The sequence below is a fragment of the Nanorana parkeri genome, unplaced genomic scaffold, assembly GCF_000935625.1.
Source record: "Nanorana parkeri isolate BGI_ZX_2015 unplaced genomic scaffold, ASM93562v1 scaffold1405, whole genome shotgun sequence".
In the NCBI taxonomy this organism is placed as follows: Eukaryota; Metazoa; Chordata; class Amphibia; order Anura; family Dicroglossidae; genus Nanorana; species Nanorana parkeri.
In genome coordinates this window covers 139,798-208,578 of record NW_017307673.1, presented here as the reverse complement: position 1 = coordinate 208,578, position 68,781 = coordinate 139,798, and the positions used below count along the sequence as shown (strand labels likewise).

The following is a 68,781-nucleotide window of genomic DNA, read 5'->3' as shown; positions in this document are numbered from 1 at the left end:
CCACTCAGTCCCGCCCCCTGGCCACCAAGAATGAAGCAGCTACGCCTGCTGCAGGAGTCAGGTAAGGCCGGTGTGGGGGAAGGGGGGGGTGGGGTAATACGCTGTTGCTATTATTATTATTTACATTAGAATGTATTGCTGGGACTTGTAGTCCTGCATAGCTGGCGGTATTCTGCATTGCTGTATAATGAATATAGAGCAATGAAGAATAGCACCAATTATGCAGGACTACAAGTCCCAGCAATACATTATATTATTAAGTAGGGACGCACCAGTGGGTGGGGGGTAAGAAGCTGTTGCTATTATTTACATCAGAATGTATTGCTGGGCCTTGTAGTCCTGCATAGTTGGTGGTATTCTGCATTGCTGTATAATCACTATACAGAAATGCAGAATAGCACCAACTATGCAGGACTACAAGTCCCAGCAATACATTATATTATTAAGTTGGGATGCACCAGTGGCAATACTGGGCATTTTCACAAGTACTCGTGAAAATGCCCTGATACTAAGTGCAGGTGAAATTACCAGGGTCGCAGCTGTCACATTTGCGACCAGGACCTGGTGTACGGCCAGTTGGGGGGAGCCCAGAGAAAAAGATGCTGCCCGCAGTGTTTTGACACTTGCGGACCGCAGTTCAGGCAGAGGGAGGGTGAAGACGCTGTAGTGGGGGGGGTGGGGGGGGCTGTCAAGGAACTCCATTTCCATGCACTATTTTTTTTGACCGCACCGGAATGCAAGCATTGATTTGCCATGCGTTCCGGTGCAGGCAATCGCACTGCGGTCGCGGGGTGTGTCTGCGGCGCCATTGACTTTAATGCACCGCCACGCCCCCTCCCATCCCAGAACGCAGTGACCTGGCCAGTATGTGATCCAGTGTGTTCCAGCACCAAATCGGGCCGGAACGCACTGGAGCTGGTGTGAACTAGCCCTGAAAGTCATAACATACGTACTGTTTATTTCAAGAAAAAAAAAGGGGCCCTTAATGGTTTCTTGCACCGGGACCCTGAGGTTTCTAGTTACGTCTCTGCATATACTACACTACTAGGGACCAGTAAAGTGACTAGAACCTGCCAGAGAAGAACAGCAGAGCAGGGAATTCACTTTTAACCCTAAAGTGACACTAAACTACAGGGTTAATATCAAAGTGTTTCCAGGATGAGCAGAAGCTTTAAAGGCAATACATCTTTTTACAGCTAGGGAGGATGCAAATGAAGTATTTGACTAGCAGCATGAACCCAAAGCATGTTCCTATGCATCTGACAGCAGTTTTTTAGAGAATAGAGACATCAGTAAACCTCCCTACGGGTCCCTCAGGTAGCATGGGCTGCTATGTCTTTTTTTATAATAAAGTTTTATTAAAGGTTTACAATAGTTAACATAGAAAGGAATCAGCAAGGTTACAGACGCTGATCAAAGAAAAAATTCACATGAAACAAACATTCAACATTCGTCAGTTAGGTACGAGTATTATATTGTATTATGTTGTATATCCTAAGAAGGAAATACACCAAACAAATAAACAAATAGCTATGTGTTTCTGCACAAAGCAACATAAAAAACATATCATTCCCAGTAAAGTTGAGTTCAAGTGTTTACTAGTAAGAGTCGGTACCCAATACCGAGACGATGAAGGGGCGTGGGGTTACAATGACCCTACAGGGCAACTGGGGGATCCCTGTATTTTGGCAATATCCTCATGGGACCCATGTCTTGACTCCATTCGGGAATGTCAGGAAATTTAAGATCAAAAGTTATAGAATAAGTGGAGATAGCAAAATATCAGGCAAAGTGAAGGGTATCCTAAATTTCTGCAAGACAGCTGTCCAAAAGAGAAGAAAAGCAAAGGAAGGGTGGGGAACCAAAGGGGAGAGGGAGTGACAGTAAGAGGGAAGGGTATGGGGGGGAGGAGTGACCAGATGGCTCAACTTCCCCCGCAACTGACAGAGGTAACATAGTTACCAGAAGATTAGTCTGCAGAATCACATCAGGGAAAGGAATCCAAGCTTAGTTCTTATCTTCCACAGTCGGAGACTGAGACTGCACCATGACGTTAGCCCAGCATGACCAGAGGGTGATGAATTTGTCCAATTTATCAGGTTTAGTATAGAGTAGCTCTTCCATTTCGCATATGTGAGTCACTTGTTTAATCCATTCTGAATAATTCAGAGCTCTAGTTTCTCTCCAATGCCAAGGTATGATAGCACGGGCCGCATTAATTAGATGTTTAAGTAATTATTTAGAATGTGAGGGTACTACCGTACAGTCTGGTTACCCATGTAGTAGAAACCTTGCTGGATGAAATTGTAGATGTAATCCCAAAATCTGGAACATTTTATAATTTAGAGCCATCCTGTAGGTGCCAGTGAGGAACTCTAGTGAGATGGGAAGTGACGTTATAGGCTCTCAGGTCCCAGATGGCCAGCCCACCCCGGGCCTTCGAGGCTTTCAATAAAGTCCAAGCTAGGCGGGGTGGTTTGTCTCTCCACACAAATTGAGAAATGTCACGCTCTGCGTGCCAAAAGAAAGTCCGTGGTAAATAGATCGGGATTGCCTGAAATGAATATAACTATCTTGGGAGTACATTCATTTTGATGAATTTGACCAAACTATGTGACGGTCAAATTATGCCATTTTCTGAGAGCTGCACTATTGTTAGCTTGAAGCGGTAGGAAATTCAGGTGGTAGAGGTCAGAAAGGTCAACTGGGAGAATAATCCCTAGGTAAGGTATGGATGCATCCCACCACTGGAGAGAATACATCTCCTTCAAAACGCGAATATCTTCTGTAGGTACAGACATGTTCATGGCAGCTGAATTAGTAAAGTTAATTTGGTGATTAGAAAGGGATATTAGGAGAGATGTTGTACAATGAATGGTAGTAGTCTCTGAAGCTAGCGGCTATATCAGGTGGTGAGCACGCTAAGACCCCCGCTCCCCTCCTAATGGTGTGGATATGGGAAGCAGCTTTGTGGGACTTAACCACCCTTGCTAGTAATTTGCCACGTTTATCCCCGCCTTCATCGTATAACCCAGTTTTCAACGTAAAGGCCCTACGAACCTTGCAGCTGATAATGCGTCTAAATTCATGTTTAGCGTTGGTCAATTCCTGTAGGGTGTCAGCAGCGAAGGATTGTTTATGCAGTTGTTCCAACCGAGCTATACGAGCAATTATGGAGGTCATAGTGGCTTGTCTTTGACGTTTCAGTTGTGCGGCATATTCAATAAGTATGATAAAGCATTTATGTGCTTCCCAGGTAACTATGGGATGCATCTCATCCATGGCATTGAAAAGGAAGTATTCCTTTAAATCGGCTGACAGTTTGTGCACAATACCAGAATCAGCCGAGAGGGGTTCAGTCTCCAAGTCGATGAAGTGGTAGGGCGGGCCTGAAATGAAAGGGTGGTCGTCACAGGGGCGTGGTCAGAGATGGTGATTTGACCAATAGTAGCTTTGACAAGGGTTGGGAGATCAGTCTGAGTGATAAAGATGTAATCTATCCTGGTGTATTTATCATGAAGTGCCGAGTGATAGGTATAGTCCCTTTCCTCTGGATATAAAGTTCTCCAGGTGTCAAAGAGTCTGAGGTCAGATAGTTGTTTCAAAAATTTAAGTGTGCGGTAAGGGAAAGAAGTTTGCTGATCAGATGTATCTAATAACAGATTCAGGGGAGGGTTAAAGTCCCCACCCAATATTATCATTCCATCGGCAAAGTCTGAGTGCTTGGAAAGAAAGTTGGACAAAAAGGATACGTGTTGGGTAGATACACTTTGGCTATCGTCAGAGAGACATGTTCCATTTTCCCTTTCAGAATTAGGAAATGGCCGACATCATCTGAGATCTTGTCAGTTAATATAAAAGGAGTGGATTTGTGGAACAGAATAGATACTACTTTGGCATTACCTGAGGGCGAGGAAGCATGGAACGTTTGGGGGTAATAATGATTAGAGAATTTCGGGATTCTATCGTGCTTAAAGTGAGTTTCCTGAATAAGAGCAATAAGAGCCTTATGATGTCTTTTCGCATACCCCGGTATCATGCTCCGTTTCTCAGGGGTATTTAAACCGTTAGCATTCAGGGAATATACACAAATATCTCCTGGCGGAGCCATCTGGGCAGCAAGGGGGGTACTGGGCAAGGACAAGAGGGGGGAGGAGAAGAAGTGGAAGAAAGTAAGGAAGGAAGTCAATGAGAGGAACAAATTGAGACACTTACAAGACTTTAGTAGAGGGATAGTACAGAGGAATACAGTAAGGCAGGGAAGTAAAGAGCCTAAACCCCTGGTGTCTCAACAGGTGGCACCCGGCCTAAAGAGGCACATGGACAGTGGGGTATGTTAGGAGGTCAAAAGGGAACAGAGCACCACCTCCTTGTGTAAAATCTTTTATTATGATAAATAAAACAAGAGATATATGTACTCACAAGCAAATGTTTTCATCACGCTTTAAAAACAAACAAGAGGCCACACTTTCTGTTAACCTAACATGGTATCCCCCGACTATGTACCACGGTTGCCTCCAGTCACATCACCGTCCACCGGTCGCAGTCAGCCAAGTTTTACTCGTTTCAGGGGCAAGCCCCCTTCATCAGAATGATGAAGCCAAGATTTACGCGTTTCAGGTACAAGCCCCCTTCATCAGAATGATGAAGCCAATATGTACGCGTTTCAGGGGCAAGCCCCTTCATCAGAATGATGAAGGGGCTTGCCCCTGAAACGCATAAATCTTGGCTGACTGCGGCCGGTGGACGGTGATGTGACAGAGGCAACTGTGGTACATAGTCGGGGCAATACCATGTTGGGTTAACAGACAGTGTGGCCTCTTGTTTGCTGTTAAAGCATGATGAAAACGTTTGCTTGTGAGTACATATATCCCTTGTTTTATTTATCTTAATAAACGATTTTACACACGTAGGTGGCACTCTGTTCCCTTTTGTTTTCTATGTTCCTGGTGGAAGCCCCAGAGCTTTGGATGAGCAACTCCTCAAGTCTGTGTGAAAAATTGTGATAAACTGTTGAAAACTTTGAGTATGCAACAGCAAGTGGATCTTCAGCTGGCAGCCATTAGCGCCAAGAGTTAAAGAAAACTTTTTGTCTTATGTTAGGAGGTCACCTAGCTAGTAGGAGGAGACAGAGAAAGTGTGCAGTGATGACCTCACTCTGGGGGTATAATATGAATAGCAACCAAAACGGAGCCTGACATCCTGAGGTAGGTTATCTAAAAGGTAGGTTATCTAAAAAGCAGGTACGTAAGGGGCCAGCGCCCTAAGGAGCGTCCTGGCAGCTCACATAGCCACAGACTGATATGCAATGGTTTTCATCTCACAAACATATTCGCTAACTGAGTCAAACTAATAGTGGATGACCAGTAGCAGTAAGCAAGGAGATGTATAATGTAATTTCAATTGACTAGGAGCATTGTATAGTGTTGCTATGTCTATAGTTATGTCACTGTCGACTTTTTTTTTCCCTTCTGTGGGCCAATGAGACTTGAGAATAGGTTACATCAAGAAGAAAGGATTATATCCAGAGGCTCCATTAATCATATGCTTATAGGCCCACACAACATAACCTACAAAGAGAGGCCAGTGTTCTTGATGTTATAGTTTCAGGGAATGAAGCATTGCCAGAAAAGTTTGGTTGAAACTCACACATACCCCATTACATTGTGGATGATAGGGGGTATTATGCAATTTTCAGATACCACTGATGTGGCATAATTCAGAGAATAGAAATCTGCACACATTTGGAGGAGGGGACCGTGGATCTCTAAAACTTAGAGAGCCAAGCCAACCTGGAAATTCCTGCATGCAAATGCACTGGACCCTACCTGGACATCTTGGCTGACTTGCTTTGCTATCCTGATGGCCATAAGATGGTGGCACCATATTTTGTATCTTTCAACTCACCCTAACTACTGGATTCATCTTATAACAGAGACACTGACCACTGACGATTACACCACTGTATTTACTCAGTCATCACTTTTGTTGCACCAAAGGTACAGTCTTTTTCCAGTCATTCTTTACCAAAGAGAATTTTACAGAGTTTGTGCACTGCACCGCCACCGCTGCTATTTATAATCTAGCTGGGAGAAACACTGCTTCTTTGTATCCAACTGAGAGCAATACTGTTTCTCCCTCTTAGGTTAACATACCACTGATGAACAAAGATCTTTGTATTAATTTCTTATAATTCATAGGGGTCTATTCACAAAGCTGCCGAGGGCAGCCGAGTGAATGACCGATCAGAAGTGAAGTGAGCCGAACACCGTTCGGCTATTCACTTCAGGCTGGTACGGCTGATTTCAGCCGTACATCGGCTGAAATCAGCCGTACATCGGCTGAAATCAGCCGTACATCGGCTGAAATCAGCCGTACATCGGCTGAAATCAGCCGTACATCGGCTGAAATCAGCCGTACATCGGCTGAAATCAGCCGTACATCGGCTGAAATCAGCCGTACATCGGCTGAAATCAGCCGTACATCGGCTGAAATCAGCCGTACATCGGCTGAAATCAGCCGTACATCGGCTGAAATCAGCCGTACATCGGCTGAAATCAGCCGTACATCGGCTGAAATCAGCCGTACATCGGCTGAAATCAGCCGTACATCGGCTGAAATCAGCCGTACATCGGCTGAAATCAGCCGTACATCGGCTGAAATCAGCCGTACATCGGCTGAAATCAGCCGTACATCGGCTGAAATCAGCCGTACATCGGCTGAAATCAGCCGTACATCGGCTGAAATCAGCCGTACATCGGCTGAAATCAGCCGTACATCGGCTGAAATCAGCCGTACATCGGCTGAAATCAGCCGTACATCGGCTGAAATCAGCCGTACATCGGCTGAAATCAGCCGTACATCGGCTGAAATCAGCCGTACATCGGCTGAAATCAGCCGTACATCGGCTGAAATCAGCCGTACATCGGCTGAAATCAGCCGTACATCGGCTGAAATCAGCCGTACATCGGCTGAAATCAGCCGTACATCGGCTGAAATCAGCCGTACATCGGCTGAAATCAGCCGTACATCGGCTGAAATCAGCCGTACATCGGCTGAAATCAGCCGTACATCGGCTGAAATCAGCCGTACATCGGCTGAAATCAGCCGTACATCGGCTGAAATCAGCCGTACATCGGCTGAAATCAGCCGTACATCGGCTGAAATCAGCCGTACATCGGCTGAAATCAGCCGTACATCGGCTGAAATCAGCCGTACATCGGCTGAAATCAGCCGTACATCGGCTGAAATCAGCCGTACATCGGCTGAAATCAGCCGTACCAGCCTGAAGTGAATAGCCGAACGGTGTTCGGCTCACTTCACTTCTGATCGGTCATTCACTCGGCTGCCCTCGGCAGCTTTGTGAATAGACCCCATAGAATGCTTGAGATTTAAAGTTGGGGCCTTGATCTGACAATATTCCTGTGGAACAGACATATGGTTGAACTATATGTGCCGAGAACAGTTTAGACACTGTGATAGCAGTCATGTGTGAAGCCGGGAGCAACAATAGCAAATTTAGAAAATTGGCCAACAAAAACTAGGATATGTTAATACCCATAAGTTACTGCCACTGTGAGGAAGACCACAGTTAGAAATTCGAATGGTTCCCCAGTGCTAACGACAAGAGGGGTGGTGTTCTTCCGTATACCTTTGTGAATGTTTAGACATTCCTCACAGGTTTTGTGCACCCATGAGGAATTCTGAATAATAAATGTCCACCCATCTGGTGCAATATTAAGCAAACTCCCAAAGCTGTTGATTGAGGAATCACCAACTAACAAACATTTTGCTGTTCATTGGGGAGTCAAATGCGTCATTATAGGAGCCCATTGTGAAGTTCAATCTTCTCCCACTGTCTCTGTAATACAGGAACTAACTGCTGATGACAATTAAAGTTGTTCTCAGGCAAAAATCAATGGGCAATATCAGAATCTTAGGCCTCAGGGGCAGCTTGCTGGAACTGGCTACCTTGTATAGCTGCAGTGGTGCTCAGTTTTCAACTACTTAATTGAAAGGGGACATTTTCATGCTCTTCCAAGAGCTAATCAACATATCTTTGGATCTGTTTATGCAGATATTGTGAGAGCGCATCAACATTACTATGCAGGCATCCAGGTTTATTATGAATGGTATAATTAAAACAGGATAGCCATGCCACACAAAGCTGTTCAAGGGCCTGGTTAGTGTTTTCTAAATAAACTAAGGGTTTGTTGTCTGAATAAAGGCCTACCTGACTGCCAGGAAAGTATTCAGAAAATTGCTCAGTTACAGCCCATACGATACCTAATAATTCAAGCTTGAAGGAACTGAAATTCACTGGATTTTGTTCTGTTGCACCCAGGTTTTTGCTAGCATAAGCAATAACTAGTCCAGGCCCACCATACTCTTGAGCAAGCGCTGCTCCTAAACCTTGTAAGCTGTCATCAGTGTACACTCTGAAATGCATCTGGTAGTCAGCATATGCTGAGATTGGAGTGGTGGTTCACTTTTCTTTGAAAATCTGAATCACTTTTTCTTGGGCAGTTTGCCAGTTAGCAACAGTGAAGCATGAAGTTCTTCCTTCTAAGTGAGTACGATGCTCATAAAGTAATTGAGTTATAGGGGTAGCGATTCAAGCAGAATTCAGAAAAAGCCCTAATAATAGCCCACTAACCCAAAAAGAAGCATAAATCATTCACAGTTTTAGATGTCGGCCTCCCTTGCACTGCTACAATTTTTGCAGGATCCAGGAACACTCCCTTGCCTTTGCCTATATGTCCTAAGTAATGGATTCAGGTCTGTAACAGATTACATTTACTAGGTTTAAAGAACTATGGGATAAGTGGATTACACTCATCCCCATAGTTAGAGCTGACGTGTGACATTGAAACTGTCACATGTCGGCTCCATTGATCGGAAAGTGAGCGAAAACATACCGCCACTTGCTCAGTTCCCGATCATCTCCCTGCAGAGAGTGGTGACTGTCAGTCACCGCTCCCCTCGGGGATTCTCCCCCTCCCCTCTCCTATCCTTCAGCACTGACTGGAGGGACAGACGGGGTGGGGGCGGGCATAGCTGGCTCTAACTCTAGATTGGCAGAGCCCACTGTCAATCAGCCAGCTGGTGGATCTCGACCGTATTGTCGGGATCCATCTCAGGTGTGGTGCTCTCAGCATATGGTGGGCAATAGACCACTATATACTGAGTTATGGGTCACAGGAGGATGTTAGTATATGTCCTCCCATGACCCTAAAGAGAACTTTGGGAAAAAAAGGTTACCCCATAGTTCTCATTTAAGCCTGTACTGACGCAACCTAGCTAAGACTTAATCCAGGTGTTGAAAATGTTCATCAAAGGCATTGGAGAATATAATAATATCATCCAAATATATGAGCACTGTGCTGGGAGCAATATTCAAGTCAAAAGGCATGTGATTAAACTCAAACAGAACCAATGGGGTGATAAAAATTGTCTTTCACGATCTTTGTCCATGACTGGAATTTGCCAGTATCCACTAGCTAAATCTAGTGTTGAAAAGTAACAGTTCTATCCATTACATGGGTATGCATCCAGATGGGTACAATCATTCAACTTGCTCTAGTCCACATGGAAGTGTAAGATACCATCTTTTTTTTTTAAGCACTATTGGAGCAGGCCAGGGACTATGGCTTTCTCCGATCACCCCTACCTTGCAACATTTTCCGGAGATGATCTTTAACCTCCTGACAGAGAGCCAGGGCAATATTCCAATATTTCTCTCTTATGGGGGGCCTCTTCACCATATATAGGATGGTCGATTGTTGAGGTACAACCATAGACCTCTGGAAAACACCGGTACGTGCTTCAGTACCAGCTACTTTTTTTGTTTTTGCTGCACAGCATTACATTTTTTCACAGGAAGGGAACGTTGCTCCAAGAGCTGCAAGAATTGGGGGTCATCCAAAGTTTGAATGGTGGATTGTAAGGGAGCAAATACTGCCTCTAACCCTAGGAAAGTAGGTTTCAATACACATCTTAGGGACATCTTAATCACCTGCGATGATGTGGTGAGAGGGTAGCTGAATTGGGGTTTGAACCCATATTGACTAACTGAACTGAAACTTTACTCCATTAATGACAGAGTTCTGGTGACCAAGCACACACCCTTGACTGCAAGGCTCTGCCTCGGTCCTACCATTATTTCTTTTAAGTCTCTATTTGAAGTGGACATACAATCTCTTGGCAGAGAGGTATTGTAATGAGTGAGGAAGCAAGCATATTACTTTTTTAGTTGCTTGTGTGCTCTGTATCTGGTCTGTTCAACAAGCATTGACAAGAGTCCTAATTGAATTCCTGAATGTGCCGGTGGGCAGTCTCCTGCTGTAACCATTCTAAATCCAGTTCTCATAGGACATTCATACCTTAAGCAACAAGGACCTCCGGGGAGGCATAGTCATGGGTCACCATGATTACATCACCCAACAAAAGACCAGAACTGGACATAATATCGCCAAGGAAAAATATATCAAACTGCAATAGCATATTATATCATTACTCAAAACCATATTATGCTGTGTAGCCCACAGGAAGTTCATCTTTCCCCTCCCTAAAACCTCCTGTAAATCAATGGTTAGTGTAAATGTCCTTTGTTATATAGATGTTCAGTGTAAGTGCCCTCATTAAGTTGAAATTAATTGTATGTGTTTGTGTTACATTGGTGGTAAACATAAATGACCTCAGACACATTGGTATACAGTACGGAATCCCCAAAGACATCGGTGGCGATTGTAAATGCCTGTGTAACATTGGTGGTCAGTATAGAATCCCTTCATTAAATTAGTTGTTGGTGTAAATGCCCCCCAAAATATTGGTCGTCAGTGTAGAATGCTTGGTAGTGAGTGTAAATGCATCTGATGCATTGTTAGTCAGTGTAGATTCCACTTGTTAAATTGGTGGTTGGTGTAAATGTCCCCACTATAGTGGTGCTCAGTGTGGAAGCCCCCATAACTAAAGGCATTTACAATGAGCACCAAGGTAACAAAAGTAGTCTACGCTGACCACCAATGCTCCCAGTATAATGGTGGTCAATGCAAATATTCAATACATTAGTGTTTAGTCGAAGAAAGACCCCACATTGGCGGGACATGTTGTGCCCCTTACATTGGTGTCCAGTTGAAGAATGGCATCCTACCATTGGTAACAGTGGAAGAAGGGCTCCAATTCATAGGTGTTCAGTGGTTACTTACCTGACACAGGATCTGTAAAATATATGCTTATTCCAACGTTGCTAGAGCTTCATGCTGGCTCTAACTTGAACCACCAACTTAAGATCTGTCTTTCCATACAGTAAGCCAACACGCTGAGGTATTTTCAATCAATAAGAGTACCACTTCTGACATCCTTTCTCTGAGGTCCTGGGGGCCCATTACAGGCAAAAGACGGCAGGCTGTACAGGCATTGGATTTGCCTGTGGTTCAGTCACAGGGTGAATACAGTTTTCTTGTATGGTGGTTCAGTGTTTTCATTGCTTACTATGCTTTTAATTTACCAGTAGTGGTAACACAGAGAATTGTGTTAAAGCATTAGTCAGACAATCGTGTGACACCAAGTGCACCTTTTTTAAAAGATTTTTTAGTGTTATTTATTTTTCAATAAATAGTTATTTAAATATTTTTAACAGATAGTGAATGATGTAAGAATGTTAAGTGTTAATCAAGTGGTAATACAGAGCATTGCATTAGAGCATTAGTTAAAGTATAGCAAAACACATGAGTTTTAAATGTCTACATATAAAATATATTCTTCCTATGGTAAACCATAGTTGACAAACTAATTTTATAGACAGAATGTATCATGGCACACTAATTATCAATTTACTGTATGGTCTTCAGATGCTTTACTTGTGATAGTAAATCCGTATGTTTAAAAAAAACCTTAGATGGAAAAATCTATTTAAATACCCTTTGTCCTGAGCTTTACTAGCTTTTTTTTGAATGGCCTACATTTATGTGCACTGTTTTAACTGGCAAAAAGTATATTCAGAATTCTTGTAATTCACACACCTCTGCCACACAGTAAGCCATGCAAGTGATATCCTTATTTAGCGTTTCAGCTTTACAGCACTGTGATTAACTGATTAATTATCTAAATGGCAGACATGAAACAAAGGAAGTTTCAAAGCTGCAACAGAAAATGGTGGCATCGCCCAGATGTCTCCATTGTGGTGGAAGTGTGTTTAATTAAAAGACCATTTGAACAGAATTACAATTCTTTTTCGCAAGTAAAATCTACATATTTCAACTACGCATTTAGCTATTTGCTGGTCTCACAGTTTCAAGCAAACAAACATAAATCAGCTTAAATTATTTTTTTTCAGTTTGCTTTTCTTTAGGTTTATTATGTTATATATTTGTTGATCATTAAGTGCTTTTGCTGTAGCATAGCTCAGTATTCTATTAATCAACCTCACAGGGCTTTCGGTACATTTGTACCTTCATAGTTTTTAACCACGGAAAATGCAACCTTATTTATTAATTTTATAGAAGTATAGGAATGCTTTATTTAATTAAAGTTCCCATCATCTGGTAGACTGTATTCCTATATTTAAACAGGCAGGGCAACAGACTTTTATAGACTTTTGTGAATGTATGTTCACTGACCCGACACTATTAAATATGGTAAAAATACAGTTCATTGAACAGTTTGAGTGAAAAGCTGCAATACAGTTCTATAAAAGTGCTTTATTCCAGCACCATATCCTGGAATATCTTGTATTATACAGTATTCAAAAATCATACACAGTTACTAAATAAAGAGTGGGTTAATAGTTATATTATTTCAACAAAGGTATTTGTTGAGGGCCATCAAATATATTCAAAATTACTTAACTTAGTTTAACAGTGGCATTACTGGGAAATTGCAACTCATAATCCCTGTGGTAACACTGAGTACTACTATTATTTATATATATCATATGATGATGTGCAAGAGACTAGTACAAAGACAAGCTGTTTTTTTACTGGATTATAATAGGAATAAGGGGTAGATTTCGCCTACACTTACTTTTTAATGGAAAGGTCAGCTAGAAAAATCAAACTGGGGGTTCCCTGCAATAGAAGAGCTGTTATTTTATACCTACCTTCCTGGTGGCTCGTGTCTTCTACCTTTACCTCATTTAAGCATCATAGTCTAAGTCAGACTTGACAGCAATTGTTTTGGGTGTCGGATGCTTGTGTCCCCTGCTGTATGCTGTGGTTCCATCTTCTGAACCCTATGTTAACACAGAACACAGCAGTAATATAGGGATCAGAAGATGGAACCAAGGCCCACAGGCATCTGACACTTCCCGGAAGTGATAAATGCTGATGTGTTCTGCAGAGGCTGCAGTGCTGGATTGGAGGTAAAGTAGGGGACACTGGCCACTGGAGAGGTGATTATAACAATTCATCTATTCCAGGGAACTTCCATTTGGATTTTTTTTAGACAATGGCAGGGTTGCTTTAAAGTTCTATTTAGTACGTCTGCAAAGAAGAAGAATAGTAATGAAATTAACCAATTTTTTTAGCTTGAGTGTAAATAGTAAATATAATTTTTGTGGTAGGCGGGGAGGCAGTGATTTACTATACTTGCTATTTATGGCTTTACATTGCATACCAACCTTACACATTGTGATATCTTTAAAAAAAAAGCCCAATCGAGTATAAAGTATGTACTTAAGTTTGGATTAATTTATGTAATTAAAATGATGTTTGGGGTGCACCGAGCATTGGCTACAGGGCTCCTAGGATTTGTGCATCCTTTTTTAATGTATGAATATATACATATATATATATTTTAGGGATGCATTCTTTAGTCCAGAAAATTTACTGTGTATCATTCCAACAAATTTGTTATCTTTAGTTTGTTTTGGATAGGTAGGTGCAGTAAATGCTAACAGCAGTTTTGTAGTGGTGGTGAAGGTCTGGAACCTCTGCAAGGCTTTTCATGCTGTCTGTTTCCCCAACGTTTTGTCCCAGTGGATACAAATTACAGGAAGTGATAAGAAGTGCAACAGAGACACGAATAGCAATAAAATAGATTCTAATACTTCCCCAGTCTTCTAAAATAATACTTTTTTGCTGTCTGTATCCTTATAGTGGAACTGAATTTTTTTTAAAAAAAGAATGCTTTGAATGATTTGCTATGTTATAGGGAAAATTAAAATGCTTATTTTGTGTACCTTTTGTCTTGAATTCCTCGTGAAAAAAATAGTGGGCCGCTTTGGAACTATTTGGTTGTAAATTACATATTTTGAAAAATCAGTATTCCATTTCATTCTGTCTTTTGAAAGTGAGTGAAAGCACCATGACAAATATTTCAAAACAATTCAACAAATTATCTGGGATCATAGCACATATTTCTGTGAATTAGTAAAGCTGTTTTCTTTCTGTTAAATTAGCATAGCCTGGAGAGAAAAGACAGGGACAACATTAACTCTAATGAAAGAAAGGAAGTTTTATGGTTAAAAAGGTAGATGTAATGTATAAAGCATGAGGCAAGAGTAAAAATAAAAAATAGCATTTTATTGCAGACATAAAGTATCAAAAAGGAATAATGTGTTTTTCTTCAGGTTTATACAAATACAAAAATATATAACATATTATATAACATTGGTTGAATACTCTCATTAAAAGATTATAAATATTTACAAATCAAAATTGTTTCACTGGGTCCATTCACTGCTCTGGTCAGCAGTCTCAGAGATAAAGCACATCTTTCATTGTAACTACATGTTAAATGATACATAAAATGAGCATTCCTTCAGTAAAATACAGTTGATGTCATATTGTTTAGACTGTGTTTTCCCAATCATCTATTACAGTGTGAAATGTGTCTCCCACTCTGAACTGTAAAGACGTGTTGACTTCATAGAGATATAAGGAATTGCTTTGTTTCTGGAACAGTACTGCCAACATACAAACAGCTGATGAATTTCTTGTTCCAATCACACTAATTGCCGATGGAAGTTTACAAAACATTTCAGGTTTTGGTTTACATGAATTTACATTCTTTCCATTTTAAAATGAATAAGATGCGCAGAACTTTAAACCAGCATTGTTCATATATATTGCTCCTAACCTCAAATACACACCACATCCCTTTCAAGGGTTACAACCATAAGGGTAGAGTTACTAAAAAATTTTTTTTTTTCACTTTCGGGTCAATTCATCAAAGCATAATACGTGCAGTATTTTTATTATTATTATTATTATTATTATTTTTCACCTTAATTCAAGTTTTAATGCATAGATCAAATTGCATTTCCCCTATCAATGCTAAGTTTTCTGTATATAAAAGCCAATTCCCCAATGTCCTTGCTCTTTATTTCTATTAAGGAGAGTGGGATATGTAGCCATTAAATACAGATTCATGGCAAATAATGGCTTTAAAATGTTAAACCAATGTTATGCCAAAAAAAAAATCCCACACCTAATTGATATGTTTGTGAACTAAGAAAATGATCACAGGATAAAATGACAAACACTTAAAAAAAAAAATGCTGCAGTTTAGTGAAATTACCCTTCAGTCCTGTGAGCCTGTGTTTTTTCTTCGAACATTCAGTCATGTACCCTTTTTATATTTGTTTTAGAGAGAAAGATTCACAGGGCAAGGGAATAAAAACTATTTGGTAAATCCCTTTTATGGCCTTTTTTTCCATTTTAATTTGTATAATGGATTTACAGTATAAATAATTTGCAGTACAACGTAAATGTGGTGTATCCCTAGCTTTATACTTTGACTTTATACTCATTCAATGTGTTGTCAAGAACTATTCTGCAGATAAGTGATGCAGTGTTGCAGTGATGAGCAATTAATGAAAAGGAAAAATAAGCTCACTGAATTGGCCTATTTATAGTAAGGTCCACAATTATTGTATTTTGTAGAAAGCATGTTAGACATGCCTGCCAGTGAGTATTCTGTTCTCATTGCTGAAAAATAAATGTGATTGTCTCATAACATATATAGGATATGTAATAAAACACCTGTTATAGATGCTTACTACACAATGTAATGTCTTTAAAATTAGCTCTATTTTAGCTCATAATAATCCAGTTCAACTAATATTATGTTAAAAACTGTCCATATTATATAAAAAATACATAGAAATGAAATAATAATGTGAATGAAGAACAACTACTCTGCTTCTGGGTCACAATTTTGGAACATCTAGCTCACCATAATAGATGATTTTGTGGATTTGGATCCGGTCTTTTACTGCCAGAATGCCTAACCGCACATTATTTGGCAATTAAGGTGTTAAGAGGTCATGACGATTCTGGCTCCTGGCAGACTAACCTCAGAAGTATTGCTGGGGCAGCTAATGTATGCACCTCTTTGAGTGTACGGTATGTAATTAAAGCAAGGCCTTGCACACAGGAGCAACCATATCCTGTAGTGAGGTCAGGGGGCAAAAGAGAGACAAAAAACAGCCTAGGCATAGAGTGTCTCAGTGTGTGATAATAGCTGTATGATTCCACAGGGCTCCTTGGAATTTATTCATTTCGGAGGCAGGAGGGTGAAGGGAGCAGTTGGGGTTGTGCCTGCAGCTGAGGGAATTTAACCAGATGTTCATTACTGCTAACTTCTTTTTATGCTGGTCTGTTAAGCAGAATTACAATGCATGCCCCTTGCCTGATGTATGCAGGTGTTAGTTACAGATTTTCTTCATACAAGTAAATGACAAGCTTTTTTGATCATTCTCTAATACAGCCATATGTACCAAATTAGACATACAACAAAGTTTCTTTTGGGAAGTAATCTTAAAAGGACCATACCACTTTTGGCTTAGATTAGTGTGAGATAATAAAGATAAACTATCATTTGAAGCTGTCCAATGTGTTACACGAGAGCAAACATGGAGAACATGTAGGGGTGGTGGTTTATTTATAGGCAATTGAAATGATCACCTTAGCACATGCTTACTTTAAATAACCAATTAGGTTCAGGAGAATTGAAAAATATCAACTCGGCTTAAACCTGATGATGTATACAAAGTGAAAATGAGTGCCATCATGTAAACTAGCTGAGAATTTGTAATGTATATTTAGTCATAGCCTAAAATTATATTTAGCCTAAAATCTAGTAGTTAAAGTAGCTTAAAAGACTTGTGATTATGGTCAACCTCTTTTTTTTTCTTTTTACTTAAATACAAGTGCTATGTGGGGTTAATCAATGAGTCGGTGTAAAAAAATGAATCAAGTAAAACAATCAAGATCCCAAAGAAGTCAATAACAATTTAGCTAAATGTAGTTAGACCAGTGAATGAAGCATTTTGATTGGTCGCTGTATGTTTCTACACGTTGCACATCAATCTTTGCCTTGTTAGAAAGTCCACTAGTGTACTTCGCTGGTGTGTGTTTGTATGTGCACATGGCATTTTTTTTTTTTTTTTAGAAGATAAAAATGTGTTGAAGAAGTTTTAGTGTCTATGCCTACTCATAGCTCCTGTGGTTTCTACCATACAGTAATATCACAGGATCTTCCCTTTAAAAACAGAGATGCTCCATGGAGCATATCCCCTGCACTAGGCTGTCTTTTCATCTGTAGGATGAGAGAGAAGTATGTTTTTTTCTTATATTTTTAAGGAAAACAGTTCTAATCCTCCCAGCATTATCGTCACTTGTGTTATATGGGAGTTCTTTAAAATTACCTTCTAATTCACATTTTATTTAATAAGGCAAAAAGCGAAGTGCAAACTACAGTTACTCACAGCAGCCAATGAGAAGTAATCTCTCATTGTTTACACTGCTCCAAAGTGAAATTTAATTAGTTGCTAATGATTTTAACATAATAATCGGTCTTTGCACTGCCTTGTTAAATAAGCCCTTTAGTCTTGACTGTAGAGCCCACAGTTTATAAGGATTGTATTGTTCAGATTTCTGTACTTCACTTCTGGGTCTGCATACCTGCAATGATAATTTCAAGGGGACCTCACTTTCTCTGTTGGACTTTTTATTTTACATTATGGAATAAGTAATAGGAGATACAGAGACATGTCAAAAACAACCAAAAATCCCAGGTTGACAGAAACAGAGTTGGAAACTAAGACACAGATATTGCCAGGGTCTGCTGTAACCCCCAGACTCTATAAAGTACAACATTACTTTTGGATGGATGGATCATTTAATTTGAATGTGCATCTGATCATCTGCTGCTGTATCTTTTTTTTATAATAAAACAGTTTGAGAAAAATTAAAAGAAAAGGGAAGTGCTGTCAGAGATGTTACACTTAGACATCTACATTACTAAAGCATTTCTCCCCTGTCTGTTAACAGAACACTCCAGCGACTACAAAGCAATGGTATGTCTTTCTATGTTTGTATTATGGCACTTGCCTGTTACGTTTTGGCATAAAAACAAACCCAATGTTTTGATGCAGGTTAAAAAAATATTCACTAAACCCCAGAGGCAGCTGGAAAGGGGTTTTCTTTGTGCAAGTTGTGGAAAGTGGGAACAGATGGTGACTGCATTTCTGTGAACCTCAAAATTAAACATGGAGGCAGCTGTAAAATCTCTCTCACTTTGGTAGCAAAAAGTAGCAAGTTTGGTTTCTGAAAATTAGAATTACTTTGCCCTGGTATTTGATAAAATATAAAAGTGTCCATATATTTTTTAAAGCTTTAGGTTTATTGCATACTAAAAAAAATCATCTATATCTATGCCTATCTTGACAGTACAATGTGCTTGCAGTTGTACCAAACCTTTAAAAGGAAAAGTTCTTGTTTTTCCAGGAAAGCTGGTAATCTGCCCATACTCCTCCTACACAAATGCAGCACCCTCACCTACATTTAATGAAAGCTATGACCCTGTCCCTATAAAAGGTAATATAGCAGTAAGTGCAAGGCATATTTAGAAAGAAAGAAAGAAAGAAAGAAAGAAAGAAAGAAAGAAAGAAAGAAAGAAAGAGAAAGAAAGAAAGGGCAAGCATGACAAATGCATGGAATTTGGAAGGCTCAGTTCTTGATGGACATTTTTAGCTTTTTTGAATGTCTATCTCTCCAAGCCTAGAAATGTGATATTTAAACTTACAGCACAAATGTCTGAACCTTGCAATATATAGCTAGATGGGTTTCAACTATTGTTTTTTTAAGGCACCTCTAGGACTAGGCTTATTAAGGATGTTCCGGCAGTTTGAAGGAGGACCCTCAGGCACTGGGCAGCATGAGGGTCCTATAAGGCTCAGCACAAGATACATTACAAGATTCCGGGATACAGGTGTATGGGTGCCCATGGATTATGTGTCTTAACACATTTCATGCCGCGGTGGAAGCTGTATATCTGCAGTCTCCTGCTTACTTGTTCATAGCTTTCTCCAGGAACTCCTGGATCCATTTAATCTTGGGGTCCAAGCAAATCTGTTTCCCATTGTGTTTAAGACGAGCCCTGTGGAATACCAAGGTAAGGGTAAAAGGTTAGGGAAAAACTAGTACAAAAGGCAAAGAGAAACAGCCAGTATTAATGGGGACCAAACTTGTATGTGGTATGATTTAGAGGAACCTCTAATGTTCAGGACCTTGTTATGTCCTACATTACAAATATAATAATAAAAATATCTTTCACTGCCTTTCACACCTTCCTCAACCAGTTTACAAATTTAGCTGCATGTGGCACAGCTGTCCTACACTTTATAAAGGCCGCTGTAAGTTGCAGTTATTACCAGGGCCGGCCTTTGGGATGTTCAAGATGGGCGGCCGCACAGGGTGCCGTGGCAACAAGGGCGCCAGGCGGCCGACACAACTCATCTTTGGGGCGACTACAGCCTGTGGCTTCTCTCCTCCTCACCGCTCGGCCATCCAACATGAGAGCGCTCCCTGGAAGAGGGGGTGCTGGAGGGAGCGCTGCCTGCTGTCAGGATGCCCGAGCAGTGAGGAGGAGAGAAACCGCAGCTTTCAGGACGGCCGATCGGTGAGAAAAGCAGAGCTGCTGTCATCCTGTCAGTTTCAGGATGACAGCGGCTCTGTGCATGGCCGAGCGGAGGATCGGTAAATATCAGTAATATTTATAGATCCTCTGTGTGTGAAGGAAAAATACTGGAGTGATCGTCTATGTGTCCCCAGTTATGAATGAACAGGATGTGATTTATATCACTTCCTGTTCATTCATGAATTTCTGAATGGGGAGAAGCACTCACTATAGAGGCTCCTCCCCATTCAGAACCTGGTGATAGTAATGTTTTACTATCATCAGTGTCTGAGTGAATGGGAAGCCTCTGTACTGAGTGCTTCCCATTAATTTAGAACAGAGGTTGCAGAAAAAGAAATTGAGAAGTCTGTGTCCTCAATTTCTTTTTCTATTTTCTAAAGTTGTGCAAAGACTAAAAATTAATTTAAGATGAAATGAACGAAAACTAAAAACGTTTTCATTCGTTTCATCAAACAAAACAAATTGTTATGCTATTTTGGATTCAGTCATCGGTGTGTTCTGGAGGCCTGACGTCATATAACACCGCACGTGTCGGGCGCCGCCATCTTGGTGTATATCTAGGTAAGGCGGCTCCTATATCGGCATGTGACGTCACCTGACGCCACGCATGCATCTCGTCATGTGATGTCATGCTCCGCGCCTCCAACAGGGCTACGCATTCTCAAACAAATTGTTATGTGCCTGAATACATTTTTCGTATATTTGGGCATATATTAATTCATTCATTTAACATGTATAGTCTAGGTTTTGTGTTCTGTTTTTATTTTTACTTTTCTAGATGCACTTACTTGAAAAAAGGGTCTGCATGACATCCTGACACTATCTTTATAGACTCTTTTTTAGTTTGACATTTATTGTTTACCACTTGTTTGCCTAGAGTTGTTTTATTTAATAAGAATACTTATATTTTGCCTACAAGTTTAATACCTTTGAATAAAAGTTTTATTTTTACCATAATGTGTAATGTGTTTCTTTGGGGCTTAACAAAATGGGAGTCTTTAAATGGTGCCGCTATTGGAAAAATGGGTGTGGTTACTGAGGGGTGTGGTCACTGAGGGGTGTGGTCACTGAGGGGCGCTGTAAAGCTTTCTCGTACTGGGTGCCTAAAGGCCTAAGGACGGCCCTGGTTATTACTATAATATTAATACTCAAAGTTCTGTCAACTTTTTTTCTGGGATTGTATAGATCTAGCCCTTGCAGAGTAATTCCATTTAGTTTGGCCTACTGTTTCATTTTAATCTAACATGCCTGTTTTACACTATGCATTAAATGACTAAAGGAGTGGAGATTTGACCAAGCCCATCAAATGTCCAACCTTGTGCAGGCAAATTTAAAAAAAAAAAAGAATTTTACTTGCACATGATTGGATGACTGAAGTGAATACAGCTTTATTGGCATCACTGAACATTCTATTCCTTTATCAAATACACCCCATTGTATTTTCACCTTAGGAGCTTGTGTGAGGTCATGCAGGCAGCAAGTTCAAGAATTCTCTGCAGAGGCAGAGGCTTTCAGTAAATTAAAAAGAAAAGTTAAAAGTGAAGGGAAATATAAATTGTTCATAAGCAAGTCTACACAATTGCAATATATTAAGATATAACCTTTAGAGTTGTGTTTAAGCCCAGTCATAACTTGTTCTCTTTAATGATTTTTAATAGACTATAATTGATGAATACAGTAAATTATGTAATTATAACAGACTAAAATAAAGGTTTATTTCCTTTTTTTTATTAATTTAGTTTGATTTTGGGGATATATCAGGCATAACTTGATTTTTATTTTTAAACTATGTGTGTTGTTTGTACTTACACAATCTGCAGTGAACAGTTGGTGGTGGAGAGGATCTTCAGGTGTTTGATGTTGCTCTTGGCCACGTTGCTTTCAAAGTATCTGCAGGGACATCGGTAAGTCAAGCTGACCGGTTTCTCTGTAGGATCAAAGAATAAACATTAGGAATGAGATCCCCACATGGAGCACAGACATTACTCAACATTGCATTCTTAACAGCAACCTCCTGGTAGAAACAGTTTATCTTTTCTTTGTCTGAGGCTATCGTGTCATTAATCAACTACAGTAATACCTTGGTTTACGAGCATAATTCGTTCCGGCAGCATGCTTCTAATCCAAAGCGCTTGTATATCAAAGCGAATTTCCCCATAGGAAATAATGGAAATTCCGATGATTTGTTCCACAACCCAAAAATATTCATATAAAATGATTACAATACTGTACTGTAATATAATACTGTACAAAATATAAAGAAAAATAAACCAATTACAGGTACCTTTGTGGCCGGTGTGAGGGGGACAAGAGAGAGGAGGATTATTGTGTAGGACAACTTTTACTATCACTAACGGAATCAGTGCTATCTCTTGACTCAATGGAATCTTTTTCATTACGTGAAACCTTAACAAGGAATCTATCCAATGTAACATGCATTGTCGTTAAACAGACTCATCGCTCGCACTGCTACAGCCTTATTCGGGTGGCGCTTTTCTACAAAATGTTGCTCTTATTGCAAGACATTGCTTGTATATCAAGGCAGAATTTTTCAGAAATGTTTGCTTTGTCTTGCAAAACGCTCTCAAACCAAGTTACTTGTAAACCAAGGTATTACTGTATAGAGAAAACTAAAATAAAGCACATTGAGTCAAGCACAATTTGGAATTTTAATACTATAATAAAATACGCAAAGCACAGAGTTTGCTTTACTATGTTATGAATAATTATGTTGATATGTGAGATACAAGCACTTACGAAAAATATATAGAAACATGTAATCTCTATGACTAATGCTTTAAAATAACTAATACTCCCTAAGACTATAAAATAAAACAGCAGCAGCCCTTGTATGCATAGTGCATAACTATTAAACATTGTGCTTTCATGTTTTTTTTTATTGCAGGGATGAAAGACCTTCATTTTGAATAACTTAAAACAGAACTACAAGCTGTACACAAACTAAGTACATATAGAGGGTTATTCACAAAGCTGCCGAAGGATCTAGCTGTAGCTTTGGCTGATCCTTCGGCTAGCTTCGGCCCCAGGACCCCTTCGGTTCAGCAGAACCAAAGGGCTGCTTTATGGGCTATTCACAATAGCCCGTACAGCTCCCGAAGTTGGCCGAGCGGCTCAGTCGAGCTGAAGGCATATGCTTCGGCTCGACTGAGTTTAACACACAGCCGAAGCGGAAGCTGAAGCAGACTGTTCTCTCCGCAATATGTAATCAAATAAATAAACACAGCATGGGGTCCTCCTCCCAAACGTTACAAATGTTAGGAGGGACCCCCATTTAAAAATGTAAAAAATGCCCGGACCAATCCTAGCCTGTCTCCCCCCTGATATCGGCCGATTCCCTGTTTATTTTTATTTTTTTGTGGCTGCTGTCTGAATACAAAGAAAAAAAAAGCATCGGATAATAGGGGAAGCATCAGCTCCCTGTTATCTGCTGATTACCCTGCTATGTTTTTTTTTCTATTATTTTGACAGCTGCCACTGGCTGCTGTCAGAGTAGAGAAATAAAAAAACAACAAATAGCATAGGAATAAATAGCTAGGCTGCTATTGGCCATTTCAAATTGGAATAGCCAATAGTAGGCTGGCTATTGCACCCGCCTACTGCTGCTGTCAATCAGCAGAGGTGGACCTGATGGAGAACTTCCTCTCCGCCTAGTTCTCAGTGTGTAATGACAGTTCAGCGTCCCCTGGTTACCAGGTAACATGACATGCGGTCAGGGGAGGCAATCTGTCCTTTACACTAGCTTGGGGACGGGTTGTGGGCTGGGCTTCGTCAGGTGGGGTGGAGCTTTGGCCGGCGGGACTGGGGAATGCCTTACCCCGAGCAAGAAGTACCGCACGTCACTGGTCATTACAATGAGAGCTTAGCGGAGCTGGCTTTGATATCACCGCCGGCTCCACCGAGCTCTCATTGTAATGACAGCTGGTCCCAGCCAATAGAAAACAGTTGGGTGGAGCTAGCTGTCACTGCTAGCTCGGCCCAATTGTTTTCTATTTTTTTTAAACTTTTTTAACTGTTTTTTTATTCTGCTCGGTACCTTCTGCTGAGAATAGGTCGAACAGCAGCGAGTAGCCTGCCGGAGGTTTGGCTCAGCCGATCCAGTTGGATCGGCTGAGTCAAACTCCTTCTGCACTTCGGGTCGGCCGAACATGCCAAGCATGTTCGGCCGACCCGAAGCAAACCGATGGATGGCTGATTTCAGCTGATGTACGGCTGAAATCAGCTGTACAAGCCTGAAGTGAATAGCCGAACAGCATTCGGCTCACTTCACTTCGGGTCGGTTATTCACATGGCTGCCTTCGGCAGCTTTGTGAATAACCCTCATAATGTATGGTTACTGGCTTCTTGTGCTGGTTCTTTTTCTCCCATCCAGGGAGAAGTCTGTACTGGGGAGGATAGGTCTATAGTCCTGACCCCTGTCAGTGTTTTAGGTACTCCTGACCCCTGAATCTGTGCACTATGCACTCTTGTCCCATTGCAGAATAGGCTCAGGTTTTTTTTAACATATACAATTTAGGCCCCTCCTACTGTTACAGCAATTTGGCCACACCCGCAGTTCACTTCATCATTTCTCTGCTTATAATGCAAAAGTTTGTCTTCATACCTTAATTGTCGGCCGCTTGTGCCAAAGGTCTGTGACCAATTGTTTTAGGGCAAGTAAAACATGGGTGTGTGATTTTGTGGGTATGGCTACAAACAAGGGAGTGGTTGTTGTGGGTGTGACTAGTGAAATGTCCTCTAATTTAATTTTTAAATTCTAGTAACCTTAATTTAAGGGAGCTGTTTTAATTTCCAACAAATGTGTATTTATGTCCATTCAGTCCTAAACTTCAACATAGCTGTGCCACACAGCACAGCCCCATCTGACAGTGCAGGATAACTATTTTTTTCTTCTGCAGTTAGGTAACTAGTATTGTTCTCACCCTGGTCTATGACTTGACAGTGAAAGGAGAAGCAGCAGACTGATGAGTTAATCTCTGCCACCCTGCTCTCCCCTCCTGTCAGCATGCTCCCTGGTTAGCACATGAGCATTACAGCACAGCTGACTGGCTTCTTCTGCTGCTTCTTTTTCTCCCAGTCTTAATTGTGCTGTGCTGGGACTTGGAGAGACTCCTGCCAAATCAAACTCGGATAACTTGCCAAATCAAACTTGGATAACTACACTGCTTGCATTAGAACAAATACACTCAGTTATGTCTTAATTAATACATAGCTGCATTATTGTGTGTCTTTTTCTATCTTACTCAAATTTAAGACAGCCAATAAAAGGTATCATTAAATGCCAAACTTTCCTCATAAATTGATGCCAAACTATTGCTATTTTAGCAAAAGTAATGTAACATAATGTTAATGTGACACACAGATAAGAGCACCCTCCCCCACCAACACACACATATGCCTGTATAAACATGCTTCTTAGGTGCAAAGCTGTAGATAGTAAAGGATATAAGACCGTGGGAGTACATGGATAAAGAAAATACCAGCAAAATTAGAGTTGGCCATTGCTTAATTGCTTTATGTAGGCAGTGATTGCAATTAGACAAGATAACAGAAGAGATAAGACAGTCCCCAGCTGCATTGTTATGCCCCACTTTAATGGTTTTTAACCTTGGGCTACAAATAAATCTACTCTGGAAGTCAAGGAAACAAAACCTTGCAAGGGAAATTAAAGTTTAACTGCTAGAAAATGGATCAACCTTTTTTCGTTAGGTGGGGCATAAAAACAAAGCAAACCTTAACAGTTAAATTTCAAAGTTAAAGCAAAAAATGGTTTGTGTTAGGAGTATAGTCATTTTGCTTTCCATAGTGAATCACTGTAGGCAACGCCATTATATTTTTTGTTTTGCATGGCGAAATCCAATGCCTGAGATTTCAGAAACATTAGATAATGATCAGGATGTTTACGTGGTACTTAGTTAAGCAAGCAAGTAGAGCTTGTCAAGAAGTAAAGGACCTTACAGCCAACAGCCTATTGCTCATTATTTATAAGTGCTACCAGGATCTGGAGGTGTCTGCAATTCTCATAGCTATGCATGGTCATAATACAGGATGCTGGCCTCAATATCATTTACCAAGCTAAATTACAGGAGACCTTGTGTGAGCAGGGAGGCACTCTATTCACTAAAGGGGAGGTTCATGAAAAAAGGGAAGCCAAGTACTATTCACTCTGGCTAGCACATTTTCTTGCCACTTTCTTGCTTGTGCATCCCTGTGACCGTGCATGTAGAGACAACACAGTCTTGCACATCTGTCAAGTCAGTAGGCAATCTTAGTTGCAGCATTCTACTGAAGTACAGGTGAAACAGTTAATTCTAAAAATGCTCTAATGATTTGTTTAATGTTAGGAATGTAGGAATATTGTAAATTTAAGGATCAGGAGAGAAAACAAAACTGTTAATTACCAAAGGAACCAATCCAATTTCAGACAACAATGTTTAAGCCAGTGGTTCTCAACCTGTGTAACCTCAGGACCCACATTTGTCCTTGGTCATTAAGTCGCGACCCAAGTCGCACTGCAATGGCGTGCACAGCATTAGGGTACCGCACATTCTGGTGCGGATGTACGAACTGTGGGTGGGAGGAGCGTTTGGGGTACCATTAAAATGAATGGCAACGCAACAGCCTGGATCTTCAGCCTGGGGTCCAGTGTGGGTTGCTGTGATGTGACGGAGCACCATCCATATGCATTGCTTGTACAACTCCTTTGTGCTCCCTGTAGAGGTGCCGGGAACCAGAATGTGATGTCACTCTGGCCCAGGCAACTCTACAGGATATGTGAGGAAGCTATAAGCAATGCATGTATGGATTAAGCTCCCTTGCCGCCTTACCCCTAGCAAATCAAGCTGAAACTTGGCACCGAGCAGCATATTTTAAATGGCTGCTTGGCGCGAGAACTGACAGTGCTGCGCTAGGAGGAGGCTGAGGAACCTCTCGCCTAGAAAAGTGGATGGCATGTGGCAACCCACTGAACATGGGTTCACGACCCACTTTTGGGTCACGACCCACCAGTTGAGAACCAAGGATTTACGCAATACGCTCCTTTTCATTAAAGATAATCCAAAATGATTGAACTAAACTAAATCTATTCATTTTAAGATTTTGTTTATCTCTGCATTAAAATGGTGAAACTTTCCATGGCAACCTATTTCATATTAAAGATATGTCTCGGAATAGGAACTTGGATGTGCTTTTGTGCATCCACATTCTAAAATGTAACCAGCAGCTAGGATTCAAATTTGTTCAGTAGTAGAAAGTCTTCCAAGTGTAAAGCAGTTCCAAATGGGATCCTGAACTGACAGCTTCAATGGCAATTCATCCAAACATAATTTTTAGTTTAAATTCAACTCTATTCAGAGTAGTTAGTTTTTATTGTTGGAACCAACTTCTCTGTATCTCTGTACACTTAAAGTTACTCATCGGATATTCTCAGTTAGCTTTTGTACACTAAGCAGATATGCATCATGAATTTGTTGCCTTACAACCAAAAAATTCCTCTCTTTCTGATGTGTTTGTTCCAATCTCCAGTGTGGTTTGATCTTAGGAAGAAAATAATTCATACAAACTCATGCAGTCTGCTGTGAGTGCTATGTGGTCACTCTGTTTTAAACACTTCAATGGAAGGATAATAATTCTATGAGGGAAATTGATCAAAACTGGAGCAGACAGAATCTGAATCAGTTGCCCATGGTAACCAATCAGTTTCTATCTTCAGTTTGTTCAGTTAAGCTTTGAAAATGAAAGACAGAAGCTGATTGGTTGCCATGGGCAACTGCTCCAGATCTTGTCTGCTCCAGTTTTTATAAATTTCCCCCTATGTATGTACTAGGTGAGATCATGTCCAACTGGGCATCATTTAATTTATGTTCTCCATATTATAAATAAAGGGGTTTACAAAGTAGTACATTGATTTTGTAATATTTTGATAATAATTTATATTTGTCATATAATTTTGATATAACTTAAAGGGTTATTAAACCCTCACTTCTTTTGCATATATCTACTGCTGGCAAGCAGTAGATATATGCAAAAACGTTTAAAAAAAACACCTTTTCAAACAGGTTTAAGCTTACCTGTGTCTTTGCCGCGCGCTCCTGTCCAAACATCTGAAGAGTCTCGGGCAGCCACAAAGAATGTTGGGGCAGCCGCATGCGCAGTTCAGATGTTCGGCCGGGAGACGAGGAGAGACACAAGGTAATTCTATGGAGCAGCATGCACCCGCACAGACACCATGGGACATCAGAGAAGAGGAGGACAGAGGAGTCAGCACAGTCATGAAATTATCAGGGTTATTCACAAAAGGGTGAAGAGTTTGGAGAAGGCAGGAGAAGTGAACAATCTAGGCCTAAATAGCTGATTTGAAAAAATTCTCCAATTCAGCTCACTTTCCAGTTCAGCTATGTTGTCCTAGATTGTTCACTTCTCCTGCCTTCTCCAAACTCATCACCCTTTTGTGAATAACCCTGTATGTCTTAATGTGCCATTAGTGAGTGCCAGAACACACAAGACTGCACAACAGTCTTCATTAAACCTGATTGCAGCTGCTTTGTAAACGGGGCTGCCAACTAGTCGAAGAGAATGTTAACTTCAATGGGGAGCTGTGAGGCCATAATTTGCCAACTAGGAGAAATGTCAGCATGTGTAAATAATATTGAACTGACTCATTTTCCTACTGCTACATCCTTTTTTGTCCAAAAGTAGCATTATAATAAAATATATAGATCTGTTCAATCTAAATCACTGGGGTTGATATACTTTAAGCCGAACCTCCGGCAGGCTACTCGCTGCTGTTCCGTCTATTCTTATAGATGCCGAACAGCAGTGAGTGGCATTCGGCTCGGCTGTTGGGCTCGCTCCCTCTGTGGGACCGAGTAGAACAGAAAAATAGTTAAAAAAGTAGAAAAAAATTAATAGAAAACGATTGTGCGGAGCTAGCAGTGACAGCTAGCTCCGCCCAACTGTTTTCTATTGGCCGGCGGTTCTGCTGCCGTCAATAAAAACAAAAAAACAAAAAACATTTCTCACCATAGGAATGCATTGCTAGATTCCTATTGGCTATTTCAATTTGCAATAGCCAAAAGCAAACTAGCTATTGTACCTGCCCTCTGCTGCTGTCAATCACTAGTGGGGACCTGATGGAGAACTGCAGCAGTGGGCTGGTACCATAGCTAGATTGCTATTGGCTATTGTAAATTGAAATAGCCAATAGGAATCTAGCATGGCATTCCTATGGTGAAAATGTTAGTCACTCGGCTGCCTACGGCAGCTTAGTGAATAGACCCCTTAGTTTTTTTGGTGCAGAGCGAAAGCACTGGTGCCAGAAAAAAAAAAATGTTGCCAGAAAACCCAGTTCTGTCTTGTGGACTCTGAAGTGGTATCAGGTGCAGACATCTCTCCGCTCCATTATGGAGATGAGGAGGGGGGGTGGTTTGTGGCCCTGACACTTCTGTTCTATGGGGAAAAGGCTGCTTCACCATAGATACAGTACAGTGAGTGAGAGTTGTCAAGGCAGAAAGAGATTTACTGACAGGACCATTGGTAAAAATAATGGCAGTCATGTATAGATGATCACTAAGGGGTCTATTCACAAAGCTGCCGTAAATTGAGTAGTGATAGCTAGCTCTGCCCAACTGTTTTCTATTGGCCGGGACCAGCTGTCATTACAATGAGAGCTTATCAGAGCCGGCGGTGATATAAAAAAGCCGGCTCTGCTAAGCTCTCATCCTAATGATGGAACAGCGTCCCTGGTTACCTGGTAACCAGGGACGCTGATCAATCATTACACTGAGAACCCGGTGGTTCTGCTGCCTATTGGCTATTTCAATTTGCAATTTCCAATTGCAAGCTGGCTATTGCACCCGCCCTCTGCTGCTGTCAATCACTAGAAGGGGACCTGATGGAGAACTTCAGGTCCCCTCTGCTGATTGACAGCAGCAGTGGGCGGGTGCAAAAGCTAGTTTGCTATTGGCTATTGCAAATTGAAATAGCCAATAGGAATTTAGCTATGCATTCCTAAGCTGTTTTTGTTTTTTTTTTATTCTGACGGCAGCCGGCGGCTCCGATGTCAGAAGAGCAGAGTAAAAATCTCCGGGAGAAAGTGTTTCTCTCCCGGACAGTGGGGAGCCGCTATCTAATAGCGGGAGACTCCCAGAGCATCCGGGAGAGTAGGACTGTCTGGAGATCTGTAGGTGTAAGTGGCCGGAGCCAGCCGTGAGATGACGGCTGGCTCTGCCCAGCTGTCAGTAGCAGGCTATTCGGCTCGACTGAGCCGCTCGGCCAACTTTGGGAGCTGTACGGGCTATAGTGAATAGAACCGAAGGGGTCCTGGGGCCAAAGCTAGCCGAAGGATCAGCCGAAGCTACGGCTAGATCATTGGGCAGCTTTGTGAATAGACCCCTAAGTTGCAGTATATTGAATTTTTGTTCTTGAGTCCAGATATGCTTTAAGTAGTTATTCAGAGTGCCTGGCAGTCATTACACTAGGGAACTGTCTGCTATTCAGACCTCCCATAGATAGAAAATGATTTCAATTTGCACATTCCTGTCAGTAACATGACCATATTTTATTATTATTAACAAATATCAGCACAGCCGCCTAAATTTATGCAACTTGAGCAGTTTAACTTGCTATAAACAAAATTGTTGCATGTGTGAATGATCACACCCCTAGGAATTCTTTTTTTCACTTGACTTGTATGTCTGTGGTACAATTCCTCTCAATGAACTTTCCACGGGCTGTGAGCTGTAAATTAAACTGTAAATCTGACTTATTGCCACAAAAACAAAATGGAAATTGCTGACAGATCCCAACCTGGCAGTTTTTGTTTTGCTTCACTAGTACACCAGAATTGACATTAATAGCCATTTATAACCCATTACTGTCATAATATTTATTGTATCAAAATAACTAAAAAAAGGATAGTAATATACAGATTTACTTTTAACGTATTTTGCCTTTACCATTTTCTACTCCCATACACAGGAATACTACATAAAAATAGAATTCAAGCTAAGCCTACAAAAAAGTTTTATATGTCTTTTTTCACATGGCTTTATGTGCTATTTGTGTTTGGAAACAATGGTATTAACATGGCTGATTAATTAATTCTAATATTATAACAAATGCTTAATATATGTACAGGCGTTTTTAGTCAATAGATCCAGAATTCCTTAGAGACTAATAGCTCTGTATACACAGCAAATAGCATGTATAAGTTTCATCATACTGGTTTTTGTATTCTTGGCAGAATACATATGTTCAGTATGGCCAAATGGGATTTTCTAGAAGTTATGAACAGAAAGGGAATGAAGGATTGTAGTAATATGTCTGTGAGTCTTTGGATTGATCCAGTATAGGTTTAAATATGTCTGTCAATTTACAACATGCTAAACCCCCTATTTATGCATTTGAGGGCTGGGCAATAGTTATGTAAACCGTTTCTGGATTCTCAGCAATATTTTATGAGTTTGCAAATGAACAATGAAGTGTATTAATATTATATATTCCTCACAAACTTTTTATATATAACCTTTTAAGCAGAAATTTTATACAGCAGCAGATTACTTTGGGCAGGGCCACAGTATTGTTTTTACCCATATGTGAAGTCTGTAAATATACCATAACAACAAACAGAATCCAAAGATAAACTATAAAATATTTTCTGTGGAAAGATATTTTGAGCTACTTTTCTAATGTATTGTAACTATTGTTTATCTTGGAGATTTTTTTCATATGGCTTTGACTTCTTTTTTTGCCTGCTGTCCCTTATTTGCATTAATTTAATGCCTGTCTGATCAACAACTTCTAAGATAAAATGACTGAACTAAATGCATTGATGATGGGCAACAAGCAACAAGTCTTTCAACAGCTGTATTCAGTTTACAGCACATATACGGCATTTATTTCAAACTGGCTATTCTGGATGTAGAGTTAGCCCAGGTGAAAGATAAAGTATTTTCATGGCTTTGCCCGTTACCCTAAAATGATACATGGCCTATGGGAAGTAACACATTTTAGCTGGGCATACACTATTCATTTCGTCTCCTTCAGCCCTGTGGGCTGAACTAAACAAAATGTGATTTCTTCCTCTATCCATGCATGTTGTAATCATCCCTGGTGGACTATTGTATTCTGCGGGTGTGCCTCTGTCAGAATACTCAAACAGAGACTGCAGCTGATTGGCTAGAATCACTGTTGGGCCAAGATGTTTTGAACAGGCTCCTTCTATAAGTTAATAAAAAAATTGAACGGGGCTATACACTGCTCAAATTTGAAATTAAAGCACTGTATGGTGAGCTTTAGGCCAGTTCCTGCTAAATTAACTGAGCTGGGTGGAAGAATATCCGATCAGATGTAGTCACTGTTCAGGCATCCAGGCAGCCATGGATGTTGCGGCTGATGAATACGATAGCAACCAGCAGTGATTCCTGCATCCACACTGTTTAACCCATGGGTTAAACAAGAGAAGATCATGCGGGGAATGACTAGCTTTGGAGTGGACTTGTAGGTCACTACTAGCACTTAGGTATTAAATTGAAAGTGTTTTGTCCTTTAGTCTATCTGTAATTACTTTTATGTTTTATAATACAAAATTATGCTTGTTTTACTGTAAGTGCTTGAAAACTGAAAGTAACATACCCTTTTTTTATTTTAAATTGTTTAGTGGTTGTTGTACCAACCTTAGAGTGGCATATATTAAATCTTGTGCCACATCTCTGCAATATGAGTGTGCTGAGCTCTGAAAAGGTCGTTTTTGATTAACATGTATAAATATATCCAAAGGCCAACAGTACTCAGATTAGGGCTGTAAAAGGGATGAGGGGACATCAGATGTATATGGAAGATTTTTCCATCAGTTTAGGAAGGGATTCTTTACAGTAAGAGCAGTGAAGCTGTGGAATGATTTACCGCATTATGTATTAATAAGAAAATCCAGAATTAACTTGTTAATAGTTACCCATGGGGGTTTTCCTTCCTCTGGAGCAAAGCGTCTGTAGCTGTGATAGGTTAAACTTGATGAATATCAATAATTTTTTTCAAACTTAGTAAGTATGTAACTATGCAGAATGCATAAGAAGCAAAAAGTGCACATATTCCACCTAAATCTACATAACAAAAAAACATAAGACATGCATGAGGTTACAACAAGTGCTAAATGAGAAACAACTGAGTTTGTATAATTATAATAATAGTGGGGGGGTTTCACTAGTTCCTTTGCACTCATGTTTTTCTCATCATAGCTATGATTTACAGCTGGCAGATATATTCATGGAGGTAATGATCATTAAATGGTGACTTTTTTCTCTTAACATACCTTACATCAAACACAGATGCTATTCTGGGGAAATATAGAGGCGAAAAAAGAACTTTGGCGACAGAAATTAATGTGAAAATACATTGGTCTAACTTGACAAAGCAGCATATAGAGAAATCCCAGAATGCCTTCTAAATTATATATAAGCCAAGTGTAACTTGATTTTCTACAGCTGGGATCATTTACGGAAATAGAAATCATTAAACATGTAGACAAATTAAAAGGGAATAAAATCAGTATGAAAAGGTGCTGCTTTTTCTTTAAACTTGCATATAAAAGGCAGGAAGATTTGAATTGACAAGAACTCAGTTTGGCCTAGTATTCATGAGCCGCACTCATCTGTCTGTCTCCTTCTCCTGTGGCATGATCTCCTCCCACATAGTCGCGGCTCTGACATCACATCCTGCAGGTACCGAGTGAGGACATAATGACAAAGACAGAGAACGCAGGCACCGGCAAGTTTTACATTTCATGAATGCTGGGGACTGGGAGAGACAGTGGGGACTGGCAGAGACAGTGGGGACAGGGAAGAATTTGTATTGCATGCCACTGAACCGTGTTTATATCCATATACTTGCACTACCTGATAAATCATATAATAAGATTTCTCTAAGAGTGCACACAACCCACCTGAGAGCCACATAGCCCACCTGAGAGCTGCATAGCCCACCTAAGAGTGCACACAGTCCACCTTAGGGTCACACAGCCCACCTGAGAGCCTCATAGCCCACTTGACAGTTGCACAGCCCACCTGAGAGCCCGCACAGGCCACCAAGCCACCTGGAGACATCAGGACGCAAACCCAGAACAACACAAAGTATATAGCTTCATATTTTTTTGTATTGCTGTATAATGTATTGCTGTAGTCCTTACTCCCTATCCTGGCTACCTCTCCTCACTCTCTCCTCTATATTCTTCCCCCAAATAAATTGCCGCGCACGGCGCTAGAGTGTTTCGGGTTTCACTTGAAGAAAAGGTGGCAGCCCTAACTACATTCGAAGTCAGCCTATATAGTGTGTGTCTTATTCTAACACTCTATATGGTTTTGAGTATGGAGAAAAAAAAGGTGGTTAAGCTATTAATGTGGGTACAAATTAATTTAACTAGCTTAATATTCTCACTAAATGCTTAAACAAACCCTTAGTGAGGCCTGCTGTTTCCTTTCCTTCAAATTAAATTTCCACCAGCACAAAGTCAACAGTTATCAGACATGACTTCCAACTGAAGGAAATAAATATAAAATAATCCAGAAGTTGCATATTTCATCCTGAGATGGAATGTAATGGTTTTTGGATTCCTTCATGGTAACCTCCTGCAGACACTACTTTATTCAATGTTTTCCCTTTGGTGGGCTCATAAACACAGGTGCCATCAAGTGCAAGAGAGGCCTCCAGATCTTTGAGTTGTCACATGTCTAAAGTTGTATATCATGCCCTACCATTGATCTCTAAGGAACACTTGAAAGGAAAGTAGCAGTGGTGACTTTTTTTTGCGATCTTACTAATTTTTATGATCTGACTGTGGGTTGATGAGATACAAGTCTTTTGAATTTGTTTTATAAATCTTTCTAGACATCTGTGCTTCTATAACTGTTATTCTGAGGTTCTCTGAAATCACTTTTATTTAGGTTATATTGACCATTAACTGAGTTCTGTTTTGTTAAAGCACAGGTAATCAAATTGTGTGTGAATGTGAATCAGGTTTTGCCTGATAAATGAGATCCTGCGTGACCCTGAAATCTCGCTACTATGTGAAATTTTTTACATGCGTCAATAAAAGATGTCATTATCAACGATTTGGTAGTGCTGGTGTCCTGCTTGTCTTTTACTTTGGTACGACGCCATCCATTGGTCACCGTTGCACCTATGCACCATTGCACCACGGCCCCAAGGTATGGAAACTACTAAGGGTTTTGTCTGTAATTGTTGTTATGACGTTGGCGAAGATCAGATCACAAACTCTCTCACAACTGTAACTATATTAGTAGTTTTGTGAAGCAGTATATGATGCTCAACAACTATTGATTTACTAAAGGCAAATAAGGCAAAGCTATGTTCACTTCAAACAACTAATAATGTCCTTGTAAAAACGTTTTTTGTTTTTTTTTATTTCCCTCACACATGATTAGGTATTTAAAGTTAAAAAAACTTTACCATATTTACTAACCTTCACTTTAGTAAATAAATAAAAACTGTTTACTTAGCAAATAATCCTACACTCTACTTTAAACTACATATAACTATATTTATGCTAATAAGTAAACAATAGGTATAGTAATACTAATAATAATAATTTAAAAAAGCTCTCACCAGCATAAGCAAGAAAGCCTGCTAACATGCTGGCAAGTAAAAGTAAATGCTGGTCTGTATGAACTTGCCTTTAGTAAATCATACCCAAAATGTATGTAGTGCCATCTTAACAGTGCGTTTCACTCAAATGTTTCCATGTATGACATGGCAAGTATAGACTTTTCTCCATTTTAAAATATAACAGATCTCCCTAAAGATGTACGCTACAGGAGAGCTCTCTGCTCTCTTCCAAGGAAAATGAATCTACTGAGTAGTTAATTGAGCACTTTTAGCACCACATAGTGGAACTATTCTGTCTCCCTTTAATTCCCAGTGGTGGTCTTGTTAGAGAGCATTTTGAGATGTCTTTGTGTTATGTTTCAGCAACTGGAATTTAAAAATGAAAGACAGATTCTGGTTAGGTATCAGTGGATGTAGACTCTCTTATTAAGCATAATTATCCAATTTAAATGTCATGTCATCCCAGGATTCGCTGCTGTTAATTGTTTTGATATCAGTAAAGCTAAGATGGTGTGTAAAATTGAGTCTCTTAACCCATACATGGAAAGATAGGAAATATTCTTGATGCATAGAAAGGTGTATTTAGGTGGGGGAGCATTAAGATTCTTCAGCTTTGATTTCTGCCCTCATGGAGGTATTTGCAGCCAACCTTAACATTTTAGCTTTCAGAGGAATGTCAACTCCTCTTATCTAAAACAGATCTGCTACCATTAACCCTACAAAGTGAACAAATGGATGTGACACAGAAAGCAAAAGACTTTCCAGTGGGGACATTTTAAAAGTTGGGAGATAAATAACCGCACAATTAATCACTTTTATTAGGTCACAGCAGAGGTGAACTCTTTGACTTTTCTACTATTGCATGGATATTCCAATGTCAGCAGCAGGTCAGTAGCTGTTTTATGGTCAAAGATCCACATGCTTTTCATCCCAATAGTGTCATTGTCATAATTCTACTGTATTATTAGCGATGGTTATCTTTTCAGAAAGAACATGAACATTTTTAATTTGGCCCTGACTGCCCCAAGCAAGGATGCTACAACTAATGTATCTCAGTATAAGCACACTTCAGAAGAAAAAATCTATTTTGAGATCTGCATTTTGCTGACAAGTTGCTTAAAAGTAGTAACATTCAGAAAGACAAGTAGAGCATTAACTAAATACCAAAAACATTTTAACTGTAAGCAAACATTTATTAAAATGTGTGATTTGTGAATGCTGGATTATGAATTTACTAATGAAACTACCATATCAACCTCCCTTTAGTCTGGAGCTGCCAACCACAGGTGGCAAAACCTCTTCATCTAGAAGTCCTAAAGCTGGCCATACACTGTTTGCATTTTGACTAATGTGTGGCCCCATTGGGACCCCCCCATTCCACAAAAGTCGATTGAAGAAGTCGGTCCAAAAAAATCTTGAACAGTGACTGCAACTAATCAGCTAATTGGCAGGGATAGGGGAATCGTAACAGTATGTGTCCATCATTCAGCCTGTAAGACTGAAGAAATGCATCAAATGCAGATGTAATGGCCCGGCCCCCTGAGCTTGGCACCATGCACTTACAGTGTATTGATGCCTGCCATCACCAGTAGAGGACCAAAGAGGACCTACCGGGCAAGTGTTGTGACCAGCTAGAAGACATCTAAAAAAGTGTAAAATATTGCCAGCAGGAGCCTCAAAAAAGGGAAAGGAGGCCACGAGGGGAGAGCTTGGGGAGCTTGAAGTTGGGCTTTAAAGTAAATGTTGACCCTAATGAATGACATTTTGCTTTCTTAAACACAGTGAGGGGGGATTTATCAAAACTGGAGCAGAGAAAATCTGGCTTCTATCTTTCATTTTCAAATCTTAAGTGAACATACGGAAGAGAGAAGCTGCTTGCCATGGGCAACAGCTTCAGATTCTGACTTCTCCAGTTTTGATAAATCCCTCCACTTGTATCATAACCAATTGTATTTTTTCTAAATAAAATACTGTTTTCACGAAAAACCAAATGATCCCCTAAGCGAAGAAATCCCTAAATGGAGCTGGTCTAGTAAACAGGTAACACATATATGGTATTATATAAATGACAATATTTAATGGTAACAAAATAACAAGTAAGATCATCTATAACAAGACATTTAAAAACAATTAAAATGACTTCCCTTGGATTACCCAAATATAACAGTATGGGTGATAATCTGCAAACCACCTAAGTGGCAGATAGTCACTGATGCAAGCACAATGGCATATTTCAAAGGTGGATACTAAGTAGGGGATCATTTGGTTTTTCGTACAGTTTATTGAAACCCTGGAGATTGGTATATACATTTGTTTCTTGTAGCGTAGCTCCTTCTGTTCCCCTACTTTTTGAGAAAATACTGTTTTCCCCTTTCATTCATTCTTTATTGCATCTCAGTGCTATTGATCTGTAGCCGCTTCCTGTCTATATGCATGCTCTCCAGCGATGGCTGTATTTCTTTGGGTGGGTTTCCTGATAGTGAGAACAGTGAAACATGTTGAAATGGCTTAGAAACCTATGAGAGTTATAATACTATAACAGGAAGTGCTTAAACAAGAACCTTAATGGTAGGACTGCCGAGTATTTTTTATGAAAAAAAAATATTTTGCAGATTTCAAAATTGTGGGATTTTAATATTGTGTCAAAGATGAATTTAAGTGATAGAATTCTTTAACTATTTTCAGCATTTATTGCCCCCTAACAGACATTGCATTCTCAGAATTTTAAGCAAATATATCCCTGTCTACTGCTACTTTAAAGGCGGAGAAAACTCTTGATTTGCCCATCCACACTAAACAGCTTAGATGGAGAAATAATCCCTGCTGAGCTATTGTATTCTGACAACTCGTATCTGCAGTCAGAATGCCCCTACAATGACTGCAGCTGATTGGCTGTAATCCTCCTTTTTTTCATTAGTATACATAAAATAATGAGCCAACTGTTCTACTTTCTTTCCATAGCAAGTTTTAATGTTGAACATTAAACATCAATTATTTGTATTAGTCTTCTAAGACAGTCTTTCTAAATGTTTACACTGTGAACAGTGTACTGATTTGTGGCATTTGCCTGCTGTTTTTTTACTTGTTTGGCAAGTTCCAATAAGAGAACGCGTGCTTTAAATGTATTTTAGGTATGCTATTTACCTGTAAAACCTTTGGATGTGCAGCCATTCCAAAGCCCTGAGTCTGCTGATGGGTGTCACCATCTTGGATGTGACGTCACCAGACTCAGCAAACTCAGAGCTGTCGCTCAAGTTGCATTCTATAGTATCTACCTTTGATACTCACCTGGCTGATACACAAAAGGTTTTGTAGGGAGGTGGAAGAGCTGGTCCAGCACAGACAGTAATTGGACACGCCCCAAAAGGCAAAAAAGGTTGATGATGTGTAAGGGCCATTGTGGCTGTGCTAGGCCATTGACTCTTCTGAAGTGGTCAAATTTAATAGCAAGTATAGAGGCACATTACAAGTCAATAAAAATGGTTTAAAGAAAGGAAAAAAAAGCTGGAAGCAAACATTTAAAATCCTTGATTTTTTTTGTGTTTTTTACCTGCAGTTTTTTTAAATTGTTGATCAGATTTCTTTAAGCCTAGATGATTGTTTACCATATACAGCAGAAAACAAAGTGCATTTTAATAACCATTACCATTTGTATGTATGAGTTCATGTTGACACTGCGTATGCTTTCTATTTGTGATAGTGAATAATAATGAAAATGTAGGAGTCCCATCCCTTCATACTCACCTTTGTAGTACGAAGACCCTCCTAACACCGTAAGCTCCCCGGAGCACTGTTCAATCTGATTTCAAACTATCTACTCTTCAAAAAAAAATTGTTACCATCAGCGCTTAGATTTAGTATTTAGTATCATATTTTATTCTGATTGGTATGGAATCATTGTGTTTGCCTGTGACTAGATTCACGCATCTACAACAGTTATAAATGTAGTGGAATACAATAGTCATACTTGCCCACCCACATACATGACAATGACAGTGCTTATGTAGTCTCATAAGAACACATTGCTATGAAAAACTGGAGCTCTGGGAGAAGAACGCATTGACTGCTCTTTACTGACACATCCCTAGCTCAACCAACACGCTGTTTTAGTATGCTCTTAATAGGGATCATTTGCCATTTTATTTTACAAGCTTTCCATGGATAAGAACACACAGAGGAGGGAAAGTGGAGAAGGGCTCAGATGAATGATTACAGTAGATAAAAGGAGCTCTTGAAAAAAGCAGTCCCTTTGTAGTGCAAACACCCTTCTACCTTCACAAAGTTCCCCTCAGCACCGTTGACTCTGATTCCTAGCTGTCTACTCTTCAAATAAAATTTAGCTACTGGTCTACCAAATGTATACAAAGCACCAATTTCTTGTACATTGCTGCTGGCAATAAAAACACACACACTAAAAAAATGAGTGCTTGCATTTTACCACGCACTCAAGATTGTGCATGCTGTGTTTAGATAACAAGAAAAGAAATACGGAAAATATGCTTACTGGACCACAGAATTTAAATACACACATATTTTCAGCCAAAAATTGATTTTGTGTATATAGCCAGCATACACCCATCACAGTATAAAGTCCTCTGTGGCATATGCTGCATAGTCTGACCACCTTAGACTTTAATTGCATTTTGATATTTGCAAAAGAGCACAAGTACTCTCCCCATGGTAAAATGCATTTAAAATAAACAATTATTGCTTTAAAAATGTGTGTATTCTGCACACAAATCACCTGAGCTGTTTAGGAAAGTATGCACAAAATGTAGAAGGTTGCATTTCGATATTCGCAACAGAGCACAAGTACTCTCCCCATGGTAAAATGCATGTAAAATAAACAATTATTGCTTTAAAAAATTGTCAAAAGGATTTAGCACTGATCTATCAATTGCATGTAAAATACATACATTGCACCTCAAATGCAAAATATGAACCAACCCTAAGTCTGCAATTACTAACAGCTGCAGCTTCCCTTAACTTCCCAAATCCCCAGCATTACATTCGCTCCCCAGCAATAAACTGGAAATAGGTATCTGTAGATAAAGACAATAGGTACTTCTCTTGACTCCTGGCACCAAATGGGGTGGCGGGGAGCATAGGTGAGTATGGTTTGTTGGGAAGGAGGGAAGTTAAGTGAACTTGTTGCTTTGCCCTGCATGTTTCCAAGGAGAGGAATAATACAATGAAAATAATGAGATGGCAATCTTAAGATTCAGCTGCTTGCAATGCCTCTCTAAGAACAACTGTGGCATTGTTAATCAACACATGGGTGGTTAAACCTGGTGTACTTTTTTGGATATGGCAAACCCCCTGACACCTCCTCTTAGGGAACCAGTAATGTTTATCTGGGAAAATCAATTCTGAAATATTTTTTCCCCCCAAAGATCAGTTACTAGGCACAGATCACATCACAATATGTGTGTTCAGGACACTTGATTGCATCCCAATCATGAACGCTTTAAAACAGATGTTGAGCATGTCTAGGAGGGCAACCCTTACACATGCAGTGTTTGACTTTATATGCTTATTCCCAGAGGAGCGCTGCCTAGCATGCCTTATATGTGGGAAACAAAAATGATAAACCAGATATCCCAGTCAACATTTCCGACAGCAGGCTCAGCCAGGGAGTGTCCTCCAGGGTCATGGTGGTGTCTACAAATGTATGAACGTTCTGTAATCTGACCATATCTTCTGGTACCTAAGTCGAAAATATATGCTAAAGATGAAGGAATTAACTATTGGAGTTGGTTATAATATAGTCAAAGGTACATAGAAAGAGAAGATGAAACCAGTTGTGTTTTAGGGTAAACCCAATCCTAGAGATAACTGGGAAATATGAGCCCATTTGTGTTTGACTTGCAGGCAGGGTAGCTGCACTATTATAGATTACTTTATGTGTACACACAGATGGCTCATGGCTGAGAGATAAGATGCAGGGTGGCCAGTTACACATCCAGCCAGAAGACCACACTAAGAGCACTTTCATTCTCCTCCCATAAGTGATGTAGATGGAGAATTATATACATAAAATTGGAAAACTACATCCACAGTGATATACAATAAAAACATAATTCAGAGCAGATCCTGTGTGACTTATGAAGCCAGTATGTAGTCAACCTTAACTTCACTACAGACAGGACAAATTCCTTCATGATATCATATGCTTGGATCAGTGCGAGATTAAAGTCACAGGCTGACTTTATTATTAGAAGATGTACAGTTATCAGTTCTGTGTTTTGTTCCCAAACTTTTAGTTGTATGTGCAGCCAGAGTTATATTCCCATAAATGTATAAAATATATAGCTATGTAATGTAGACAGTATAATAGCTTGGCATAGAGCATGACTACATTTTCTATGGTCATTGGATGAATTGGCAAAGAAGCATATCAGCGCCACCAGCTGGTTTTGATGAAAACTGCAACTTATAGGCACAAGTTAAGTCTGAGCATTAGGGGGCACCAAATTTGAATACAGGCCGTAGAGGAACAATAGAACTCTACAACTGTGGCACAAAGATAGTAGCTGGGCCAGCAAAAAGTACACACTAGAGTATTAATCCTGATCGATTTTCTAAAGCAATTCAAAGTCAAGGCACCCTTCTGCTTAATGAATAAGGAAAAGTAATTTATAGCAGTCAGCATTTGTCTGATATGTGGCTGCAGGCAGCTTTTCTCCAGGACTACGTTTTCGGAGATGATGGGCGTTTAATCAGGTAGCCAAGAAAACGTTTGCTCCCTTTGAAATTTAATTTGAGTGCAATAAGATTTGAATAAATAAGAATATCTGTTACACAAGCAATGCAGCTTCAATTACCTATGTGAAAATAAAGATTATTCCTCTGAGTTGATTGGAAAGTTTAAGAGTAAAGTTCAGGGGTGCTAAACCATAAATGAACCCCAATCCACAGACATAGATAATCTACTAACACAGTGGCGCTTCAGGTTCATTTGTGGAATTATTATAAAAGGCAGAAGTATATGCAAAACGTAATTTGCTGCCTGATATTTAAAGCGTGGTGAGTGTGGATTGTTACGGATTTATTAAAAGAATACATTTAAGACAACAAAAGAAACTCTTGCAAATCCCGGTCACATTTTCAGAACGTTCTCTTGTTCTGTGAATGTTCTCTTTTAAGCAATAACCGGTTCTGCACATCGCCTTAACACCGTGCACCCTTTGTATCAACCTTTTGATATTTTTTAACCTATTTACCTCCACTTTATGGTGATCGTTGCTAGATCGTTGCTAGAAAGTCAGATCGCTTAAAAAAATTGTTTAGTTGCTGAGGATTGCATGATCGTTTCCCGAATTTTACGCTTTATTGACGAGCTAAGTCATTAAAACAGGAAAACAAAATGCAGTAATTGACGATAGAGACAAACCAGAAAAGAGCTGTTGCTTAAAAGTTTTGTTAAAATGAAAAGTTCAACTTGATTGCGATGGACAACAACTTCTGTTTTCTTTCTCCCTCCTTTCTGTTAGTACATAGCATTTTTCATAACCCCCATGCCTTGTATGCATCATACCAGTTTAGTCAACATTAGTTCCCCCGGTAATTAATAAGCAATAGACTAGTTCTATTGATTGATACGTTTAGTTGGAAATTATATGTCGGTCTGGATGAAAGGACATCGCTCCATGCATGCAGCGCTATAACACCGAGGCTGCTGGGGATGTCAGGAATGAGCAGGCTGGTACTGCTGCTGCCGCTGACATTCCTCTCCCTACACCTCATTGCACACCTGAATATATATCATGCTATAAAAAGCCAGGCACTATTTATTGCCGCGCTCATCTGTTCCAGATTTCATGTTGTCTGTGGCTTTGCAGATCACCGGGGTTATCAGGGCGAAGAATCTGTTAACCTTTTATAGGGTAGCCTTTAAAACGACTATTGATTGAGCTGAAATGACTGAGATAGCCTATGTGTTCCAGATGTTGTACACTGATACATTGCTTGTTGGGTGACTAATCTGAAAAGTCTCATCAGTAGATGGGGGTCTGCTCTCCTCAGTTGTCCTGTGTCCCACACCCTCACTGACTTCTGCTTCCTTTATCCTGCTATGCTAATGCTGTTGTGGCTTTTTCGCTTCTTTCTTATGGAAAGTAATTTGATGGGCTGCTCCAGACCCCAAACAAATCACCGTGTGTCTTTTGTACCTGAACACAGGCTGGGGGGCCAGAAGGAGTTGGCAATCTGAATGCACTTGAAAAGCGGTCATGACAAATTTGGATGAGATGAGTTGGTGATGTAAATTTGATGTATAGCAGGGATCCCCAGAACCCCCCGACTATTTCCCTGCTATACAAGCATCAACTTGGGCTGGCTAGTGGTCATAGCATGGCCCTCTGTTCTAAATATTTTATGTATATAGTGCATACAGGGGATGTTATGTCTACATAGATTAGTCATATTACAGAAACACACATTTGGTATGCCTATCAGGTCACATAAGCAGACAAGACAAAAACTGATGCTATCAATCACCAGCAAAAGACAAACATTCATCAGTCTTTTATAAGATACATATATTCATCAGAATTAACATTGTATAATGATTTCTATGTTATCTCAGCGTGTCTTCCAGGGCTCAGCATCATAACCCAATATGTGACATAAATATGTCGTATACAAGAGGCAAATAAAATATCACAGACTATTGCTGAAATTGTCTGTCTACCAGCTGTCAACGCCTGAACCCAAATCTTTTGTAATCTTCACTACCCAATCTATAAACTGATCAAATTCGTTTCATTTATTTTTGCTGTAATAATTGCTGCAAAAATCAGTTACACTGGATGACAAATAACATATTGTGGTTGAATTACTAAAGGAATAAAATACTTCACTTTTCAGAGCAACTTTTCACTGACCTTAGAAGTTGAGTTCACTTCAATTAAGTATTCATGTTCTAGCAAAAACATTTTGCTTTAACTTCCCTTGCACATGATTAGTTATTCAATATTTACTATCATTCACCTCCCATACACTTTTCAAGGTGAATATTCGCTTCTCTAAGTGAACTCATTTAGTAAATCAGCTCATTTAGTAAATCAACCTCCTCTAATACAAAATCAAATAAGTGATGAGTGATGTACTGGAGTATATGGAGATGATGAATGACGCATAACCTGATATCAGGTTGGATTCAGGGTGCTAAAGTACTGTCACTATCACACAATGGGGTGGGGGATGCTCAGGGAAATTATTAGAGCTCACAATCAGCGATGTCCCCAGCTGTGTGAAGCGTGTGATGGCAGCCAGCATGGAATTCCACCACTAGCAGGAGCACAAAAAAGAGTAGCCTGCAGGTAGAAAAAAGCTTGCTGGTGACACTCATGGCTGGAAGAGAGTCTGGGAAAAGCAGGTCACTTTCTGGGGAGCTGCACATGTGCTCCATCTACAGAAAACACCCTCATGTCACCACAAACACATCAAACAGAACAGCTGGAATGGATACATCAATGAAAGGGGAAACAAATACAAAGTAACCCAGGTAAAGTAACACATAAAAGCACTATAGCACCTGCATAGAAAGAAGCCACATTTCAACAGTCAGCCACAAAAACTAAACCACACTTAAAGCGACTCATGCTAAAATAACGAGTGTGCTTTGTAAAGCCTGGTCTCTCTGCTCAACATTCTGATCTCACGTTTCACTACCTCGCCTTGTGCAAATGGCAAAATATAAAATTGATCATTACTGTGCATCATAATATACATTGCGAACTAAGCAGATGCTAAAGTAAAAATGAAGACTTTATGCAACAATCTGTAGCTACATTTGAAAGCTCTGGATGCGGTAATAAAACAAGCGATGGAGCAAACAGTGTGCAAGTTAAATACTAGTTTTTCCCTGTGTTTATAAACAGATCATAACATATATCTTTTTTGTGTTAGGCTTCTCTATGCACTTACCATAAGAGAGGCAGATTGTCCCCAGCAGGAGGATGAGAAGAGTCAGGGTCCTTACGTCCATGTTGCAGCTGTATAGCAGAGCTATGCTCACTTGAAGAGTCAGGGTAAAGAATGAGCTGGACTCGGTGTGGAGGAGCCTGGAAGTGCAGAGCAGGGGGAGGAGAAAAGCTCACTCTGATTTATCACCTCTGGCATGTTATTACATCCTTCCTCTATGAAATAGTTGGATGGAAATCAGCAGATTTCTATTTCAGCATAGGTAGGTTATTTGCTAATAGCAGATGAAATCGGAGTCCCTCTCGTTTCTAATGCAATATGATTTTCTCCCTGGGATGTTTTTTTTTTGTTCAGGCTTCGGGGTTACCTTGGTGTTCTGTAGTGTTAGCTACATCTATTTCCATCTGTTACACATTACTTAGCAATGCGGACATGGAGCTGTTAGTTCTCTTGTTACCTGGATGGATTCTCTAGGGATGGACCAGAAGATTTACAGAACAGTAGTGTTACTTGCAGTGTAGTAGTGTGGCAGGTTGAGTCAATCCTTTATCTTCTTGGACAGACAATGAATATATGAATGTATATTATTTGTAAGCTGCTGCATCACCTTAGGGCTGGTTCACACCATCTCCAGACTGGTGTGTTTTTTTATCTGTACCAAAAAACACACACACAGTAATTTCAATGGTTTTATGAGGTTAGTTTACACCAGTGCGTTCAGTTCCAGAGCTTTGTTAAAGCTCTGGAACTGAATCTTAGACCAGATCCTGGCCAGAAAATGTTTTTTTTTGGACCAAAAAACGCATACACATTATTTCCACTTGTAAAAATGAGGCTAGTTCACACCACTGTGTTCAGTTCCAGAGCTTTTAAAAAAAAGTCAGAGCATGCTGCACTTTTTTTTCTTTAGAACACACCAAAAATGCATGCAAATGCATGTAAACGCAAAACAAAAAAACACACCAGAACACATCAAAATCGAATCAAAAACATCTGGTTTGGAGTTGGTGTGAACAAGCCCTTAAACCCAAGCAGAACCAATAAAAAAAACCCACCAGAAGACATCAAAAACACACATATAGAGCCGGTCTGGAGATGTTGTGAACAAGCCCTTAAGCTGGTAGATATTCATACCAACATTCATATGAAAAATTTTGTCAGAACATTCTATAATGCTATCAGAGACTTGACAAATTTTGTTTGGTTTTAACATTTGATTTTAGAATGAATGGAGTTTCCCCAACAAGTACCACATTCACTGTTAAAATGTAGGGGCCTATTCACGAAGCTGCCAAAGGATCTAGCCATAGCTTTGGCTGATCCTTCGGCTAGCTTCGGCCCCAGGACCCCTTCGGTTCAGTAGAACCGAAGGGCTGCTGTACGGGCTATTCACTATAGCCCGTACAGCTCCCGAAGTTGGCCAAGCGGCTCAGTCGAGCCAAAGGCATATGCTTTGGCTCGACTGAGCCAAGGTGAAAGCCGAAGCTGGCTGAACCGGCCGACAGCCTGCTACTGACGGCTGGGCGGAGCCAGCCGTAATCTCACGGCTGGCTCCAGCCACCTGCACAGACAGATCAGCATCCCTGCTTACCAGGTAACCAGGGACACTGATGTCCAGACAGCCCAACTCTCCCGGATGCTTCGGGAGCCTCCCGCTATTAGATAGCGGCTCCCGGCCGCCCGGGAGAGAAACACTTTCTCCCAGAAAGGTTTACTCTGCTCGATCGAGCAGAGTAAACCTTTCCCTGCTTTGTGTTTTGTTTTTTTTTCTTCTGACATCGGAGCCATGGCTGCCGTCAGTAACCGCCCGACCAATAGAAAACAGTTGGGCGGATCTAGCTGTCACTGCTAGCTCCGCCCAATCGTTTTCTATTTTTTTTAACTACTTTTTTAACTGTTTTTCTATTCTGCTCGGTACCACAGAGGTACCGAGCAGAATAGCCGAGCAGAATGCCGCGCAAAGCAAGCCGATGTACCGCTGATTTCAGCCGATATACGGCTGAAATCAGCCAAACATGCCTGAAGTGAATAGCCGAACAGCTATTACAATATAGGAGCAGGGGCAAGTGATACAAAAGGCAATAATTGTGAGCCTGTTTCCCCGAAAATAAGACCTACCCCGAAAATAAGACATAGTACTATTTCTGGGAATTGCTAAAATATAAGACCTACCCCGAAAATAAGACCTAGTTGTGACCATTCCCAGGGTCGGTGGTGGCAAGAGGGGGAACTTGAAGAGCAGCGTTAGAGGCAGGAGAGAATCAGCGGTGAAAACGAAGCTAGCGCTAGAGGAAGCGAGGCGGCAGCGGAAGGAGCAGAGCTGCATAAGCCGATGCCTCCTCTCTAGTGCCGACTCCTGTCACAGGCGGAGTCATACCAAATGCACTCCGCCTGTGAGGAATCAATAGTGGAAGTGCGCTTCGCTCATTCTGGCCAGCGATTGATTAGCAAATTGCTCTTGGAAAGGTAAGGTGCCCCTCATTGCCCTGATCACCATATTTTTGTACATGAATACATGTAGACTGTTTAAAAAAAAAAAAAATAAGACCTACCCCGAAAATAAGACCTAGTGTGTTTTTTTTAGCCAAAAAAAATATAAGACAGTGTCTTATTTTCAGGGAAACACGGTAAATGTGCAGTTATCATGTGGAGGTGGGATAGGCTTCCCTGGAGAGTTGAATTTTCAAGGATCACCCAAATTTGGACAGTTTTGACCCCATTAACTATCAGCATATCGGATAAACTATCTGAAAACATTTTTTTAAAACAAAATCCTACTAGTACATGTCCGTTTTTTTTAAAAACTGGTCTGACCTGCAAAATACATTCCTACAGCCATTGTAGTGTCCCAGTCCTGTGACATCACGGCACTCGCTCTGCTAATTTGTTTACATGCCATTTGAGGACAGGGAGCTGTAATGGAATAAAAACAAATGGGTGGAGCGGGCCGTAATTTCACAACTCACTCCACCCATTTGTTAACATTTGGGCCAGGCCTGTCATTTTGCAGCGGGCGTTGGGCAGAAGCGATCAGGTCAGCAGGCGGCAGGACTTTTTTGTTTTCAGTGAGTCGGCGGGCGTTGTTCATCGTGATTGACGTTGGGTTACATCGCTGGACAACATGATTGACACTGGATTCATCTTTTGATTGTCAATAACAGACTTTTGTTCTTTGTTCAAGTTAAAGGATTTTTCACGGTGTGGTATGTTTATTTACTATTTACTTAACTCTTGGTGAATGAGTAGGGGTAACAACTACCCCTTATTCATTCACAAGGGGGGGCAGCATCTGGGTACCCCCTTTGTGAAAGGGGGTACCCAGTTGAAGATGAGCCCCCCCCCCTGCCCGCAGACCCCACAACCACTGGGCCAGGGTTGTGGGAAAGAGGCCCTTGTCCTCAACTGCATGGGAACAAGGTGCTTTTCGAGGGGATCTGAGTGCATGTGGCCTTGTATAGTGCAGGGAGGGAGTGCTCGCTCATCCGCCCCTTTCCTGCTCTGAAAATCCAGTTCTCGGATTAAGGGTCTGGTATGGGATTGTAGGGGGGATGCCATTTTTTTTGTGTTGGGGTCCACCTTAAAATTTTCTACCAGACCTAAAGGGTCTGGTATGAATTTGTAGGGGAAGCCCGCACATTTTTTTTCATTACATCGGGGGTCCCCCCTAACATTCCTACCAGACTAAAGGGTCTGGTAAGAATTGTGGAGGGGAACCTCACACTGTTCTTTTTTTTTTTTACACTGACATTTTTCATGCTCAGCTGCATTCAGCTATGCACTTTCTGCAGTTCGGCCCCTTTGAGAATAGGGGTGAACAGCAGGGAATGAATTGCTGAACATTCGCCTTTAGCAGCTTAGTGAATAACCCCCTAACTATTTTCATTTCAGGATAGGAGCCAGAACTGTGCAAGCTTGAAGGTAAGGCTGGAGTTCAGCTTCAAAGATTGGTATTCCACTTGATGCATTCAATAGAGAATCTGAACAAAATATAAAGGGGTGTATTTATAAAAAAATAAAAACAAATTGCAAAGCTATTAATTCTACCAAACTCTGTGTATGTTTGTTCTGGAACCTTATTAGTATATTCTTTTCAAGTCAAATATAATATTAGGAAAATACTGTATTATAGCCACTAGATGGAGCTGAGAAACATATGAATATGTATTAAAGGAGAACTATGGGGTCAGTGTTTTTCCCCATAGTTCTCCTTAGGGTAACGGGAGGACACAAACTAGCGTTCTCCCGTTACCCTAAGCTCATTATACCGCGAGCTACAGCTCGCGGTATACTGAGACGCCGCAGCCGGAGCGGATCACGACTTAGATGACGGGATCCGCCCAGCTGCGTGAGTGACAGCTGGCTCTGCCTATCTAGAGGCAGAGCCAGCTGTACCCGCCCCCTCCCCCGTCCGTTCCGCCAGTCAGCGCTGGCAGATCGGAGCGGGGAGAGGGGAATCCAGCCCCTCGCCCCTGTCACGGCAGAGAGCCGTGACAGGATCGAGAGGTGAGCGCACCCCGTATGTGTTCGCTCACCTCCCGATCTACTGAGCCGGCCTGTGACAGTCTCATTGTCACAGGTCGGCTAGAACTATGAGGTGAGTGAAAAGCACTCACCTCATAGTTCTCCTTTAATAAGCAGAATGCAATAGCTTTCAGGGGAGATTACTCAATCCACGCACTATAGCGTGAATGGTTAAAAAAATTTTTGCATAGGGTTCTGGATCCAGTAAAAGCTTCCATATTTGTTCAGCGCATCAAACCAGACATATCAGTTCCACTCACAGCCTTAATCATAGCTTTAGTGTGGACGGGGTACAGAGTGATGGCTGGCCATGAGATGTGGCCATGAGATAAGAGGGCGCAGGCATGTCATTACTACTCAGAGTAGAAGGGAGCACAGCCATACATCTGGGACAGCTTATTTCTGAGTAACAGCAACAGCTGAACAAGGTTTTCCAAACTGCCAGATCCATCTTCAGGATTGGTCATTTGGAGGTGTATGGTGACACCCATAGACAAAAGGTTGTTGATCGATATGGCAATTCATCTCATGTCTGTTGCCAGCTTTACAGCTAGTGGTATCTAAGTAGTACTGTTACACCTGTCAAATATTCCTACACTGATATATGATTAACAGTAATTTTATTTGGTCACAGTTGCCCATCTCTTTTCTGCAAGAGAATAAAATTTGGTAAAATGCAAGAACAATGCAGTTGACAAATAGATTGCAAGAGGACTGCTGTGTTGTTTCAGTTATTTTACCATCATATACTGAATTAACATTTTTATTATCTCTGTTATACTTATTTGGTAAAATTCTTACTTTGATGTGCATTATATGTGTTACTTAATGTAATTATATTTACATTAATCACTGAACACTAGCTGTCTAGCAATCATATTTGTTTTATTAACTATGTAGTATTAGGCGCTGAATACAAATATATACAGTATTTATACTTAGACTAGTGTAATTAGAATTATATTAACTGTTTATTAACTCATCTGAGGAAGATTAGCACTTTTTATGTGTTTAACTGAAAGGCAGAGGCTTTTTTAGAGTTCTAAAAGACCCTGAACATTTGGATTTAAATATTATGAGACTTGTAGCATGCCAATGTAGGTGAAGCTTTGCCTTGTTCTCTATATCAAATGTTCTTTCTCTTCTTTTTTTAAGTACTATTTTAAATTTCCTGTGAATTTACCCTTTACACCCAAAATAAAAGCGCCAAAAAGTAAAGTACTTTGTGATGCTATTACTTCCACAACACCTCATAGAGCAGTTCCTTGGTTAAGCTATAAAGAAATAAGCTTTTCTTAAGAGAATTATCATTGGCATTAAAAAGGAAAAAAACTAAAGCAAAAAACAAACCTGATTTGGTTCAACCTGGGTCTAGGTAACTAATGTTACCTGTGAGATAAATATATGTATCTATATGTGTAAAGTAAATGCCCAGGTGCTTATCCACAAAAATATCCATACAAATCCAAAGTAGGTATAGAGGCACTTATGGGTGTTTCAGCGGAGATAAGTTAAAGCAGCGGTAAACCATAAATGAGATAGAACAGTTCAAGCAGGTTTGTCCTGCAATTTTATTCAGCAAGGAAGCAAACACAGTTTCAATGCAGGATGGCTTTGTACAGTGTGGCATAAATAAACAAAACATCTGCTCATATAAGTCGTTAACTAAACTCATGCCAGTTCCTGAGTAACAAAGTGCTCTAATGGGTTCCCCAAAACAATAATCATCAGTTCTGTCAGCAGTCAGCCCTTTCACCCAGCAGCAGGCTCTGAAACCAGAGAGAGTGTGAGCTAGTGTGGAACCTAGGAATTATGTTTTTTCTCCCCACCCCCAAGCTCAAAAAAGGCTACAAGCTCCAACCCAGGACATTAAGGGGGTTAGTAACTCAGCTGCCGAATGCAGCTGAGTGAATAACTCAGCCGAAGTGAACAAAGCCGAACGATGTTCGGCTATTCACTTCAGCCCCGTACATAGGCTAAAATCAGCCATGCATTGGCTGCCTTCGGTCAGCTGAACATGCTCTGCAGAAGTGCAGAAGGAGTTCGACTCATCCGATCCAACATCTGGATCGGCTGAGCCGAAGCTTCAGCAGCTCACTTGCTGCCGTTCGTCCCTATTCTCATAGGGGCCGAACGGCAGTAAGTGAATAGCCGAATGCCGCCAAGTGGCATTTGGTTCGGCTATTCTGCTCAGTACCTCCGTAGAATAGAAAAAAATTTTAACAAATGGAAAAAAAAAAGTTTAAAAAAATAATTATAAAAATATTAAAGAAAAATAAATAAGTACACAGTGTGGGATCCCTATCCCAAACCATAGGAAAGTTAGGAGGGACCCCATTTAAACAAACAAACAAAAAAGCGTGGGGTTCCTAAAGGGCCTGGTAGGAATTTTAGGAGGGACCCCGTTACAATTTTAAAAAAATGTGTGTGGGGTTCCCCCATAAAATCATACCAGGCACTTAAGGTCTGGTAGGAATTTTAAGGAGCAATAGGGGAAAAAAACATGGGGTCCCCCCTGAAATTCCTAATGAGACCCTTGATCCGAGCACAGGCCTGGCAGGGCAGGAAAGGGGAGGGGGCGAGCAAGCACCCCCCCTCCCTGCCATACCAGGCCACATGCACTCAGCACTGGGAGGGTGCTTTTCCTGGGTCGCCTCTGGAAAAGCACCTTGTCCCTGTGCCGATGGGAACAAGGACCTCTTCCCCACAAGCCCTGTGTGGACATGGGGCGTATTCACAAGTCTTTTATTAAAAAACAAAAATGGATCCACTGGCATAATCCTAGGGTCAATCCACGACGACTCAACAAAATAAAAAATAAATACTTTTTTTTTTTTAAACCCGCCGCCTGCAGCCCCGTCTGCACGCAACGAATTCCCCCGCAGAATGGCATTCTGACAGATGCCTGCAAAATATAAACTAGTAACCTGACAGGTCCCGGACAAATCAAAAGACATGGGCGGAGCCAAGCCGTGACATCACGGCTGGCTCAGCGCACCTGTTTACATGTAATGACAGCCCAGTGTCCTCGAGAGCGCTGGGCTGTCACTGAAGGACAACTAGGCGGAGCCAGCCGTGACATTACAGCTAGCTCCGCCCAGCTGTTGTCTTTTTGTGGGGAGAACGGTTGGCTTCGACCTTTCTCCCCGCTTCAGGTGTCACTACGGCTCAGCAGAGCCAAAGCATATGTGTTCGGCTCGGCTGAGCCGCTCGGCTGCCTTCGGCTGCTCTACGGGCTATTGTGAATAGCCCATACAGCAGCCCCTCGGTTCGACTGAACTGAAGGGCTCATGCGGCCGAAGCAAGCCGAAGGATCAGCCGAAGCTATGGCTGGATCCCTTGGCTCTTTTGTGAATAACCACCTAAATTTCTAAAACAAAAGGTTTGTTTTCTCCGTATCAAACCTCACCATATGTAGTTGAGAAACCTAGGCGACACATTAACACTGTCCACAATCTTGGCAATCTCTCTTCTCTCTCTCTCTGCAAAAATATAATGACCTGACTTAAAGAATAAATCTGGGGGGGAATATTATTAACCCTTGCAGTGGGGCTACCCCTGCACTGCATGGTTTAACTGCTCATTTGGGTCTAGGGAGGAATATAACAAAGCTATACTCAATCTTTGAAGCTGTGACAGAGCTCCCGCCAGTGTCTCACCTCCCATGCTGCACTAATGGTATGTCCCTCTGCATCCTCAATTTCTATATACTGGGTATAGAACGTGGTGATTTTAGACTGCTGCAGCGGAGGGGAGAGAGGCTCCAGGGACTGGTCTGAGAGCAAGCCGGCTCAGAGAATCAGGTTAGTATAACTTTGTTATTTTCCTCCCTAGACCAAGACAAGCACTTAACCCTTGCAGTGTGGAGGTAGCCCCACTGTAAGGGTTAATCATATTTTTCCTGGGGTTCTTCTTTAAATCAATATCATGAAAGAGCACTTAAATTAGTACTCGCAAATATCATCACTGACTGAAGTGGTGTTAAAAAAAGGTAAAAGTAGATTTATAATGTATAAAACGTTTGCAGTGTAGTTATCTATTGGATGGTGCCTGGAGGAAAGGTACCAAAGGAGAGCTGGGATTCTCAGCAGAACCTGTGGAATGTTGCCTGAGTCCCCAGTGCCCAGAAATGCCCCTACTAAAAAGTCAAATGCCATCATTTTGCAAATATATGTATACAGTTTGCTTCAGGCAGAAGAAAATTTTAATCAAAATCACAGTTTCCACAGAAATAAAAACCCCTGCTAACAATTAATTAATACAATTACTGTAATTTAGGTATTGAAGGTCATAAATCTACTTCTTGGACCTGTCAATATAAACCTAGATGCAAATCTACCACTTCGCTGTTCATTGTTTTGAGAATTCGCTCCTAAAGAATATCCAAACCCAAAACCAAGACTTTAATATATTGCAGTTTACTATTCATTACATGTGGTGGCTGTATTCGTTTTCTTTTTCATGCTTTTTTCCTTTATTTTCATCTTGTAATCCTGCAAATAACATATTTTGTGTTATAGGCTAACTTTGCTTACTCGTTGTATCTAAGTAGGGAGCCATGGTTGCCACAATAGGCTGCTGATTTGGACTACAAACATGTCTTTCTCTCTTCATCTCCAATACATGGGGGGTAGGCAAATTTGTAGACTACAGAACAAAGCTTGGAAGGAAGAAGTATGTAGATGTTCATGAGTTTAGGAAGTGATAAGGAAACAACATTCCTGGCAAGATCAACAGGTATTTTCTGTACTTGCTGAAAATGTTCTTAGCCTTAAAAATGAAAACTAACGTAGCGGTGTGGCGAGCTGCCGACCAAGATGGCCGCTGGTTGAGTGAGCTCCGCTCCACCGATCTCCTGGATAGCGAACAACAGCCACCATAAGCCTACCTGACAGACCAGCCAGACAGCGGAGAACTCGGGCACATCACTCGTCCACCCCTGGAGTGTGATGCGGCGCTTCAAAAGGCAGAAAGAGCCACGATTCATGCGTTGCCGGCGGGGACCCAAGATGGCGGACGCAACTCACCACGAGTACCCGCGGGCCTCTCCGGCTTCCACACCTGAGGTATTCGACTCCTCATCCCTCGACAGCATGCCCCTGACCCCTGCAGAAAACCCAGTGAGTGTCAGGGACATGGCCTTACTGGACAAATTCCGCACAATGCTGCAGACTGAGCTGACTCTGGCCACTGACAAGCTAGCAGCAGTGCTATCTAGTGAAATGAAAGAGATAGGCACCCACACGGATCTTCTTGAAACCAAGATGGATAATGTGATCACGATTGTTGAATCACAGGAGAGGGAATTTGACTCGGTCTCTGAACAGCTGGGTGTCGCACTAGACAAGCTAGAAGATCTGGAAAATCGTGCCATGCGTGGCTTAGAGGCCTACCTGAATTCATGGAGGATTTGACTTCCTCAGCCACGGCTCTCTTCCAGGAACTGGTTCCATCTATCCCCATTGATCGACTGGAGTTCGATCGCATACATAGGGTCCTGACACAAAGACCCCGTGATGGCCCTCCCAGGGACATGATCATCAAATTGACTTACTACAAGACCAAGGAGGCCATTTTGTCTGCCGCCAGGGGACAACGAGAACTATTTTTCCAAGGTCACCCGTATCAAATATATGCTGACCTCTCCCTGGCCACACTGCAACGGCGGAGAGAGCTGAAACCTCTGCTGGAAGTGCTCCGAGCGCAAAATTTCCCATACCGCTGGGGGTTCCCCTTTAAGGTGCTTTTCAACCGGGATGGGAAATCATTTGCAGCCTCCACCCCCGATGACCTCCGCAAGATACTCGCAGAATTGTCTCTATTGCCCCCCTCGCAAATGCCCACCTCATCGCAGAAGGAGAAGCGTCCTACAGTCCCACAAAGCCCAATTTGGGAGAGGCAACAAAGGAAGTGAACCTCTCCACAGAAGCAGCAGAGAGAAAACCCATTTCCTACGGATCCGACCTGATGACATGAGGTCCACCTGGTTCCAGTTTTTCCTATCATCTCCACACAGTTTAGCCACATCCGAGTTGGCCACTGGGCCGTCACCCTGATATTCACTACAGGGGCTGAGGGGCAGCTGAGGTTGTCATTTAAAGACGCTGACGCTCCTACCCTTACCACCTGGGTGAGTACCCGCTGCACACCTACTTGACAGGTGTACCGTGATACCACCACCCTCAGCTGCCCTTCAAATCCACTTTGGTTCAGGCATGTTGAAGCGCCTGCTTATTGTATAGACTCCGTTGATGTATAATTTTGATGCTCTTGCTGCTGGTTGTAGTAATTGTCTTTATTCAGGTAGTAATAACCGAGAAGCTATCGCTTTCCATTGGGGATCGGTGGCAACATCCCTCCACATGGCAAGCAACGGGGCGGATAGTCCCGGTTCCGTTGCCTGCGAGGCCGATCCTCAAGGACGGCTACTATTATTGTACTTTAATGTTAATTCCTTTTTTGTTTTAACCTGTATTCTCTCTTACCCTGAAGGTGTTCTCCCCTCCCACCCCTACATCTCTCTCGGATCAACATCCACATCATCAAGCCGGGTTCTCCCACCGGACCACGCTGACGTCCCCATCTACCCCTACTGTGGTGTGCGGCTGAAGCCACAAGCATCGTCCCACTTACCCTCCTACCCTCCTACTATGGCTAGTAAGTTTGCATTAAGTTCACACAATGTTCAAGGGCTGAATTCCCCTTCCAAACGACATAAAGCTTTCTCATACTTCTCCTCCTGCCATGCAGATGTAATCTGCCTGCAGGAGACTAGATTTTCCATGACTTCCTGCCCATAAAAACTACCCCCAATTTTACCATGCCAATTTCACTGAAAAAAAGAGAGGGGCATTGGTGGCCTTTCGGAAAACATTTCCCTTTATTTGCCACAAACAAATAGCTGACCCTACAGGTCGCTATATCCTCCTACTCGTCACTCTCTTTGATGTGGCAGTTACCTTTGTCAGCTATTATACAACAAATACGCACCAACTTAAATTCCTTTCGCACCTATTTCAAGTAGCTCAACACCATGCCAAAGGTCTGCTATTTTTAGCTGGCGATACTAACATGGTAGTACTCCCCCACATGGATAAAACTAACAAGGTAGCTACCCCCATTCTAACATCGGCACCCCATACGAACAATTTTTCCTTGACAACCCTCTTAAATGATCATCATTTAGTGGATGTGTGGAGAGAACTGAACCCCACCACTAAAGACTACACCTATTTTTCCAACCCTCACCAAATCTATTGCAGAGTTGATCATATTTTCACAAACCAACGCTTTTTGTCCCACTTCCTGTCGGCCAATATAAAGGCAATCCCATGGTCTGACCATGCCCCTAACATCATGCAATTTCAACCGGAGGGCGGCACTCAAGGCCGGGGGAACTGGAGAATGAATGACTCCCTATTGTCCACTGTAGACAACATGTTCCATATAGAAACATGCGCGAGACAATACTTTGAACTTAATGAAGACTCGATCCAGTCACCTGTGACCCTGTGGGAGGCACACAAAGTTACGATGCGCGGGCACCTGATAGAACTTGCCTCCTGTCGCAAGAAAGAAAGGCTGCACAAGATAGCCGAACTACAGTCTGAAATGGGAGTACTGGATCAGGCCCTTAAAGATAGGTTCGAAGGCACGCTCCTGGCTCGACTGAATACGGTCAAAGCTGAGCTAAACCTTTTGCTGGACCAGCAATCTGATAAAACCCTACGGTGGGCTAAACATAAATTTTATTCAAGAGCTAATAAACCGGGCTCTCTACTAGCCAATAAGTTAACTACCTTACCGGACCGGTTTACTCCCATCAGACTGCGGACATCTTGTGGTAGTATTTCAGCAAACCCTGAAAAAATACTAGCATCCTTTCAACATGATCTGAAAACGCTATATGCCAACTCGAGATCCTTCCGACCAGAGCAGGCGGATGATCTCTTGCAGGATGTGATCCTCCCGCCGGTCTTGCAGGCTGACTTGGGCCTCCTCAATTCAGATATTAAAATAGAGGAAGTTCTGACCGCTATCAAACATCTCCAAAGCACCTGGCCCAGACGGCTACTCCGCTTTTTACTACAAAAAACTTGCACCATTGTTAGCCCCTAGTTGGCCCTGATGTTTAACTCCCTTAAGACTGGCCTGACTTTGCACCCATCATCCCTCTTGGTGTATGTATCAATGATACCCAAACCCGACAAAGACCATCTAAATCCCAGTAATTACAGACCCATTTCATTGCTAAACATTGACATTAAAATTCTAACGAAAATATTGGCCACTCGTATTAACCTCATCCTCCCTTATATTGTCCATAGAGACCAGGTGGGATTCATTCCCGGTAGGCAAGCGGGGGACAACGTTCGGAAAATAATCCACCTGGTTCATGTGCTCAAATCTCGAAATATACCAGGTTTCCTACTGTCCCTAGACCTGCAGAGGGCTTTCGATTCCATCTCATGGGAATACCTACATTACATTTTACGCCGCTGGGGTTTTGGAGACTCCTTCCTAACCTGGTTGCAGGTCCTTTACTCCACACCCAAAGCACACATTAAATACCTAGGGCGCCTGTCACAAGAATTCCCAATCGAGCGGGGCAGGGATGTCCCTTATCCCCTGCCCTTTTTGCACTAGCAATTGAACCTCTAGCGATTCTTCTCTGCGGGGACCCCAATATTAAAGGCATTGAACTAGCGGGGGTGGAATATAAAGCAAGCCTTTTCGCTGATGACGTTATGCTTACCCTGACTCAGCCGCATACCACAGTACCCAACCTTTTAAATCTCCTACAACAATTCTCCACCATAACTGGACTCACAGTAAACTGGGGTAAATCCGCTGCATTGAATGTGACGCTCCCTAAACACTTATATGACCATCTTTGTACCAATTTTACCTTCGAATGGGCTAGGTCCTATATCAACCACCTGGGGATCAAAATTATTTCTTCGTACAACACTTTATACGCCACAAACTATATCCCCCTATTTAGAAACCTAAAGAAAATGTTGACCTCCTGGCTCCCTCATAAACTCTCATGGCTAGGCAAAGTGTCAGCAATCAAGATGACCATACTGCCCAAACTCCTTTACTTTTTCAGAACGCTTCCGGTTGCCATCCCCTCCTTCGCCTTACGCTCAATGCAGCGGAGCATCCTCCATTTCGCATGGCACCCTCTTAGGGCCAGAGTGGCACGCACCACCCTATATAAACACAAGATAGATGGAGGTGTGGGACTGCCCAATACACAACTGTACTACCAGGTATCACAACTTTTACCCTTAATTTCCTTGCACCAACAACGATCCCCCCCTCTGGCTTATGCTGGAAATTCCGAACTGCTCCCCGGTGCCATTAACAGCGCTGCCCTGGATACCCACTATTAACAGGCCCAACACCCTGAGTCCACTAATGTTACTTTTGCTTAAAGTGTGGGTCTGACCTACTCTCCCCATATTTCCCACTCCTGCCTTTGGTGGCCCAGCCCTTGTTCCCACCAGGAATGGACAACCCTAGAGCATTCCAGTGGTGGACAGACCACGGCTTTAAAATTGTTTATGATATGGCGCGATCCCCTGCCATACCCTCCTGGCAATACCTATGGGAACATAAACAAATCCCAATGTCTGAACACTTCCGATACCTTCAGCTTCACCACTGGACCTCTGCCTTAATAAAAAGGAGAGAACCGGGTTGCATACTCACCTGCTTTGAGCATATTTGCCTACACTCTCCGGGAGGCCCGGGTTTGGTGTCAGTCTTATACTCCCAGTTAAATAGACTACTTAGTCACACCATACACTCTTATGTTAACAGCTGGGAGAGAGATTTGCAGCAGGCATGGGCCTTGGAGACATGGCGACAAGTATGGAAGAATATCGCTAAATGCTCATGGAATGTTACGAAAGCCGAAGTGGCGTATAAAGTGATAATGAAGTGGTACATGGTCCCAGCTAGACTCACCCGTATATATCCTAATTCATCAGGAGATTGTTACCGGGGTTGGCGGGAACCTGGCGATATGATTCACATCTGGTGGTGATGCCCTATTGCTACCCGATTTTGGATCAGAATATATACTACTCGCTGCCTTGTTCCACAAACATGTCCCTAGAAACCTTCAACATGCTCTTTTCCACTTGCCCATTCCGGAACTACATAAATCGCAACGGGCGCTATCACATTTTATTTTCCTTATTACGTCCCCTAATAGGCGATGACACCCATTCTGCTTTGATCCGTCTAGTACGCAGAGGTTAAGGTGCTAAGAGGAGCTGGAATGCAAATGTAACACTTGAAAATACTTTTGTATAACAACCGTTGTATCTGTTACTCTCCTCCATGAGATTGTTTCCGTGGAGATGTCAGAACGTTTTATATTAATGTACCACTGTAAAAGTTTAATAAAAATATTGCAACAGAAAACTAACGTAGCTATCACATCTAAAAATAGGTAAGTTGCACTAGATCACATTTTTGTTCTTGGGTTGAAGTATCCTATAAGAGTCTTTGTCACTTTAGATCATGTGTACTGTTTTTCCCACAACAGTTTCTTGTATTTCCCACAATATGTATTTTGCCACAATTCACAATCCTAATGAGCTAAAATTAGCTAGATAAATTGGCATAGATGTCTGAGAAACTTCATATCACATTCGTATCGCCTTTTTAAAAAAATGTTGGCATTCCAAAGTAGTATGGATTAAGCGGGAAGTGACAGACTCTGTGATAGATGCCACATTCTGTCATTTATCCAAAAGTAGTTTACCTATACAGTATGAAGAAGAAATACATGTTTCCATTTCAACTTTATAGGGGGTTATTCACAAAGCTGCCGAAGGATCTAGCTGTAGCTCCGGCTGATCCTTCGGCCCCAGGACCCCTTCGGTTCAGCAGAACCAAAGGGCTTCTGTACGGGCTATTCCGGTGCCGAAGTTGGCCAAGCGGCTCAGTCGAGCCGAAGCATATACCCAGGTGAAAGTCGAAGCTGGCCGAACGGCTGGCCATTGGCCGACCGACAGCGTGCTACTGACAGCTGGGCAGAGCCAGCCATCATCTCACGGCTGGCTCTGGCCACTTGCCTTCTCCCAGAAAGGTTTACCCTGCTCTGTTTTTTTTTCTGACATTGGAGCCGCTGGCTGCCGTCAGATAAAAAATACAGTGTCAGCATTTACCTGCAGCCAGCTGCATCCATGCACAGACCTTGTACACTGTTGCTGAATTGCAAAAGAAGAAAAGACTGAATGTCAACATGGAGCCCACTACCAGAAACATTGAACACCAACAAAAACATGGCTGTTTTGAAGGCTCCTGAAGGTATTAATTCAAAGTCCAAGGCGCTGCCTTACAGATAAGCTCTGAGGTCAATGCATTCCCTATACAGTAGCTCCGCCAGGTAACCAGGGACGCCGTTCTGTCATTACGATGAGAGCTTAGCAGAGCTGGCGGAGATAAGAAAGCCGACTCTGCTCAGCTCTCATCTTAATGACAGAACAGCGTTGCCTGGTTACTACGTAACCAGGGACGCTGTTCTGTCATTAGGATGAGAGCTGAGCAGAGCCGACTTTCATATCACCGCCGGCTCCGACAAGCTCTCATTGTTATGACAGCTGGCCCCGGCCAATAGAAAACAGTTGGGTGGAGCTAGCTGTCACTGCTAGCTCCGCCCAATCGTTTTCAATTTTTTTCAACTTTTTCAACTATTTTTCTATTCTGCTTGGCGCCACAGAGGTACCGAGCAGAATAGCCGGCCCGAATGCCGCTCAGCGGCATTCGGCTATCCAATGACTGCTGTTCGGCATCTATGAGAATAGGCCGAACAGCAGCGAGTAGCCTGCTGGAGGTTTGGCTCAGCCGATCCTGAGTCGAACTCCTTCTGCACTTCGGGTCAGCCGAACATGCTGAACATATTCAAATTATAATGAAATTATAATGAATGTGCTGCGCTTCATCTAGAATAATACATAAACAAATCTCTATAATAAATATGTGGTTACATAATACATGCAATCAAAAAAGTGTTCACAATGAATCTTCTTATAAATAAAAGTTCAATCATATATTCCATGTTCAAATATACACAAATGTGGAATCACACCTATATAGTGGTCAGGATTTGTCCCTAGTGCACCACACTCTTTAGCCTTCCACTGTGAAAGTTCTTTGTACAAAGTCCATGGGGGTGATTTACTAACTTAAAGACACGCACGCACTAGGTGCGTGTGATTTTCACACAGCAAAACGTATTTATCAACCAAAAAGTCTCTAAAAGCATATTTCCACTAATGCCATATATGGAAAAATCATGCACATGATGCATATATAATGCTGCTTCACAGTTTAGACAAAAATGGTTAGCTCATGCATTTACATTCCTGCATTCATCAACGCAAGCAACACAACATAGAGCTAATTTACACAACATCACCTTGCAATTCATGCAGGGCTTTGCACAACACACCTGCTGGGTGTGTACACACTACAAAGGTGTTTAGATTAGATAATGCTGGGAGGGAACACACTACAGAGGTGTATACATGTTCGTGGTGTGTTTATAAGGTTAGTAAATCAACCCCCATACGTCAACTCCAATTATCACCCAGGTGCTCCCCCTCTCAGTGGGCCGCTCACCTTATAAATAGACAGTCTAGAATCGATTAAATGGGTCTCCAATCGATCTTATGCAAAGGCCATCTCTCCACAATCGTTGACGTCAGCATGTCATCACGACCATATCCCATAAAATATAAAAACAGCCCATAGCGTAAAACCGCAAAATTAAAAAACCTCCTTTATTTAAAAAACTACTCACATGAGGAAAGTAGACATAAAACTTCAAATAAAATGTATGCTCGACACCTCTCTGTGTTCTCTGGGTGCAAAGACAGATCAAACAGGAGCTGTGCTGCCGACGATGCAATCTCCAATCCACGTCTGAGAGACTTCGCCCTACGCGTTACGTCACAATTGACTTCATCTGGGGCTTGGAGTCGCAGACACACTCAGAGGATTATAAAGCCGACAGTCTCCACGGCAACCGGGGATGCTTTCTCTCATCAGGTGCAAACACAGGATGAAACACCTCTGCTCCACCCCTCAGTGTAGACCCAGCTTAATGTTGATCAATGTATAGTCTACCCGGTAATGTCGTAGGACTGCCATTCACAACATCAAATAAATGAATCCCCTGCGGATACAATAATATAGTTCTACTACTAACATGTGAATGATGTGCTGTAAATAAAATTCCAGAATCCACACCGAATTGGTATACTCATCAATATGAAAGCAGATATATATCCACACATCTCTCTAATAATATGGATCTTATACCCTCCAATACATGGGAAGATGGCATAAATGGATATTAAACACGTGCATACCACATATAAAACCCCAAACCTTATACATCACTGATAAAGCAGTTAAGGTCAAAATCTACATTAAACCCCTTCGGCACTAAGGTGCCTCCTTTATAAATCCACTAGGTTTCTCTCTTGGCCAACTCTCTTTTCCAATTCCCTCCCCTCCAGTGTTTAGAGGCCTTTTCAATTCCCCAAAATTGTAAATGTTTGGGATCTTTATTGTGATGTGTTAGAAAATGTTTAGAAACTAGATGATCTTTGAAACCACAGCGAATATTGTAAATGTGCTCATTAATTCTCACTCCCAGTTTCCTACTCGTTCTACACACATATAGGAAACCGCATGTGCACTGCAGTGCGTATACAACCCCTATAGTGTCACATGAAATTAATTAATCTATATTAATTTCCCCCTTATGAGGCGAGAAAGAAAAATGTTTCCTCTTTTTTAAGTTGTTACATGCATACCTGCATGTGTACATGCATGCATAATATCCCGTCATGTTAAGGAATGTAATATTTTTCTTTTTCATAGGTTGATCCACCACATTTTTCGCTATTCTCTGTCTCAAGGGATTAGCTCTCCTGTATACTATTTTTGGTTTTGTTGGCAATATTGTTTTCAGTTGCTTATCTAAATGTAGGATATCCTAGTGTTTTTAATGATTTTCTCAATTTGGCGATATTGAATGTTGAAATCAAGTATCAAGGCAGATCATAAATCTTGTTGGCAGTCATATCTTCTTGTTTGTTGCTCACAAATATTTCTTCTCTCTTTACATCTGCTATTTTTTCTAACTGTTGATCCAAAAACCCTTTTGCATATCCCTTTTGTGTGAATCTCTCTTTTAATAGGTTAGATTGTTGTTTATAAACAATTTCTTTGGTACAATTCCTTTTTAATTTTAAAAATTGACCCCTTGGTATGCTTCTCAACCAGGCTGGATGATGACAACTGGTCATAGGTATATAACCATTTCAGTCAGTCTCCTTAAAATACGTTCTTGTGCATAATCTGTTTCCACAAATATCTTTACATCAAGGAAGTGTATCTTGGTTTGGTGGACTGAGTAATTTCAAACTATATTCTTATTGTTTTTGTTTAATCCTGCCAGAAAATGTAATACATCTTCATTGTTTCCTCTCCATATCATGAAGATATCATCAATGAATCTCCTATATAGATAAATTATATATGTAATTGTTCAGGCTTCTGTTCCAGTATTGCCTCTGTCTCCCAATTAGTACATAAAGGCGTTGGCCACGCTGGAGGCAAATTTTGCCCCCATAACAACTCCCGCCTTTTGCTTGTAAAATTTGGTATCATACCAGAAATAGTTGGTACTAAGACCAAATTCAATAGCTTCCAGAACATATTCTTTCTGTAATTCTTCAAGGTTTTGAACTCCCTGTAGCAACCATTTTACCGCTGAAAGCGCCTCTAGATGATCAATTATGGTATGGAGCGAGCTTACATCAGCAGTGATTAGAAAGCAATCTTCCTTCCATTCCAATCCTTCTATCACTTGTAACAAATGCTTTGTATCTCTTAAGTACATTGAACTCTGTTGTATCAGAGGCTGTAAAACAGTGTCAATGTATTCTCCTAACCTATTCCCTATTGATCCCATACTGTTAACAATAGGTCTCCCTGGGGGGTGAATTGGATCTATATGAATTTTAGTTAGGTAATATATAATAGGTAATTTACATTCCAAGGGTATCAAGTACTTTGCCTCCTTTTTGTTCAATATTCCACAAAGTTTTCCTTTCTTTATTCATTTGCTCAGTTCTTTCTTATACATGGTAGTGGGATCTTTATGGAGAATTCCATAGGTCTCCCTATCCGATAATAGACGTGTCATCTCTTTGTTAAAATCTTCTTTATTGAGAATCACTATGGCTCTTCCCTTGTCCGCAGGTCGGATCACCACCTCTTTTCTTTCTTCCAGTTTGCTGATGCCGCATTTAATGTGGGGGGGTACCCTACCCTTTTTAACTTGTATTTTCTCTATATCCTGGGTTACCAATTTCTTGAAAACTTCGACATATTTGTTATTGTTAATGAGGGGATTAAAAACGGATTTGTTAGCCAAGTGTGTATGGATAAACTTTGAATCACCGTTGTTTACTCTATTCACTGGGGTTGACATGAAGTATTTTTTTTAATTTAATCTTCTAATGAATTTATGTACTGAGATGAAGGTCTTAAATTTGTTCAGTTGTTTGTTTGGGTGGCGCATATTTTAGTCCTTGGTCCAGTACTACCATCTCTTCTTGTTTCAAATTCACCGAACTTAAATTGAATACTCCTTCACCAAGTACCAGCGTTTTCTTTTTACACCGTTTTCTGGCTCTACAGCCCCTCTGCCTTCTTGTTGCCATCCTGTTTTCCCATTTGGGTCCCATTTTCCTTCTGTCTTGATGGGGATACCGTTCTCTCCCTAAAAAAGGAAGTGGTGTATCTCTACTCTCATTATCCTCCATTCTCCTCAAAGGGTTGTAATAGTTATATGTAGGAATATCCTGGGGTTGATTGTGGTATCTCCTAAATTTGCCTGCTCCCCTATATGGTTGCTGCTTCCATTGTGGTCTCTCAAAAGACCTAAATTGCCTTCTTCCTTCTTCTTCATATGAACGATGTTGTGCTCTTCCTTCTTCTCTAAACATCTCCCTTCTCTCATTATGCTGGATCCTGGCTTGATTAACTTCCCCTCGATCATCCCCTCTCTCTCTACCTGGGGGTGGGGATATTTGTTGTGGATCTTCATGCGTTTGTCTTTCTGCTGACGATTGTGTAGAAATGGGATTTTCTATTTCTCCCAATTTGACTTGCCATTTGAACACTTGGCCCATTTTGTAATCTGTGGAATCTCTCTGATATTTTTTTCTTTTGATGTTTTGTATTTCTTGATCTAGTTTATCCAACTGCAATTTCACCTCATTGGATAAGGTCTCATAATCTTTTGTATCTTTATAGGGCAGAACTTTCTGCTTCAACTCCTCAATCTCATTATTGATTTTATTTATTTTCCTTTGATTTATTTTCATCAGAAACTTCATTAGTTCTAAGCCACTATTACTAAAGAACTCAAACCATTCATTGATGGATTGTTGATCTTCTAGGCCATCACTGAAGTTGATCTTCTAGGCCATCACTGAAGTTGATCTTCTAGGCCATCACTGAAGTTGATCTTCTAGGCCATCACTGAAGTTGATCTTCTAGGCCATCACTCCTTCTGCACTTCAGGTCGGCCGAACATGCTAAATATATATTCAGCCGATCCGAAGCCACCCGAAGCAAGCCGATGTACGGCTGATTTCAGCCGCTGTACGGCTGAAAACAGCTGTACAAACCTAAAGTGAATAGCCGAACAAAATTCGGCTCACTTCACATCGGGTCGGTTATTACCCCGGTTCGTAAGTACGGTTTGTCCGTAAGTCGGACGTCCGTAAACCGGGGACTGCCTGTACTGCACCATGGCAACTACAATCCAAATAGACGCTAAGATGGCACCTTTCTTGGCTGTCAGCAGCAGGCTGTCGGCCGGCCAATGGCCGGCCGTTCGGCCAGCTTCGGCCGAATGCTGGAATATATATTATTTGCAATTCAGACTCCACTTGTCTAGGAATTTGCGGCTTAGTTGATCTGTTATGTTCTCCACCCCCGGAAGGTAGGAAGCTGTCAAAGCCTTGACATGCCTATTTGCCCAAGCACAAATCTCTTCTGCAATCTTTAAAAATGAAAGACTCCTGGTTCCCCCTTGCTTTGAAATATAGGAAACTGGTGTCTTGTTGTCCAGAAGTAGGCAAACAAGTTTGCCAGGCAGCAGATTCTGGAAGTGTCAGAGAGCTAGCGAGGCCACCTTCAGCTCCAGCCAGTTGAAGCGACAATGCAATGGACAGGTCCTCTCCACCGACTCTGGACCTAGGCAATGCATCCCCTAACCCCAGAGACTGACATCCAAAGTAAGGGTAATCCAGTCTCCAGGGCTGCGAGGCAACCCCAGAGCAAGAGACGAGGAGGCCATCCACCACAAAAGATTCATACAGACCACCTGAGGAAGAAACATTTGCTGACTCTTCGAGACACGGTCCCAATTGTTGAAAAAGGTCATTTGAAATTTCCTCATATGCCATCTGGCCAACTTCATCACTGCAATGCACAAAGTGAACATTCCCAAGAGAGTCATACAGTCTCTTAACTAAAGAAAGGTTTGATGTATCTCTCAGGCACAAACTACCACTTCCCTTTTCCTGCGGTCCAGCATTGACACTCTAATATGATGAGAATCCAGTATGATCCCCAAATACTCCATCCTCTGACATGGAGTCAGTTGACTTTTCTGTAAATTTATGAGCCATTTGAAATGAGCTAGAACTTCTAAGACTAGATCCCCATGATGAAGAAGCTTTTGGCTGAAATCTTAAAAAATTATGATGTTTACTGAATAAAGAAAAATTATTGCTGCGAAGGACAGAAATAACTGACAGCATGATTTTCGAAAAAGTTCTCGGTGCTCTGGACGGACCGGACAGAAGAGCCTGAAATTGGAAAGGATGACCTGTAACTGCAAAACAAAGGTATTTTTGATGCAATTTTGCAATAGGCACATGCAAAAACATTCCCTGGTGCCTAGTGGGAGACTAACTGTCCATCTGTCTAAACGGGCTACAAGAAAATGGTGCCTGATACACAAATGCACGGAGAGACAGCTTCCCGCCATCTCCATGGCAACCAGAACCCGCTGGCTGCTCTCCTTCAAGCTTCAGCTGTGGACACAAGGCAGAGAATGCCACTGCAAGGAAAGAAATAAGAAAATAAGAAAAGGAACCAAAAAGAATGGACAGTAAAAGGAAGGAGGGAAGAGAGAAGGAAAAGGAAAACAAAAAGGTCTCCAGCCCAGAAAGGAGAAATGTATTCTGAATTAAAGGAACCCTGCACCAGGGGAGCCCAGCATCAGGGAGATTTATTTCCAACATGGTAGAGAGGATACCCAGGCATAATAGAAGGTGACCTGAAGCGCGGCCTCTGCTTTTTATTAAGCTAGTTTAGAGGTGGTCCTGAGGGGTCAAAGGGCAGAGTTGATCCACAGGCTTGCCTGATCCGCTATTCTAACTCATAGAGATCAGTTCAACCACCTATCTTAGCTAGGATTAAAGCTCATCTACAAGGAAAGACAAATGGAAGCAGTCCAATGACCAACCAACTTAAGTGGAAATACCAATCTGCCATTAATTCTAGCTCGTAGAAATCAGTTCAGCCACCTATCTTAGCTAGGATTAAAGCTCATCGACAAGGAGATTCAAAAGGGAAACTTCACGCCCCTTTAACCAGGGGCGCCGATCTGTCATTACACTCAGAACCCCCCGGCGCCGCCGTGATATCACGGCGGCT

The 68,781-nt window shown here is 41.4% G+C and overlaps 1 protein-coding gene across 1 annotated transcript; it reads right to left on the bottom strand.

Moving 5' to 3' along the window:
• Positions 1–19,107: 19,107 nt before the first annotated feature.
• CXCL12 (C-X-C motif chemokine ligand 12) lies at positions 19,108–45,598 on the bottom strand. The gene is made up of 3 exons (XM_018569824.1): positions 45,490–45,598; positions 21,733–21,850; positions 19,108–19,383 (listed from the first exon to the last, which is right to left on the bottom strand). The coding sequence occupies exons 1-3, from the start codon at positions 45,548–45,550 to the stop codon at positions 19,293–19,295; spliced, it is 270 nt and encodes an 89-aa protein (XP_018425326.1). The 5' UTR covers positions 45,551–45,598; the 3' UTR covers positions 19,108–19,292.
• Positions 45,599–68,781: the final 23,183 nt, after the last annotated feature.

Coding starts and splice junctions, on each gene's coding strand:
- CXCL12 (XM_018569824.1), bottom strand. CDS start 45,550: ATGGACGTAAGGACCCTGACTCTTCTCATCCTCCTGCTGGGGACAATC. Junction 21,851..45,489: donor GACAATCTGCCTCTCTTATG/GTAAGTGCATAG, acceptor TTGATCCTACAG/AGAAACCGGTCAGCTTGACT. Junction 19,384..21,732: donor AACTGTTCACTGCAGATTGT/GTAAGTACAAAC, acceptor GGTATTCCACAG/GGCTCGTCTTAAACACAATG.